Here is a 72,089-nt window from a genome sequence, read left to right as displayed (position 1 = left end):
TTATAATGTGTTTTGGTCATATCTGTGAGGTTACAACATCATTTATTCATTCATTCATTCCTCAAACTGTAACAGTCTACTACTCCCAGGCCTTGGGTTAAACACTAGAAACAGCATGATAAGCAACAGCTCCTGCCCACTGGGAGTTCACGATCTGTGGGAAGACTGCAGAGGATTACAATTCAAATAGATGGAGATGGGCCTGGGATCCAGCTGGCTTCTGAGGAAGGGCCGGGGAGGATGGGTCAGGGAAGGCGGGCTTGGGCAGGTTGCAGACTGAATCCGGAAGGGTGATGGGGTGAAGGGTAAGTCAGTGACAGCCACATGGACATAGAGGGGGAATAGACTATGAAAGGCGTCCACAGAGGGACGAGCATGGACAAAGGCACGAGTGAATGAGAGAAAGCTCGTTGCATCCAGGAGCTTTGGGCAGATTACCAGGACTGGAGCACACAGTGTACATTCTGGGGGTATTTGCGGCTAAGAACTGAATATGGTGTTAGAGGGGTGGCCCCAGAGGCAAGCCAGGGTCAGATCATAAAGGATCTTATAAAGGTTAGGATAGTTTCAGATGGCCTTTAGGGAGTCATTGAAGAGTTTTTCTTTTGTGTTTTTCTGCACCTGTAAGAATTATTAATAAATATATTCCATTCATTAACTGGGTAACAAATAGGATTTTCATTATAATTGTTTAATTTTATTTTTTCAAATTATCACATCCAAAATGGACCTTTTGGGGGCATAGAGTGTTATGAATTTGAATGCAAGTGGAATTTCTTGTAATAATCACCACAATCAAACTACAGAATGGTTCTGTTACACACACCCCGAAATCCCTTCTGTTACCTCTTTGTAGTCATACCCGTCCCCCCCACCCTGACCACCTGCAACTATTGATCTGTTCTCCATCACTATAGTTTTGCCTTTTTGAGAATGCCATACAGGTGGCATCTTATAGTATATAAACTTTTGAGACTGGCTTCTTTTATTCATCCCAATGTATGTGAGATTCCTCCAAGCTGTCCTACGTATCAGTACTTTTTCCTCTTTATCACGGGTAGTGTTCTGCTGTATGCACATAGAAGTTTGTTTATCCATCCCTCAGAGAAGGACATTTCACTGAAGAGTTTTTTAGCTCTCAGAAGAAGAGATGGGAAGAGGACTTGACCAGGGGGAGGGAACAATTTCAGGAAACTAAGACAGTGGCCATGAAGCCAGAATAAAAGGGGACAGGTAGAGAGATTTCTGGGAGGGAGAATGGACAGGGCATGAATGACTAATTGGATATGAGCTGGAGTGAGGAAGACAAGTCCTGGATGAAGCCCAGGTTTCCGGTTTGGAAGATAATTGGGATTATAAACTAGAGAACTCAGAAAGAGGAGCATGATGCAAATCGTGTCAGAGGCCCAGGTTTGACCTCACTGTGAAAGTCCTTCGTGGAAGGATGAAAATATGTGCACATGGCACATAGCAGAGGCTCAATAAAGGCAGATAACTGGGAGCCTCACGCGTCCCAGGCACAGGTCTATTGCTACAGGCACAAAGGTGAAAATAACAGTCACTGATGCTAAAGAGTCAGATCTGTAAGTGGGTCATTTTAATATAACTGTGACAAGTGCTAAACTGGAGATGTGTACTGGAGATTTCCAAAGTATGCAGGAAGGGCCCTGAGCTGAGCCTGGGCTATCAGGGATGGCTTCCTGGAGGAGGAAGTGGCTGAAAGCTTGATGCAAAATCTTTCCTTTGAGAAAAACACTCTCCTCCAGATGGAACCACTTACTTTGCAAATATCGACAGGGAGGGACGACAGTTTAACTCTTCGGCATCAGGGGCACGCTAGTCTGCAGTAGATAACCAGTTCATCTAAAGCAAAGGATGCGGGAAAAGTTTGAGTGGACGTTGGGATGAAAACCTAGCATCTGGGAGTAGGGGTTGAGTTACCTAATTTGGGAAAGCCGACTAAGCAATTAGAATCAATCAGGACCTTTTAAAAATTCAGGTAACTGAGCTTTGCCACAGACCAAAATCATAGGCTCTCTGGGCATGTGGTATTTAAAAAAACAAAACAAAAAAAACCCAGAAAATGACTCTGCAGATGATTCTTAATGTAAAGTTGGGTAAGACCCTAGAGTATCTGGATAGTTTGCTGGCACAGCCCGGGGATACTAAAAGTTACCCACCCTGATCTTTGCCACAGACACAGTCTGAATCTCCATCCTCACAAATGCTGGCCATTGGTCATGAGGAAATAGAGCGTGTGAACGATTCAGTCCAGCCCTTCCTTATTCTTGAAAAACCAACTCCAAGAACAGGTTTCACTGACTAGTGGTTAGTTGTCCTTATTTATAGCCAAATAACCCTAGGGCACCCAATAAAAAATCATAGGCAAGTTAAATGCATGTGTTTTATAAAACAGCAATAATAGCTATAATTTTTTGAGTTCTTACTATGTCTCAATTTTTGCATATGCATAAAAGTTTCTCATCTTTCTGACAACTTGGGGAGAGAATTGTGAAATAGGCCCATTATTACTCATTCAAGTTTGTGCGTCTCCCAGGGGCTGAACCATCAGATTCCAAGTCTCGTTCTTTCTGTTATAACAGATAAATGACCTTGAAAGATCTGTAATGAGGACAAGAGTAACCAGTCAGAAAAATGCTGAAGGAACCAGTAAGAAACAGAAATATGGTAATTAAGTGCATAATCAATCTGGTAGAGGAGATAATGAAAACGAAACAAATGAAGGAAGAGCGAATGAATAGAATTTAGGACAAGCATCTGTTAACAAAAGAGACTGAAAAGTCTGAGGGAATCTTTTGTGAAAAATAATGAAATAGGCCCAGCATGTCCTGACCCATGTTTTATGTGTGTGCAAAGCTGGTGTTTATAGTTATTCCTGAACACTCCTTATCCTACCCCACTTCCCGGGTTTTTTGACCTCAGGAAAATAGGTCTAAAGAAACTGTTTCTGTCGTCTCCAGCTGTCCTAATTGTCCATCAAATCCAGCCTTTGTTGCTCTTGCATCCTCTCAGCCTCTGGGTGCAGCTTCAACTTGGTCTCTAATTGTCTTAGATGCTGAGGACTGACAGCTGAATCCAAGTCGCAGAGACACAGACCTTGACCTTAATAACACATTGACCTACAAAACACATCAATTAATATAGATAGGAAGAGATGGAAGACAGAGAAGAGAAAAAGCAGGCAAAGGATCATCAAAAGAGGAATAAAGGGACTAAGAGGCAAGCAAGTGGACCAAAGACATCTGGATTAATGACAACGTGGCCAAGATATGGCTTTAACACAGACTGTGAAGCGTCATGGTAACGAGAGCTCACAGCTACTTTTTTTTTTTTTCCCAATCTAGGCCAAAATAAAAGAGTTAAATATAGTCTGGAATTTTTTTTTTTTTTAAAGAAGATGTTGGGGATAGGAGTTTATTAATTTATTTATTTATGCTGTGTTGGGTCTCCGTTTCTGTGCGAGGGCTTTCTCTAGTTGTGTCAAGCGGGGGCCACTCTTCATCGCGGTGCGTGGGCCTCTCACGATCGCGGCCTCTCTTGTTGCGGAGCACAGGCTCCAGACGCGCAGTCTCAGTAGTTGTGGCTCACGGGCCTACTTGCTCCACGGCATGTGGGATCCTCCCAGACCAGGGCTTGAACCTGTGTCCCCTGCATTAGCAGGCAGATTCTCAACCACTGCACCACCAGGGAAGCCCTAGTCTGGAATTTTGTTAGATATAAATAAAAACTTTTGAGGAGTAAGATGGGTTTTAATAAAGGAAAGGATTATACACAGAGCTATATAAATCACCCTTCTGCATAATTTTTGTTTGTTTTTATTGAAATATAGTTTATTTACAATGTTGTGTTAGTACAGCGAAGTGATTCAGATATGTGTGTGTGTATATTTTCAGATTTTAGATACTTTTCCATCATAGATTAGTACAAGATATTGAGTATAGTTCCCTTTGCTGTAAAGTAGGTCCTTTTCCCAGATAATATTGAGGCATAATTATTATTCTCCAGCACAAGCTATATGCATGGCAGAATACTGGGCACTTCAAATACATTCATTGCTTCATTTAATCTTTTTAGGAACTCCCAAAATAAATATTATTACCCACATTTTACAGAAAAGTAAACTGAGACTCAATGACGTTAAAGGGACTTTCCTGGGACACATGTAGTGAGTGGCATGGCTGGGTTTAGACCAAATTATTTTTGACCCTAAAATTGATGCTCTTTCCACCATATCAGCAGGAAACATGGTCTTGAGTTGGTTCAGACCAGGTGATGACTAATTCAACATGGGTGGGCACCAATCCTGTCTTATCTTAGAGACTGGATGGAAGAAGAGAGGAAGGAGAAAAGAGGAGCTGAGGACCTCACATGGGACAAGCCTCATGGTACGGCCTCCCTCAAAAAAGCCAAGGAGGGCTTCCCTGGTGGCGCAGTGGTTGAGAATCCGCCTGCCAATGCAGGGGACACGGGTTCGAGCCCTGGTCCGGGAAGATCCCACATGCCACGGAGCAGCTGGGCCCATGTGCCACAACTACTGAAGCCTGCGCGCCTAGAGCCCATGCTCCGCAACGGGAGAGGCCACTTCAATGAGAAGCCCGCACACTGCAACGAAGAGTAGCCCCTGCTCACCACAACTAGAGAAAAGCCCGTACGCAGCAACGAAGACCCAACATGGCCAAAAATAAATAAATAAATTTATTAAAAAAAAAAAAAAAAAAAAAAGCCAAGGAAAACCTTCACCCATTTCCTTTAGGTAAACCCTTTTGGATTTGTATAGCTGATAGTAGCACTGCATTGTATGCCTTACAAGCACTGTCCTGAGCACTGTTTTCTGGATTGCCCCAGGCCATGTGGACAGCACTGAATACAGAGGGAACAAATCTCTCACCCAGGTTCCAAATGTAAGAAAAAAAGATGTCAGCCAAAATGACAGAGAAAGGACCTCTGAAAATTCTCTTCTCCATAAAAGTAATAAGAAAACTGGCCTGTGTTCTAGTGTACAATTTCAACTCCCTAGGGTAATCCTAAAGAGAGTCCTTTAAAAAACTCTAAAGCCAGGTTGAAATGAAAAGACCCTAGACAGTAACTTGAATTCACATGGAGAAATAAAGGGCACTGGTGAAGGTAACTACATAGGTAAATATAAAACACAGTACAAATTTATTTTTTGTTTGTCACACTTTTCTTCTCCTATCTGATTTAAAGGAGAACTTCATGCAGCAATAATTGTAAATCTGTGTGGATGGGCATACAAGGCATGTGTATACATCGTTTAAAAGTATAACTTGTACGACAACAACAGCACAAAGGAGGGGGAAGGAACAGGTCTATATATGATTGTGTATATGATTGAAATTAAGTTGTTGTTCATCTAAGTTAGGTTGTTATCAATTAGGATGTTAATTTTAATCCCCAGGGCAACCACTAAGAAAACAGCTAAAAAAAATTTAGTAAAAGAAACTACTAGGGAATTGAAATGGTACACGAGAAAAGAACTTTATTAATTATTATTATTTAACACACAGGATGGCAGTATGGAGGAACAGAGAAACAAAAAGACATAAGAAATAGAAAATAAAGGACAAAATTACAGGCATAAATCCTACTTTGTCAGTAATTACATTAAACATAAATGAATTAAATATTCAAATTAAAAGGCAAATATTGACAGAATGGATGATAAAAAACAAAAACAACCCTATGATCCAACTGTTTGCTGTCTACAGGAGACACAGTTCAGATTCAAAGACACAAGTAGGTTGAAAGTAAAAGTTTGAAAAAAAGATAAACCACACAAACAGTAACCAAAAAAGAGCTAGAGTGGCTATACTAATACCAGATAAAAATAGACTTTAAGACAAAAACTGTTAATAAAGACAAAGAATGACATCCATCAAGAGTGCTCTTAAGAACAATTGTTCTCATAAGATTGTTATACCTTATAACAATTGTAAGCTGTTATGGACTAAATTGTCCCCACCCCCACACCCTGCACTTTATATTTTGAAGCTCTAAACCCCCGAACCTCAGAGTGTGAACATACTTGGATATAAGGCCTTTAAAGGGATAAAGATGTTAAAGTAAGGCCTTTAGAGTATAATCTTATTTGACTGGTGTCTTTATAAAAAGAGGAGATTAGGACATATGGAGAGACACCAGGGTGGGCAGAAGACAACCATGTGAAGAAGCAGCAAGAGAGTGCCCATCTGCAAGCCAAGGAGAGAAGTTTCAGAAGAAACCAGCCCTGCTGGCACTTTGATCTTGGACTTCCAGGATCCAGAACTTAAAAAATTAATTTCTATTGTTTAAGTCACTCAGTATAGGGTATTTTTTATGCCAACTCTGGCAAACTAATACATAAACATATATGCACTTAACAACAGAGTCCCAAATAAAAGAAACAAAAACTGACAGAAATGAAGCGAGAAATAGACAATTTAACAATAATAGTTGGAGACTTCAGTACCCTACTTTCAATAATAGATAGAACAACTATACAGGAGATCAAAAAGAAAATAGAAGAATAAACAAGACTATAAACTGTTTAGAACTAATAGACAGATGTTAAATTAATCCACCTAACTACTCCAACCAACAGCAACAGAATGTACATTCTTCTCAGGTGTATATGGAATATTCTCCAGGATAGGTCATATGTTAGACCATAAAATAAGTCTTTTTTTTTTTTTTTTTTTTTGGCTGCACCATGCAGCATGCAGGGCCTTAGTTCCTTGACCAGGGAACAAATCCGTGCCCCTTGCCATGGCAGCATGGAGTCTTAACCACTGGACCGCCAGGGAAGTCTCAACAAGTCTTAAAAAATTTAAAAGGACTGAAGTCATACAAAATATATTCTCTGACTACAATGGAATGAAATTAGAAACCAAAAACAAAAAGGAATTTGGGACACCCACAAATAAGTGGAAATTAAACAACACAGTCCTAAATTAGCAATAAATAAAAGAAAAAAAATCACAAGGGAAATTAGAAAATACGTTGAGATGAATGGAAATAAAAACATAACATACCAAAACTCATGGAATTCAGCTGGAACACTGACTAGAGGGAAATTTATAGCTGTAAATGCCTATATTAACAAAAAAATATTTCAAATCAATAATCTAAACCTCCACTTTAAGACATTGGAAAAAGAAGAGCAAACTAAACCCAAAGAAAGCAGAAGAAAGGCTATAATAAAGATAATAATATAAATAAGTGAAATACAGAATAGAAAAAAAATAGAGAAAATCAACAAAACCAAAAGTTTATCTTTGAAAAAAAATCAACAAAACTGACAATTTAGCTTGACTGACAGAGAAGAAGAGGGAAAACTCAAATTACTAAAAGCACAAATGATAGAAGAAACATTATTCTAGGCCTTACAGAAATAAAAAGAATTGTAAGGAAATATGTATTTTGAACAATTGTGTACCAGCAAATCAGATAATCGATATGAAATGGACAAAGTTCTAGAAAAGTACAAACTATCTAAACTGATTCAAGAAGACATAGAAAATCAAAATAGAAGATTGAATTAGTAGTAACAAGAAAAAAACAAAACAAAACTTCCCACAAAGAAAAGCCCAGGACCAAAGGCAAGAAAAGAAAGGGGTAATGGACTCATAATAGACCAGAGGTAGGAAAAGGAGGGAGAATTCCAAGCCCTCAATTATCCTAAACTTCCTTTTAAAAAGATTTATGAAGAAAAACACATAAAATTTACCATCTTAACCAATTTTAAGTGTAAAGTTCAGTAGTGTTAAATATATTTATGTTGTTGTGAAACAGGTCTCCAGAAAATTTTCATTTTGAAAATCTGAGACTCCATACACATTAAACAATAACAACCTTTCCTCCCCTGTTCCAGCAACCACAATTTAACATTCTGTTTCTATGAATTTGACTACTTTAGATACCTCACATAAGTGGTATCATGCAATATTTGTCTTTTTGTTGGCTTATTTCATTTAGCATAGTGTCCTCAAGGTTCATTCATGTGGTAGCATGTGGTAGGTTAGCCTAGATTTTTAAAGCTGAATGACATTCCATTGTATGTATATACCACATCTTGTTTGTTCATTCATCCAACAATGGGTACTTGGGTTGCTTCCACCTCTTGGCTATTGTGAGTAGTGTGCTGCTGTGGACACAGTGTGCAAAAATGTCTTCAAGATCCTGTTTTCAATCCTTTTGGATATACATTCAAAACTGGGATTGCTGGATGCTGCGGTACATTTATTTTTATTTTTTTGAGGACCCTCCATCCTGTTTCCCATAGGGGTTGCACCACTTTATAATCCCATGAATACTGCACAAGTGTTCAATTTCTCCTCATCCTCACCAACACTTGTTATTTTCTCTCTCCCTCTCTGCTTTTAATTGATAATAGTCATCCAAATGGGTGTGAGGTAATATTTTATTGTGATTTTGATCTGTGCTTCTCAGATAATTACTAACGCTAACCATCTTTTCATATACTTGTTGGTCATTTATATATCACCTTTGGAAAAATGTCTATTCAAGTTCTTTGCCCATTTTTTAATTTTATTTTTATTTTTTTTGCGGTACGCAGACCTCTCACTGTTGTGGCCTCTCCCGTTGCGGAGCACAGGCTCCGGACGTGCAGGCTCAGCGGCCATGGCTCACGGGCCCAGCCACTCCGCGGCATGCGGAATCCTCCCGGACCGGGGCACGAACCCGTGTCCCCTGCATCAGCAGGTGGACTCTCAACCACTGCGCCACCAGGGAAGCCCTCCAATCTTACTTTTAAAGCTAATTTCCCACCCCATGCACCCTCAGGCGCATCCACCTTTATTTAGTGACTCTCAAACTCAAATATGCATCAGAATCTCCTGGAGGGCCTGTAACACCACAGATTGCTGAGTCCCACCACAGGGGCTTTATTTTTTTGTTTGTTTTTTTAGCTATGCCGTGTGTCTTGTGGGATCCTAGTTCTCTGACCAAGGATCGAACCCGGGCCCTCGACAATGAAAGCGCAGAGTCCTAACTACTGGACCGCCAGGAAATTCCCTCACCACAGGGTTTTTGATAGAGTAGGTCTGGGTCTTGGGGACTGAAAGGTCTGACAGGTCTGACAAGTTCTCAGGTAATGCTGATGCTGATGGTCTGGGGACCACACCTTGAGAACTGTTTTTCTCGTCAAACTCAATCCCTCCATGTTCTTTGGAAATTATTGTCATGCCTTCACGCCTTTTCTCATGTTCTCATGTGGATGTTTCTCATCCACACACCTCCTCTGTGAACTTTCCCTGAACCCTCAAGCTGGAAGGAAATCTCTCTCCTTCTTAGTTTCCATGGCACTTTATATATTTTTTGTCCCTTACCACCTTTTATACTTATTTATGTACCAGTCATATGCTCTACTAGGATAATAAACTTTTTAATTTAATTTAATTTTTTCTTTGGCTGCATTGGGTCTTCGCTGCTGCGCGCAGGCTTTCTCTAGTTGCGGCGAGAGGGGACTACTCTTCGTTGCGGTGCACGGGCTTCTCATTGTGGTGGCTTGTCTTGTTGCAGAGCACGGGCTCTAGGCGCATGGGCTTCAGTAGTTGCAGCACGCGGGCTCAGTAGCTGTGGCTCGCAAGCTCTAGAGCACAGGCTCAGTAGTTGTGGTGCATGGGCTTAGTTGCTCCATGGGATGCGGAATCTTCCCGGACCAGGGCTTGAACCCATGTCCCCTGCACTGGCAGGTGGATTCTTAACCACTGCGCCACCGGGGAAGTCCTAGGATAATACACTTTTTGATGTCAGTACTCACGTTTAATTTAGCTTTGTGTGGCTGAAGGGTGCCCAGCACAGTACTTCACCAGTACTAGGCATGCAATGGTATTTGTTAAATGGATTATAAAAACAAGGAAATGCCCAGCGACTAAAAAGACAGCAACATTACAAAATTAAATAAAAGACATAGGAAAAGTGAGGAAATGCATAGTGAAGTGGAGTTGGGGAGGGGGAGTTGGGGAATTCTTTCCTAAAGGGAATTTTGTTTTGCCAACTAAATGGAAAACAAAAATAGACCAGGTCTTCCCAGCTGTTCTGTTTGTCTGTTTTCTTGCAGCTGTGTTAGAATTCTTTTTCTTTTCTTTTCTTTCTTTCTTTCTCTTTCTTTCTTTCTTTCTTTTTTTAGGCTACAATTGCTAATCACTATGCCAGTAGGGCCCTTGTGATTTAAAAAAAAAGAAAGAAAAAGATTAATGACTTTAATTCCCAAACACTTAGGAAATTGAAGCGTGGAGGCATGCAGCGTTCTGGAGTATTGACTGGAAATCTATACTGGATGTGTTTTCATCTCATGAAAGATCAAGACACCTTTCCCCAAGGAAAATTAGACAGGTGCTGGTACAGTGTAAAAAAACAAGTGTTGAGGGAATCACATGAATTAGTTCTCTATAAATGAAATTTTAAATGAATGTTTATAAAATGATCTCAATGTATTGGGATGTATCCCAATGTATCTTTATTACATTTATGGTTCCACTTCTCTGGCAGGTTGGACTGGACCGATTTCCAATTTTTGCTTCTTAGTGTGTTTATTAAGATAGCCTTCATTTAAAACTAGCAATATGCAATAGGTTGTTTCCTCTGCCATACTGTGCCCTATGGATGGGCAGAAGACCCTTGAGCCTGGAATGTGGTCCCACTGCAAACACCATGAGCCAGGGAAAGAAGCAAACCACAGAGAGCTCAAGGGTTTCTGCTGGAAATGTGTCCTGAGCACCCTTTGGAAATTTCTGTGATTTTTGTCCCCATGGCAGTGGTTTCCTGTGGGTCCGGGCTGCTCCCCTAGGATCGTTCTATTCAGCTGGTTTCCATTTCCATTTTTGTTTGCTTGCTGTTTGGACACTTAGGCAGATCCTATTGTGTTATCCAGTCATTTCTGTCCCCAGGTGCACTACCAGAGCGTTCTAAGTGCTAGACATGTGTTACTCTTTAATGGTACATAGGAAACTGAGAGAATCTTGAGAGCTGGCCTGAAAAACATATTAGGCTCTCACTATGCTTCATCTTTTAAAATGATTTCTCCATGGTGTGGTTGCACCTGGAAGAACTGGAAATCAACCACTCAATTAGGAGCCTAAGATTCTATGAAATTAAACATGTCCTGAAATTAATCATTTTTTCTCATTTCTTCCGTGAACATCTCAGCAGTCAAATTATCTCCTGCTACTAGGGAATATTCAAGAGTAAGAATTTGGAAGCTCTTTCTAAAAAACTTTACATAAGACTTTAAAATAGACTTTTGCATTTATATGCAAATTCATCTTTAAAAAATTTTATCTATGTATGCTGAGGGAAAAGATGAGGATGCCTAGGTATGTCTGTGTGGCAAAGTTGGGGCCTGTTTTTTTCTGGTTGGTGCCTTGGGGAAATTAAAGTGTGGTTATAAGGCTGAATGAAATTTAACCCACATGTTGAAAATCCTGGAGGAAATTGAATACATCACATATGAACCTGTTCTATTATCACACAAAAGAATTATTTTGATGTTCAACCAGGGCAGAGCTAAAAGTGACACTAAGCTGGACATCAGTCACCCTCTGTTTCTGCAAGGACTTCCAGTACATAGTGACCATATTTAACCATGAATTGGACAGAGATGCTGAAATGCATTCTAATGAAGACAGAGTAGAAATAAAATTGAGAAAGATGATTTTGAGTACCCCCAATTTTTTCTTTTCCTCTTAAAAGTTGTTGTATTTTAACATTTTGGAAAATAGAAGCCATAACTACACATATAGAAGACATTAAAAAAAAATCTGCCCAGTAATAACCCCTGTTCTTGGGAAGTTTCTCCTTGCATCACTTCAAACCTATGATGCTCGTGGGAGCAGCCATGCTCTTTTGTGACCTGGCCCCCTGCCTATGGTTGATTGAATGAAAGGTAATACCAATGATTCCCTTCCCTGGGATATCTGAAACTAATTCCAGGGATGATCATCAATGTCCATAACCAGTGCCTGCTGGCTGAACAACAGCCCTGTTAGAGACTAGGGAAGATAGGGAGTCCCTCTTTAGAGGCAGAAGTTGTTAAGTGTGACTTGAGGAGCCATGTTTTCTGCATGTAGACAAAGCCAATTGTAGTGAGTAGGAGTGAAGCCAACAGAGAATCAAGGGATGGAAAAAGACTCCTGAAGATGTTGAAACTCTTGGTCCCAGTTGCTCCAGTGGGCCAGCTGGATTCTTGTTCTTCTACAGCTGCATTGCTCAATCATTCCTTGGGATCTGGGAGCAAGTAAATTTCAGTTTTGGCCCAAATTATCTCAAGTTCAGTTTTTTTCCCCCATAACAAAGAGTCCTGATTCAACATTAAAAATTATATTTTCACGTACACATTACCTTTCAATCTTGTCAACAAGTAGGCATAATTTTTATACAGTTGTAATTAGCAGTTTCACATAATTTTTATCTTGCTTTCTTTTATTTAATAGTGTATTATTAATTTTTAATATATTTAAAATATTGTTATATTTGGTACTTAAATGTCTTAAATTATATATTAATAATAATCAGTAAAAATATAATATTTAATATAAGAAGGCTTATTGCTACACAGTATTCAGAGTGATCATATTTTTTAAAATAAATTTATTTATTTATTTATTTATTTATTTTTGGCTGTGTTGGGTCTTCATTGCTGTGCGCAGGCTTTCTCCAGTTGCGGCGAGTGGGGGCTACTCTTCGTTGCGGTGTGTGGGATTCTCATTGCTGTGTCTTCTCTTGTTGCGGAGCACGGGCTCTAGGCATGCAGGCATCAGTAGTTGTGGCACGTGGGCTCAGTAGTTGTGGCTCGCAGACTCTAGAGCTCAGGTTCAGTAGTTGTGGCACACAGGCTTAATTGCTCCGCAGCATGTGGGATCTTCCTGGGCCAGGGCTCGAACTTGTGTCCCTTGCATTGGCAGGCAGATTCTTAACCACTGTGCCACCAGGGAAGCCCCAGAGTGATCATTTTAATGTTTATGAAATATTCCATCTCATGACAATTAAGAGTTATCCTTTCTGGACAAATACCATATGATATCACATATATGTGGAATCTAAAATATGACACAGGGAATTCCCTGGCAGTCCAGTGGTTAGGACTCTGCACTTTCACTGCCAAGAGCCCGGGTTTGATCCCTGGTCGGGGAACTAAGGTCCTGTAATCCGTGAGGCATAGCAATAAATAAACAAATAAATAAATAAATAAAATATGACACAAATGAACCTATCTATGAAACAGAAACAGACTCACTGACATAGAAAAGAGACTTGTGGTTGCCAAGGGGGAGAGGGTTGGGGGAGGGATGGAGTGGGAGGCTGGGGTTAGAAGATGTAAGCTATTATATATGGAAGGGATAAACAACAAGGTCCTACTGTATAGCACAGGGAACTATATTCAATATCTTATGATAAACCATAATGGAAAAGAATATAAAAAATAGGATGTATATATATATATATATATATATGTATAACTGAATTACCTTGCTGTACAGCAGAAATTAACACAACATTGTTTTTTTAAAAAATATTTATTTATTTGGTTGCGCTGGGTCTTAGTTGCGGCTGGTGGGCTCCTTAGTTGTGGCATGCGAAACCTTAGTTGCGCTATGCATGTGGGATCTAGTTCCCTGACCAGGGATCAAACCTGGGCCCCCTGCATTAGGACCGTGGAATCTCAACCACTGTGCCACCAGAGAAGTCCCACAGCATTGTAAATCAGCTATACTTCAATAAAAAAATGTTGAAAAATAAAGAGCTATACTTTCTTGAGTGTTCTTTCTGTTTCAAGTACTAGATATATATTACACATATTCCTAATAACAACCACAGAGGAATTATTGTCTCCAGTGTAGTGATATGAGAAGTGGTTTAGAGAGGCAAAGTTACTTGCCCAAAATCACATAGAAAGCAATAGACTAAGTCTTGGTCTGTCCCACTGCAAAGCCATCCCTTCTTTCCATGCAACGTGGCATTTTCCTACCATGGTGTATTAGTCTGCTCAGGCTGACATAACAAAATATCATAGACTGTGGTGCTTAAACAACAGATATTTATTTTCTCGTGGTTCTGGAGGCCAGGTGTCCAAGATCAAGGTGTCAGAAGATTGGATTCCTTCTGAGACCTCTCTCTTGTACATGGCCGCCTTCTTACTGGTCCTCATATGGTCTTTGCTCTGTGCGCACACATCCTTGGTGTCTCTGTGTCTAATCTGCTCTTATACTGGCACCACTTAGATTGCATTAGGGCCCAACATAACTGCCTCATTTTAACTCAATCACCACTTTAAAATCTCTATCTCCAAATATAGTCACTTTCCAAGGTACCCGGGGTTATGGTGTCAACATATGAATTTTGAGGGGACACGATTCAGCCCATAGCACAATTTACTATAGCAATTCCACCCTTGGCTGACATTTACCTTCCTGGATTTTGGATGCTTTGAATTTGGTTAGATATTTGGCTTTTAACTCTGTGCTTCTGCTGAGTTTTTGAAAAAAAATCCTTTTTTCATCTGCAAACACAAAGAGTGTTTAATCTAAAGATATGCACATTGTGTCCGATTGTTGGACTCCATTATATGTTATTCTGTTGTGTCCAGTTAGTCTCCCTTTATTAATATACTAAACAAATATTTATTGAACAGCCAGCATGTGTTAAATATGAACATGTCGTGTAAATATGAAGAAATATGATATCACTGGGAAAATGAAGGTGAATCAGCCGTAGATCCTGTCTGATGCTTTTTGTCTAGTACAGAAAAAAAGACCAAAAAAACCCCAATAATTATAGTAAAAGGGATAAAGGTTTAAAGCATAGTGTACTTTAAGAGATGTACAGAAAAATATTGTAGAAATTCTGAGGAAGAAAAGATAATTTGCAGCTGGGAAGACTGGGGAAGACTTTCAGAGAAGATTAGCTGGGACCTGAGCCATGAGTAGTGTTTGAACCTGTTGAAGGACAAAGGCATTTCAGGAGCAGAGACCAGCATCGGTGCTGAGCTTGCCAGACGGACCTGGAAGGCCAGTGTCCTCCAAAAGGAAGCACTAAATGAGGGCCCAGACATCTCCAAACGGCAGGAGGAGAAAAGAGGTCAGCACTGTGATTTATCAACCTGAAACGTATTATTAAGCCAGAAGATGAAGTTTATTTTCCTTTCAGATAATATTACCCTGCTTATTTCCCATCCATTCCTCCCTCCATCGCAATCTGACTTCTAAAGTCAGCAAAACCTCCTAAGTACCAAAGGCAGTGGTCCCCGCTCAGTATGCATCCCACTTACCTTTCTGAGGAATTATACTTTTCTCCTTCTTGAAGCTTTCTCCTCCCCTGCCTCTGTGATGCCCCTTTCTCCTGCCCCTCGTCTCCCCTCCTCTTTGGTCCACTCCCAGATCTGCACTTCCTGGCTCCATTCCCACCCTGTACACCTTGGCATTTTTAAGCGTTCACTTCCATGTTTTAGCTACTCTTTGCTGACTTCTTCCAAATCTGTATTTTCAGGCAGATTGCTCTTGTAGTATTTTCAGCCTCTACCTGGATGTGCCATGAGTTTCTCAGACTCAGAAACCAGATTCTTTTTCTTTTTTTAGGCACTGCGGGATCTTAGGTCTGCAATCAGGGATTGAACCCGCGCCCTCTGCAATGGAAGCGTGGAGTCTTAACCACTGGACCACCAGGGAAGTCCCTCATTTTCTTTTTTTAATCTGTACTCACTTCCTACTTGATTTCAACAGTCTGTGGCTTTAAACGCCCTTCCTATGGTGATGACTCCAAAGCGTGTCTCTCTAGCCTGACCGGCTACCCTGAATTCCGGACTCATGCTTGACTTCTCATTACCTTCACTTGCATGTTTAATAGTGGTCTCAAGCTTAATGTATCCAAAACTGTACTCCGGATTCTCCCTTAACTCTGTTCCTCCTGTCGTGTCCCCATTTCAGTTAATGACAACTCTATCTCTTTGAATTGCTCAGATCAAAAGTCTTAGGGTCACCCTTGCATCTTTTCCTCTTGCATCCTGAATCTTGTCTGACAACAAATACTGTTGGTTCTACTTTCTGTGTATAGTCAGAACGTGACCACACCTCCCCACCCCACGACCCAAACCCAGTCCAAACCCTATCATCTCTCACTTGGATTCTTGCTGTAAATTCCCAACGGGTCTCTCTGGTTCTAACCTTGACCCCCATCAGTCTGTTCTCAACAAAGCAGCCATATTGAAAACTATGTCAGATGGGGCCACTCCTCTACTGGAACCGGCCAAGGGCTCCCACATCACTCAGAGTAAAATCAAATCCTCCTTCTATGCCCTCAGGATGACAGGCTTTCGTTATTCCTGGGACACTGCTGTTGCCCATGGCCTCACCAGGTCCATCCTGCTGCCTCTTGGCCCCATGCTCTTCCTCAAACAGACCAGCCACGCTAAGGTTCTTTTTTTCCTTAAGATTTATTCATTATTTATTTATTTATTTAATTTATTTTTGGCTGTGTCGGGTCTTAGTCGCGGCACGCGGGATTTTTTTTTAAACATCTTTATTGGAGTATAATTGCTTTACAATGGTGTGTTAGTTTCTGCTGTATAACAAAGTGAAACAATTATACATACACATATGTCCCCATATCTCTTCCCTCTTGCGTCTCCCTCCCTCCCACCCTCCCTATCCCACCCCTCTAGGTGGTCACAGAGCACCAAGCTGATCTCCCTGTGCTATGTGGCTGCTTCCCACTAGCTATCTGTTTTACGTTTGGTAGTGTATATATGTCCATGCCACTCTCTCACTTTGTCCCAGATTACCCTTCCCCCTCCCCATATCCTCAAGTCCATTCTCTAGTAGGTCTATGTCTTTATTCCTGTCTTGCCCCTAGGTTCTTCATGACCTTTTTTTTTTTTTTTTAGATTCCATATATATGTGTTAGCATACGGTATTTGTTTTTCTCTTTCTGACTTACTTCACTCTGTGTGACAGCCTCTAGGTCCATCCACCTCACTACAAATAATTCAATTTTGTTTCTTCTTATGGCTGAGTAATATTCAGCCATTGTATATATGTGCTGCATCTTCTTTATCCATTCATCTGTCGATGGACACTTAGGTTGCTTCCATGTCCTGGCTATTGTAAATAGAGTTGCAGTGAACATTGGGGTACCTGTGTCCTTTTGAATTATGGTTTTCTCAGGGTATATACCCAGTAGTGGGATTGCTGTGTTGTATGGTAGTTCTATTTTTAGTTTTTTAGTTTTTAAAGGAACCTCCATACTGTTCTCCATAGTGGCTGTATCAATTTACATTCTCACCAACAGTGCAAGAGGGTTTCCTTTTCTCCACACCCTCTCCAGCATTTATTTTTTGTAGATTTTTTTGATGATGGCCATTCTGACTGGTGCGGCATGCAGGATCTTCATTGAGGCATGCAGGATCTTTTGTTGTGGCGTGCGGGCTCTTCGTTGTGGTGCCCAGGCTTCTCTCTAGTTGTGGCGTATGGGTTTTCTCTTCTCTAGTTGTGGCGTGCAGGCTCCAGGGTGTGTGGACTCTGTAGTTGTGGCACACGGGTTCCAGAGCACATGCAGGCTCTCTATTTGAGGCGTGCGGGTTCAGTAGTTGTGGAGTGTGGGCTTAGTTGCCCCATGGCATGTGGGATCTTAGTTCCCCGACCAGGGATCAAACCCGTGTCCCCTGCATTGTAAGGTGGATTCTTTACCACTGCACATCCAGGGAAGTCCCCACTCTAAGATTCTTACTTAGCTCCTTACACTTTACATTTTCCCTCCATGCTTAAATTTTTTTCTTAGTGCTCATTACTGTCTAAACATAAGATGCATTTTACTTATTTGTCTATTGTCTGTCTCCCCATGGAGACCCAAGAGAGCAGAGAATTTTGCCTGATTTTTTAGAATGCCTAGAACGAGGCCTGGCACTTACCAAATATTTGCCGAATGCTGACACCACTTATATATAATATTCATTTTTTCCCTCAGTTATGTACCAAATCCTGTATTACTTACACTGCTGGTTTGTTTTGGTTTGTTTTGTTTTGTTTTGCGGTACGCAGTCCTCTCACTGTTGTGACCTCTCCCGTTGCGGAGCACAGGCTCCAGACGTGCAGGCTCGGTGGCCATGGCTCACGGGCCCAGCCGCTCCGCGGCATGTGGCATCTTCCCGGACCGGGGCACGAACCCGTGTCCCCTGCATCGGCAGACGGACTCTCAACCACTGCGCCACCAGGGAAGCCCCAAAGTGTGTATGTTTAAATTCATTCAAGTGTGTCATGATGTTTAGTGGCATTTTACTGGATTTTTCTACTCTCCTGGCTTAAGGGGAATATTCTGTGATGAAAAATCAGAGGGGAGTCAAAAAGTAAACGAGAGAAAAAAAGATAACCATTACAAAGTGGTCTTTAGTGTAAATTTTTTAAACGTTTACTAAACCCACCAGACCACTTCTTACTATGTGAAGTTTTTAACTGAAATACAAAATGCACGAAGCAAAGCTCACCAATCATCTAAGTAAACACTCCCTGTAAACACCACCCAGATCAAGACATGGAACGTTCCAGCACTCCCAAAGCCCCCTTGTGCCTCATCTCAGTCCTTTCCCCCAACAAAGACAACCACTCTTCTGACCTCTGTAAGGGAAACCTAGTTCTGCCTGGTCCTGAACTTTCTACCCATGGAACCACACAGTCTGTCTCCATATTCCATACCCCCTCCCGCTGTGAGATCCATCGCCATCCTGTCTCCACTGCTCCACGCCCCCACTTATGCCCAGGCCAATTCATCCAACTATCCTGTTCATGTCCACATGGGATTTTCCACTTTAGGGTTCTTAAAAATCATACTGATGTGGATATCATAGTACGTATTTTCTGCTGCACAGACATACACATTTCTGTTGGGTACTGTATTCGTTTTTTATTGCTGCTGCAACAAATTACCACGAAGTGCTCAGCATAAAACAACACACATTTATTATCTCTCAGCTCTGGAGGTCACAAGTCTGGCATGGATCTCACCAGGCTGAAATCAAGATGTCAGCAGGCCTGCCTTCTTTTTCGCAGGCTCTAGGTGGGGATCCATTATCTTGCTCATTCTGGCTGTTGGCCGAGCTGTTTCTTGCTGCTGTAGGACTGAGGCCCCCATTTTCTTGCTGGCTTTCAGCTGAGAGCCATTCCCAGCTTCAAGAGGCCTCTGCCTTCCATGCCTCATGACTCCTTCTCCATCTTCGAAACCAGCAACGGTGACTTCTAACCCTTTTCCTGTTTTGTGCCTCTATCATGCATCTCTCTCTGACCACAGTGGGAAAGGTTTCTGGCTTTTAAGGATTGAGATGATTATATAGGTCCCACCAGTTTAATTTAGGATCATCTTCCCATCTCAAGGTCTGTTACCTTAATCACATCTTCAATTTACCTTTTACCGTGTAAGGTAACATAGTCATGCGTTCCCAAGATTAGGATGGGGACATCTTTGGGGGAGGGGAATGGTCCTTATTCTGCCTACTGGAAGTAGAGGCCTGAGAGTGTTGGGTCATAAGGTGTGCATAAATTCCACAGAATAGACAGTACCGATAGTTTTCCAAAAGGTACCAATTTACACTCCGGCAGTGCATGAGAAGCCAGTTGCTCCACAACCCTGCCAATTCTTTGTCTCGGTAGCATTTATCAATGTCCACCATTCTGTTGGACATGGAGCAGTAAATAAAAGTGGGTTTAATTTGAATTTCCTTGGTGATTAATCAAGATCACTTTTCATATGTTTATCGGCCATTTGCATGACTTCTTTTGTGAAATGCCTGTTGAAGTCTTTTGCCCATGTAAAGAATCGGATTGAAGGGCTTCCTTGGTGGCTCAGGGGTTGAGAGTCTGCCTGCCGATGCGGGGGACATGGGTTTGTGCCCCGGTGCGAGAAGATCCCACATGCCGCGGAGCGGCTGGACCCGTGAGCCATGGCCGCTGAGCCTGCGCGTCCGGAGCCTGTGCTCCGCAACGGGAGAGGTCACAACAGTGAGAGTCCCGCGTACCGCTAAAAAAAAAAAAAAAAAAAAAAAAAAAATCAGATTGAAAGCAGACCACTTTTTAACTGTGAAAGCATTCATTAGGGTGGGATTTTCTATCAGAACGTGTTAAAATACTTAGAAAGTAAAATACATCATTCTGGGGCTTCCCTGGTGGCGCAGCGGTTGAGAGTCCGCCTGCGAATGCTGGGGACACGGGTTCGTGCCCTGGTCCGGGAAGATCCCACGTGCCGCGGAGCGGCTGGGCCCGTGAGCCATGGCCGCTGAGCCTGCGCGTCCGGAGCCTGTGCTCCGCAACGGGAGAGGCCACAACAGTGAGAGGCCCACGTACCGCAAAAAAAAAAACAAAAAACAAAAAAACATCATTCAAATGCAATTATAATTCCTTCCAGTAAAGTACCTTATGTAGTTCCTTTCTTAGCTTTTATCCTTTAAGTAAAGCTTAACCAATAGTGAACTCGATAACAGTAACTCACATCTGTCTGTGCGTTAGGACTTACAAAGTGCTTACATATCCATTTTCTCAGGTTTTACAAATTTTATTTTATTTATTTATGTATTTGTTATTAGTTTCTGCTTTATAACAAAGTCAATCAGTCATACATATACATCTGTTCCCACATCCCTTCCCTCCTGCGTCTCCCTCCCTCCCACCCTCCCCATCCCACCCCATTTTCTCATTTTGATTTGTTAAGAGGAACACATGAAATGTGGCTTACTAGTCTTCTTTTCATACCGTATATTACTGTCCTCAAATGCAAAACTCAAGGCAAAATGCATGTATTAAAAAGAATTGTAGTTGGGCTACTCAGTAGCATAATTTGTGAATATGAGAATTTTCCTTCTTTGCTCACCATTATCTTTAATTTGGTGATAAATATGATACACGCTTGCAGAATGTCTAACAAACCCTCCAGCTCGCAATGCTGAAAGCCATTGCTTTCTGGGAGTTGCTCTTTAAATCAGGAAGAGAGCATAAATCCACAGAAGTCTGGTGATTGGAAATGTGTCTGTCGCAGAGACCAGAGCAAACCTCCATTGTTGAGAGCCGCAGAAAGACACAAATCAGGCAGACATTTTTTCAAGAAGCAGATCACAAATAACCTTTCTATTATACATTACAGATGCTTTTTTTTTTTCATTCCTTCCAGGCTAGACACTAATTAGATTAGTCTTCTTTACTCTGATGCTCTAATAAAGAATTGTGCTTCTGTTTTGATGTCATATCTTTCCGAGAACTAAATGTGTGTGTCTGGGGGCAGGGCAGGTGGGGGCAGTAATATCTGTGCGTATGTGTGAAATGAGAGAAACTGTTGAAGAAAAGCACTGAACAGGCATTAAAATTCTCAGGCTAAATGGTACCCTTAAGTTTTTCGCTTCTTGACATTTTAAATACCACTATGCTATAAAATATACAGCCTATGTTCTCATCAAGTTTACAACCTTAAAAGATAAGACAGGCAAATGTAAGAATGAAATGAAAAATATAAATTTAATGACTTTTTTCTTTATACGGCCATCTCAAAATCAGAATCATATCTCATAAGAAGTGGTCTCCTCCTAACCGCGGTGAGAGCCCCCAAGAGTACGTTTTCCTTACAAATGTGTTACCTACAGTAACTGTGTGAGGTTTTATCCCCTCTTCTTAAACCACCACTGACCCCAACACAGAATATCATCTTGAGCCCCTTCTTTACTTTTCATACTTCTATTGCTATCATATTACTGCATTGGACATCATGGGGCCACTCAAATTCACTCCCTTTTCCTGTAACTATGCTGCTCAGGGTCCATTCAGGAGTCCATACCTCCCCCATGCAGCTCTCGTGCTTCCTGGAAGCTGAGCCCTCCTGAGTCTAGGAAGGACAAGAGGCTCAGGTCCAAACTCATCTACAGAATCTCATTCTTGGACAGGGATAGACACATGCCCCAATTTTCCAAAGAGGTTTGCTGGGGCTCTTGGGGATGAAGCTGCCCCATTTTCCTGAGACAGCTTCCAGAAGAGACCTGGTCCCTTTCCCTCTGCTTGAATTAAGAAGGTTGTGGGCCTAGGTGTGGATGGATGAAGTTGCTGCTGCAGAGTGCAGGTGAGCGATTGGAAGACTCTGAGGTTATCCTCGAGGATAACCTCAGAGACTGAAATAAACTAACCCTGGTGGCTGACCTGACTCTCAACTTACAGCACATCTCCTTTATGGCTTAAGGCAGTTTGAATTGGGTTTTCTGTTACTTACAACTGAGCAAATCTTAACTGGCATATTGTTTTTAAAATATAGTGTAGGGGCTTCCCTGTGGCACAGTGGTTGAGAGTCCACCTGCCAATGCAGGGGACACGGGTTCAAGCCCTGGTCCGGGAGGATCCCACATGCTGCGGAGCAACTAAGCCTGTGCGCCACAACTACTGAGCCCGTGTTCTAGAGCCTGTGAACCACAACTACTGAGCCTGTGCTCTAGAGCCTGTGAGCCACAACTACTGAGCCCACGTGCTGCAACTACTGAAGCCCGTGCACCTAGAGCCCGCGAGTGCTCCGCAATGAGAAGCCACCGCAATGAGAAGCCCGCGCACCACAATGAAGAGTAGCCTCCGCTCGCCGCAACTAGAGAAAGCCCGTGTGCAGCAACAAAGACTCAACGCAGCCAAAAATTAAAAAATAAAATAAACAAATTTATTAAAATATGGTGTATTCACAGGAAATCTGAGGTATAGTAAGATCAGAAGATCAGGAGATGATTGTCGCTGAATACATAATTTCTTACTCACAATTCCCAAGAGAAAGGGGTTTGCTGCACAAGGAGGGTGCACATGGGGAAGCACCAGGGTTGGTCAGGACCAGAGCAGGCAGGAGCCTATATTGTGGTTTCTGTGGGAAGGTGAGGCGTGGTAAGCATCTCATGAAGCACATGAGCTTACTTTGGTCAGCATGGTTAGTTTGAATAATTTCAGTGGGATCTGGGGCACACGGGTTGGCTGTAGGTGTTGGGCACCTGGACCTGGGGTGATTAAGGCAGATGGATAGTGACCTGTAATGTGAGGGCCTGATAAAAGGGGTGTTGGAGTGTGGGCTGTGGATTGATTGGTTTGTATTTAAAAAGCACACTCATGAGTAGCCTGTTTACTATTTCCAGGAACTGCCTAAGCCTGAAGGTGCAGTGCCTCCAGAATCAGCAAGGACCCAGATGTCAAAGCATTGGAATACAGAAAATAAAAGACATGGTTAGCACATAATATACACTAAAAGCTTAGTAAAGGCACTTAAGAGGTTATATTTTTACTATTGATATTGCAACAGAACAGGGAAACAACTAAAGCTGATTTTTCATGACCTACCACAGATTTTTCTGACCAAAAATAGGTTGATTATGCATAATCTTTATGGAATGAAGCACTCTGGATTGTCAAGCTACCTATGGAGTTATTAATTACTTGGGTGTAATCACTTTTATTTTATTAAACTCCCTAATATCCTTTGCTCTTTCTCCTTGATTCATTCAGCAGTGCTTTTTGAGCACCTAGTATGTGCTAGGTACTGTCCTGGGTACTGAAAACACAGCAAGGACCATGAGGAGGTCCTTCCATTTTAGAGCTTATATTCTGGAGGTGGTGAGAGTAGACTATAAAAAAGTAATCTAACAATTATATAAGATAATTTCATATAGTGATAAGCACCAAGAAAAAAATAGATATGATGGGGAGATAATAGGTACATAACTGAGGCCTGGGGGAGAATCTCCTTTTGATTGATGATCGGGGAATGTAATCTGTTGCCTTCTCCTCCCACGTCCTCTCCTCTCTGCATACATTCTGGAGACATCTTATTTCATGCTTAGGGCTTCCAGAGCTTCTGAATTCAAGTGTAGGTGGCTTTTGCCCCTCTTCTTCCATCCCACTGCCCTAGATGTTAAGGGTTTTGTGCCCTATGGCTGTTGTTAGAATAAAGGCAACTCACCAACACCAAAGATGTTCTCTCTTCCTCTTCCTGTTCTTTTTTGTAAGTTCAGTCTAGCCATTGCTTCCTGTGTGTCTACTCTGGACAGAACACTGTATTAGGCTCTGGGTCTTCCATCCCATCCTGCTCTATACATCTTGGCATTTCCCAGGAAGACTTGGAGTCACTGTCCTTCCCCACAGGTAACCAACTAGTTGCAAAGCATTTGTGCAAGTGCACCTAGATTTCTGAGTCTCTTGGTTGGATTCTTTTGTTTGTTTGCTTGATTTTAGCCATGGACTGGCCTCTCTTAGCCTGTTCTGGCTGCTCTAATAGGCTCCCACAGACTGAGGGGCTTATAAACAATAGAAATTTATATCTCACAGTTCTGGAGGCTGGGAAGTCCAAGATCAAGGTGTCAGCAGATTTGGTGTCTGGTGAGAGTCTGCTTTCTGGTTCAGAGACGTCCATCTTCTCGCTAAGTCCTCACCTGGCAGATGGGGTAAAAGGTGTTCTCTGGGGTCTCTCTTATTAGGGCAATAATCCCATTCATGAGGGCAGGATAAATCACCTCTCAAAGGCCCCATCTTCAAATACCATCACGGTGGGGATCAGGCTTCAACACAGTGGGGATCAGTGAACAGAGGGATGGCCATGTGAAAAGGCAGCAAGAGGACAGCCACCTCCAAGCCAAAGAGAGAACCGCAGAGGAAGCCAACACTGCCAGAACCTTGACCTTGGACTTCCAGCCTCCAGAACTGTGAGAAAATCAATTTCTGTTATTTAAGCCATCTATTTTGTTACAGCAGCCCTAACAAATTAATACAATGAAGTAGAACGGAGCACTCTGAAGCACATTTCTTGCATATAGGACTTCTCTCTTCCATGCAGCCCATCCTGTCTCACTCATTTCAGACTTCACATCTTTGCTATTCCTCTTCTCTGCCCTAGAATTTGAACAATATTCTTCCCAGCATCCATTTCTCTCCTACTGCCAATTGCATCTCACTTTTCCTTTAAACAACCATCCTTCTCAGACCCTCAATCCATGCAGTTTGGGTGGGATACCCCACCCAGTCCAGAGATGGGGACATGAGCAGATCTGCAGAAGCAGAGTCACAGGGAGTCAGATAGGTTGAGGGCTTCTTTGCAGCCCTACGGACGGAGGTATTTTCTGCCTGGGCTGTTAAATGAATAGGTTGTGAATCCACAGCTGCCAGATGCCACCCGTGGCCTTATGACAATGCAGTGAGCTCAGGAAAACAGAGGTGAGATCACATCCTAATGACATCATCTGATCTTGATCCAGCCTTCCCGGTGCTTACTTCTTGCCTCTTTAATTATATGAGCCAACCACCAACCCTCACCCTGCCCACTTTTTTTAAAAGCAGGGTCTAATTGAGTTTCTATAACTTGTAGCTAAAAAGTCAAGACTTACAAACTAAATTGGACTCATTCCTAACGCCCAGCTCATACCTCATCTCCCTATAATCAAACCCTTAATCATTTACTCCAGCTCACAGCATTTTTCTCCTTTGAATTCTCCAAGAACTTAAAGTTTGTGCTGCACAATTGTAGACATTGCTCTACATGTACTAGTCTTTCTTTTCTTTTTTTTTTTTTTTTTTTTGCGGAGCACAGGCTCCGGACGCACAGGCCCAGCAGCCATGGCTCACGGGCCCAGCCGCTCCGCGGCACGTGGGATCCTCCCGGACCAGGGCACAAACCCGCGTCCCCTGCATCAGCAGGCGGACTCCCAACCACTGCACCACCAGGGAAGCCCTAGTCTTTCTTTTTTAATTAATTTTTATTGGAGTATAGTTGCTTTACAATGTTGTGTTAGTTTTACTTTCTTTTTTAAAAAATATTATTTATTTATTTTTATTTTTGGCTGCGTTGGGTCTTCATTGCGGTGCGCAGGCTCATTGTGGTGGCTTCTCTTGTTGCCGAGCACGGGCTCTAGGCACACGGGCTTCAGTAGTTGTGGCTCGCGGGCTCTAGAGCACAGGCTCAGTAGCTGTGGCACACGGGCTTAGTTGCTCTGCGGCATGTGGGATGTTCCCAGACCAGGGCTCGAACCCGTGTCTCCTGCATTGGCAAGTGGATTCTTAACCACTGTGCCACCGGGGAAGCCCAGTGTTGTGTTAGTTTTCACTGCACAGCAAAATGAATCAGCTATACATATACATATATCCCCTCTTTTTTGAACTTCCTTCCCATTTAGGTCACCACAGTGCATTAAGCTCCCTGTGCTATACAGTAAGTTCTCATTAGTCATCTATTTTATACATAGTATCAACAGTGTACGTGTCAATCCCAATCTCCCAATTCCTCCCCCCAACACACACAAGCTATTCTTTAAGCACTTCAGGAAAATTGTGAGTTGATGAGTGTTGTGTGTATAGCTTTTTAATTTTCTCACCCCTCCCTCCAGCCATACTGTGTCACAACAGACCATCTAAAACCCTCAAGTGCTTTCTGCTGCTCTCTCACTGTTTTATCTCTTTGGATTCTCCAGCCACCTGGGAAAGGTTAAGTGATTTGCCGAAGGTCATGTAGTCGAATCTGGGGGGTTGTGGTGACGGTGGTCGCAGAACTGTGCTCTTTTAGCAGTTAGAATTAAATTTGCCTGTGATGACAAAAGCCCCAAATAACAACGGCTTAAATTAGATAGACGTTTATTTCTCTTTCACATGAAGGAGGGAAGGTTGGCAGTCTGGAGTAGGGGCTGTGCTACAGGGAGTCAGATCTCTGCTTCTCCCACCTTGTAGCTCTGCCACCAGTGACTTCCTCCCAAACCTGCCTCATGACTCAAGGTGGCTGCTGAAGCGCCAACACACAGGGAAGAGGAGGGATGTTGTTCTTCCCTTTAAGATTCCCTGTCAGGAGTTGCACCTGTCATTTCTGCTTTCATCCCATTGGACAGAATTTAGTCACACTAAGCTGTGAGACAGGCTGGGAAATGTAGTATATATTCTGAACGGCTGTAGTCCCCTGGCTAGCAGGAGACAGGAGTTGTCTTACAAAGGAAGGGGAAATGGACACTGGTGGGGGGGGGGGTTACTGGTAACTCGAGCCTCTGTCACGTCCTCTGAGTTTTTCCTGCCCATTGGTTGCTCAGCGCAATCCCACCCTTAGGTTGTTGTTTATTGCTTCATATTTGGGTACCCTTTCCCCAGATAGTTTGTGAGCTCCCGATGGGCAAAAGTTGTATTAAACTCTTCTTTACATCCCCAGCTCCTTGGATTGTGCTTTTTACATTTATCTTGATGAGCATTAATCTATATATGGTAAGGAGAGGAGGATTTGTAACAGGAAATCAAAAGCTAGGTGTTATGCAGCTTAATAATTCCTCAGAGACACCACCCAGCATGAAGCCAGGTCCACAGTCTTGCCCAGGCTTTGAAAACAGACAGCTCAGTTTTAGAATCCTGGCTTTACTTCCCATGAGCTGGAAGGTCATGGAAAAGCGAGTAAAGCTCTCTGAGCCTTATTTTGCTTATCTATTAAAATAGGAATTATGATACCTTCCTTTCAGGGTTGTGAGAATTCCAAAGATAATTTATGTAAAATGCCCATTCCTCTCTTTAATATTCAGTAAGTGATAATGGATTGGGGGTTGGTTATAGCTGGATGCTATCCAGCTTTGTGTCTCTCTAAGTCATCAGATCAGGATTACTCCAGGCCATGAGAAAAGTGTCTTTTCTTCCTCTGACTTCTACATTTAAGACTTAATCTTTGTCCTAGAAGAGCAAAACAAAGGAAGATCCAAAATATAATTACAATGTTAATATAAGAAGTATCTAGGTTTGCACACATGACTGAATAAATAGCATCTATTGGAAGATTTTGTCTGCAATGACTTGCAAATAGCAACTCTAACTTAATTATTCAGAGAAGTTCTAGGTACAGTTCCTTTACCTTTCTACCTCCCTCTTCTGGAACATCAACAAATCATTCCCTGGGCGAATTTCAGCAAGTTATTTAGAAGGTTATTGCAACTTGGATATAGGATACTTGGTCCCAAAATATCATATTTACTAAACGTTCAACTCCTGATCAGAAAATGCCTAGAGTCTGCATCTTCTAAATATTTCTCTAAATGAGCCAATAGATCAATTTTTTGCTTAATTCATATTAAGTCCGGTTTCTGATGTTTGCCACTGTAAGAGTCTAATACCTAGGGATTATAAATGATCTTTCTTCCCCCTTGTCAAGCACATTTCTTCTGTATTTTAGGGCAGGGTTATATCCATCAAACATAAGCCTGTCCTCCCAAGCTTGTCTCAGTTCAGAAGGGAACCAGAAATTTCTCATGTCTAGAAGAAAGGACTACTCCGACCTAGACTCAGCCAGGGGCAAAATCATTCATACAGATAAATGTTACACCTTCTACCTATAATACTCTGTTTCATTCCTTCCAGCAAGGCACTTCTCTTTTCTTTAAACATCTTAAGCATCACCTAAGTTAGCAGGAGGCACATTTAAAGCTCCTTCCTGAGCCATCTGTCTTACATCCACCTGTGAATCCTGTCCCTGTTTCAGATGCACAAACGTCAACACTTGTGACCAGAGAGTAGCTGAGCTCTCGATGTCCTTCATCCTCTGTCGTCACACTGTGACCACTGCTACAGTTCAGCTCCCCCTTCTTGTCTGCACATCCTCCTCAGCAAAGCAAAGCGGTCCTTTTCAGGAGGAAGATTCTACTGTGGCGCTGGACACATTTATTCTTTTTTTTAATTTATTCTATTAATCTGTTCCAGCACCCTTTGCTTTTGTAATTGTTTTTGTCTCATCCCATGTGACTATAGTGTGGTTGTCAATTACAAAGCCCAAGATGTGACTCAAGCTGGTCTCCTTATGACAAGTTCTCCTTATGACTCACTCCTTATGACAAGTTCGGGTTGAGACGCCAGCATGGCCAGGCTAGATTATTTTGAGGGACTGAGATGGGCACAGGAGAGACCATCTCTCTCTCTCTCTCTCCTCTTCTGGCCCTGCGGTCTGCAGGGATCATAAGCAGAACAGCTCCAGGGGCCATCTTCCCCACCATGTGGCAAGAGCTTGCCTGACAGTGGAACAATGGAGAAGAAAGCTGGCTGGGTGGGAGAGGTGGGGGAGAGAGTCCAGTGACCGAAAGGATGAGGCTCACCCGAGCCTGGACCTTAAGTGAAGTTTCTGATGCTTAACAAGAGGAAGACTAATATATAGGACGTAGAATCATTTTTCTCATCCTTGTCAAGCACATCTATTCTATATTTTAGGCCAAGGCTCTAACCATCAAACACAATCCTGTACAATTTGGGGGCACTGACATAATATACCAATATTCACAGGCACTACCGTATATCTCTTCACTTCAATCCAGACCAGGATGATGTATTTATGTAAAACCTGATTTGAAAGCTTTTAAGTTTTTCTTATGCATATATCTTGCCATCTCAATTTTTTTTGTTTGTTTTTTTTTTTGCAGTACGTGGGCCTCTCTCTGTTGTGCCCTCTCCGTTGCGGAGCACAGGCTCCGGACGTGCAGGCTCAGCGGCCACGGCTCACGGGCCCAGCCGCTCCGCGGCATGTGGGATCTTCCCGCACCAGGGCACGAACCCGTGTCCCCTGCATCGGCAGGCGGACTCTCAACCACTGCGCCACCAGGGAAGCCCGCCATTTCAATTTTGATTGTTAGCTCCTGGATGACAGCATGTATATTTTTATCTTTTTGGTGTCCCTGGACACTGCCCAGTATATTGCAGGTACACAATTTCTTACCCAAAGTCCTGGGGGCCATTTGTGTTTCTGAATTCAGAATCTTTTCCACTTTAGAAAGGTTACACAGAGCATAGAAACACCCCCACTGAGGTCTCAGGAAGTTCCCTGTAATTAAATGCAATAATATATTTGCATATGATATTAATACTGATGGGAGTAAATTAAGACTGAATAGCCTCATATCATTTTAGGCCAAGGTTTGCTAACAAATGAGTTTTTTAATATTTTTGTGTATTGGAGCTTTTGGGGTTTTAAAATTGTGGGTCTGGGTTTGTGTCCCTATGATCTGTCTCTCATCACTCTTCCTTTCTAATATTTAGGTGTCTTTGTATCCGTGCTCTGATTTCATTTTCCGGGATTAAAGGAGTGTTGAGAAATCATGTGACAGGGACCATTCTTGCCTTATTCCTGACTCCAGTAAGAAAGAACATATTTATAGAATTAAAAATTAAATGAACATTATTTTTAAAAGCTCTCATAGTTTTCATTTATACCATATAGGATGTTTATTTTATTTTTTTAAACTTAAAAAAGATATATATTTATTTATTTATTGGACTGTGTCAGGTCTTAGTTGAGGCATGTGGAAACTTTAGTTGTGACATGTGGGATCTAGTTCCCCGACCGGGGATCGAACCCAGGCCCCTTGCATTGGGAGCACAGAGCCTTAGCCACTGGACCACCAGGGAAGTCCCTAGGATGTTTAAATGGGGTAGATGAAAGATCTTTCTAAGTAAAAGGATCCAAACATGGGTATAACATAAACTATTTCACAATTATAATCTTCACCACAGATTTTCTAGAGGATAGACAATTGGAGTTGGAAATAGAAAGTCAATAATCATCCAAACACTGATTTATTCTCTATTTATGCTTTGAAGAAGCAGTCTTAGAAAATAAATTCAAGAAAATATAACCTGAAAGCTAAAATGAAAATATTTTAAAGGAATGGGAGAAAAAGTAGAAATATAGCTGCAATAAAGTACTCTAGAAAGATCATTAGGAAACCAAAAAAAAAAAATCAGAAACAGAAAAAGTTGTGGACAGAGTCCAACAAGTGTTACCAAACAAACAAAATCACAATAACCAAGCTACACAAAACCCTACAAAACTCCAGGAAAAATATGTCACCTGTTGATGACTAAGAGTCATCAGCAGTCATCATCAAATATGTCACCTGTTGATGACTAACACATCAAAACTGTGTTAGGAAAGGTGGATAAATTTAAGATCAGTTTGAAGTTTATAAGAACAGATTGAAATAAATACGGAGAAAATAAGTAAGAGAAAGGCACTGTACCGTGCATGCTGCTCCCTTAAAAAAAAAGAAAAAAGGAATTGTATATTTGTGTACATCACACCTGCCAATGTGTGGTAGTGAGAATGCTGTGGTATGGGGTGTCCTGTCTCTGAGATTTAAGTCCCAACTCCTGGCCCCCAGCCCCCCTCCCCTGAGCAGTGGGATTTTTCCCAGGGTCCTCACTAGTTTGTTGCAATCCAGAAAGGAGCCAGAAATATTTACAAAGAATTTACATCTCCCCCACGCCTTAGGCCACTAAATTGCCTTTCACTCCAGGACTATTTGTTTAGAAAGAACTAAGTTCTGGAGAATCATGCATATCACAACATTTTAAAAGGAAAGCAAAATCCTATTTTAAGGGAAACTTTGCAGAAGCAATGCTGAGACCAGCTATTTTTGGATCACAAAATACTTTCATACTTTAAAGGAGACACTATCCTATTTCCTGTATAGCAGTTGAAGGATATTATAGCTGTTAAAAAATTGTTTATATTCTATGTTTTACTTATTTTCTACACATAATTTCCCCAGCTCAAGCTATTATCACCTCATCATGATAACGTCTCTTCCAGTGTTTAAAATGTTAAGTTTTAGCATGTCCAAAACATACCAATGACTATGGTATTGTGACTGGCTTGCTATCAGAAGACTTGTTTTTCCTTGGAAAAGTCAGGTGTTAGCTCTTTAAAAGAAGGAGCACAGGAGAATGCCCTGGTGGTTCAGTGGTTAGGACTCAGTGCTTTCACTGCTGGGGCTTGTGTTCAATCCCTGGTTGGGGAACTAAGATCCCACAAGCCGCTTGGTGCAGCCAAAATATTATAATAAAAAAACAGAGAGAGAGAAAGGGAGGGAGGGAGGGAAGGAAGGGAGGAGGGGAGAAAGAAGGAGCGCGATTTTAGGACAGAATGCTCTTTCCAATTCAAAAGGATCTGAAGCATAAGGTGGAAGCTCATTTAGAAGCACATGTATTGAGCATTTACACCCAATCACGGCAGAGTAGTAAGTCTGCACCCCAGCCCTCACTGCAGTCCCCATGGGAAGAGGCAGAGGGATGGCCTGCCTCCCGCTTCTCCTCCACTAGAACATGCTGCACGGATTCCCTTCTGCACAAACAAGCGCTTTGGGCTCCCCTGGTGGCGCAGTGGTTGAGAGTCCGCCTGCTGATGCAGGGGACGCGGGTTCGTGCCCCGGTCCGCGAAGATCCCACATGCTGCGGAGTGGCTGGGCCTGTGAGCCATGGCCACTGAGCCTGCGTGCCCGGAGCCTGTGCTCCGCGGCGGGAGAGGCCACAACGGTGAGAGGCCCACGTACCGCAAAAAAAAAAAAAAAAAAAAGAGAGAGAGAGAATGAAAAAACAAGCACTTTAAGTGCTGGAGGCTGAGGACTAGAGCTCATCTGGAAGCTGAGCCTGGCTGAGAGCAACAGCAACGGCCAATATCCAGTTTGGGGGATTATCATAGGAGCTGGGAGCATACAGATCCCCACTGAGGGAATAAGGAAGGAAACCAGCCCCAGCCTGAAGAATATGTCTCTATGGATTGCTGTGAGTATTAAACAAAAATAAATGGGACCAACTTCTAGGTGTGTGCTGCAAAGAACTGAAAGCAGGGACTCAAGCAGATACTTGTACACACGTTCATAGCAGTGCCAAAAAGTGGAGACAATCCAAGAGTCCATCAAAAGTTAAAAGAATAAACAAATTATGGTAGATACATACAATGGAATATCACCCAGTCATAAAAAGGAATGAAATTCCGATGTAGGCTACACTGTAGATGAACCTTGAAAACATGCTAAATGAAATAAGCCAGATGCAAAAGGATAAATACTGTATGATTCCACTTATACGAGGTACCTAGAATAGGCAAGTTCATAGTGGTAGAAATTAGAGAGGGACTGGAAGGAATGGATAGCGGGGAGTTACTGTTCATCTGGTACAGAGCTTTGTTTTTGTTTTTTTTTTTTTTTTGCGGTACGTGGGCCTCTCACCGCTGTGGCCTCTTCCGTTGCGGAGCACAGGCTCCGGATGCGCAGGCTCAGTGGCTAAGGCTCACGGGCCCAGCTGCTCCGTGGCATGTGGGATCTTCCCGGACCGGGGCACGAACCTGTGTCCCCTGCATCGGCAGGCGGACTCTCAACCACTGTGCCACCAGGGAAGCCCCAGAGCTTTTGCTTGGGGCGATGAAAATGAAGCTCTGGAGCTGGAGAGTTGTGATGGCTGCATATCATTGTGAAGTACTTCATGCTTCTGAATTGTACACCTAAAAGTAGTTAAAATGGTAAGTTTTATGTTATATGTGTTTTACCACAATCAAAACCAAAAACAAAATAAAGGCAATAAATACTCAAAACTCAAAAAGAAATATTACCACAAAGTTCCCATGTCTGCCTGACACAGTGGTATGCCCAGTAAATGCTGGCTTCTCTTCCTTCTCTGACTCCACACTCCCAGCCCACCCACATTCCCCACACTTGGCTCTCAGTGTAATATTTAATACTCCGGGACATGACATATACTTAATTTATTCTTACTTCAGAGAAAGCTGTTCTTAAACATCCTCGAAAGAGGTTGCAAAGCGGATGTCATTCCAGAAGTTTCCTTTCTGTCTCTGGTGTCATCAGTTTCTCCCTCTCTATCTTCCCAACCGCAGACCCATGAGTGCCTCATCATTAAAAAAACCAACCCACCAATCACACAAACAAACAAAATACCTTGTACCCATATTCTCCTCCAGAGACTGCCTCAATTCAGAACTGCCTATCCTGTTTCTACTCAACTCTGTCCTCGACTTCTGCCATCTGGCCTCCCTCCCCACCACACAACTCAAAGGACTGGTGTCAAGATTACCAGTGAGGCCCCTCTGCCCAAACCAGGGGTCAGTCCTCACCTCCCTTGGCCTCACGCCGGCAATGAGTGGTGACCACTTCCTCTTGATGCACCGTGTTTTCTTGGTTCCTTTGGCATCAACTCTCCTGGCTTTACCCCTACTTCACTGACATTCCTTCTCAGTCTCCTTTGCTGACTCCTTCTCCTGTATTCTAAAGTTTGAAGCCCATTTTCTTTTCTATATTTTTGCCCTCAGTGAGCTCATCCTGCGTCATGGCTGCAAATGCCATTCATGTGCTGACGACTTTCAAATTTATTACTCTAGTTCTGACCTTTCTCTTGAACACCAGACTCATAAATTCAGTAGCCTACTGGACTTCTCCAAGACTGATAGGCATCTCAAATTTAAGAGGTCTGAAAAAGAACTTTTTATCCATCTTAACCTTCCTGCTCACAGACAAGCTCTTCCTTCATCTTCCCCATCTTAACAATTGTAACCACCGTCTACACAGGTTCCCGCGCCAAAACCCTACAGATCTGAACTCTGCTGGAAACCCTCCGATGGCTTCCTACTGCAGTCAGAATGAATGACACACTCTAGGCAAAGTCCATCAGGCTGACGTGAGGGGGCTCCTACCCACCTGTGACACAATTTGGCACACCTCACCTTCTCTCAGTGTGCTACTTGGTGGGTCTTCTTTCTGTTCCCAGGACACATTGAGCTCAGTCCTACATTGGTGTCAGCTGTTTCCCTGCCTGGAAGGCCCTTTCCCCAGATGTGCACTTGGATGTTTTGTGTGTGTGTGTGTGTGGGGGTGGATCTTAGTTCCCCGACCAGGGATTGAACCGGGGCCCTCAGCAGTGAGAGCACGGAGTCCTAAGCACTAGGCCACCAGAGAATTCCCCAGCTGATTCTTTCTCATCGTTTACATCTCTGCTCAGATTCTATTTCCTCAGAGGAGATTTTCTTTACCATCTGGTCTAGAGTACTGCTTTCCCCACCTTTCCTGTTGTATCACCCTCTTTCATTTCCTTAGAATTTGTCATTATTTGCCATTATCTTGAGTATTATTTGTTTTGTTTTTTAGATTTTCTGTTTTCTCCAATTAGAATGTAAGTTCCATGAGAAAAAGAATGTCATCTGTCTTGTTTACTGCTATAACCCTGGTGACCAGAACATGCCGGGAATTTGAGGTGCTTAACAAAAATCTGGAAATAAATGAATGAATAATTCTCTACTTTAAGAAATGCATAGCTGGGGGTTCCCTGGTTGTCTAGTGGTTAGGATTCAGTGCTTTCACTCCTGTGGCCTGGGTTCAATCCCTGGTTGTGGAACTGAGATCCTGCCTGCCCTCGCCCAAAAAAAAGAAAAAGGAAAAAGAAACGCATACCTCACTGTCCTGCACATTAGTAATTGGACACTGTGGTGACCCTCAAGTCTCTGTTAAATTCAGCTTCCCAGGCAAGCAGGGTGTCTCAGGGTCTTGGAGGGGCAGAACTACAATAGATGGAATATATATTAATATTTATGCAGTGGCTTTTGAGTTTATGTGCACTTTGCCCTGGTGACATAGAGCAGGCGGGGCAGATGCTCTCTCTAATGAAACCCACAAGGAAGACTCTTCTGTAGAATTCTGGCTCAAAAACTCCATCTTCAGATGCCCTGCCTGCTGGATGGTGTCTTAGAATTTGAAATCATCTTGTCTGGTTCCATCTCAGCTGTTTAGGAATCTGGTGAGGAAAACCACCTTGGGATTGGTTTAAAAAGGTTTCTTGGGCAGCCCTGGTGGTGCAGTGGTTGAGAGTCCGCCTGCCGATGCAGGGGATGCGGGTTTGTGCCCCGGTCCGGGAGGATCCCACATGCAGCGGAGCGGCTGGGCCCGTGAGCCATGGCCGCTGAGCCTGCGCGTCCGGAGCCTGTGCTCTGCAACGGAAGAGGCCAGAAAAGAAAGGTTTCTTTTTCAAGGGAACTTTAATACAACAAGATCTGTTTGATGAATTTGGGAGAGAGAGACAACAAAGATGAACAGTGAATACTGGAATCTGAAATAAGGCCCTGGAAGAGTTTGGTTATGTCTGCCTCTGTCTTGCCAAATAGTAGAGAGGAGATAAATCTCACTAGGCTAAATAAGACAGGTAATTTGCAGCAGTTGGTGGGTGTGACAGTATTGTCCCACTTGGACAATGATGATTTTCCTAGACTGGAACTCTTTGAAGATGTGCTTGTGAACTGGGCATATACATGTGTATAACATTTATGGAAAACAAGTTGATGGTATTCATCAACATTTAACATCAAAGGGATAGAAGAGCCAATGGAAGGAGTCCCCAAAGCTTGAACAATCTGAGCAATAAAGTAAATTAGCGTTGGAATTATAACCTAGAGGATAAAATAAATACCCATGAGTCCATACTGCCATTGTAAATGAATAAATAAATAAATAATAGGAAGAAGAGACAAATTTTCTATGCAGAAAAATTCCAAATAATTTATGTAGAAATTCTGCCCTCAAGCAGGTGGGACATAACACCCAACATCTTAAGTATTGGCTGCATTATCATGGATTCCTTCCAAGAGTGTAGTATGGAAAGGGCTGGGGCATGATTTTAGAGAAACCTGACACATACCATTGCAGCTAGATGATCAAGGGCAACAGCAACAGTGATGAAGTTATGTGGATAGAACAGACCCTTGATATGATGTGATAAAAATGCCACTTTACTTCTGTTGTCTTCCTCCCGAAAAACTCATAACCCCAGTCTAATCATAAGAAAAACATCAGACGAATTCCAATAGAAGGACTTTCTAGGAAGTACCTGACCAGTACCTCTCTGTATATTTCTAAGGAGGAGCTAATGAGTGAGGGACAAAAAGAGCTGACCAGGGACAAGTCATAGGATCAATGGGTGACAACGAGGCCCAGCTGGGTTGGGCAACTCTGTGCTTCCAGTGACAACCAATGGTGCGCTTCTCTTTTTTCTCAAAGTAGCCTGTAGTAGGAGCAGAGAGGACAGGTGGGTGAATAGATCCTGGATTTGTACAGTGAGTGGAACAGATGGACTAAGGCAGTGGTCTCCAACCTTTTTGGCACCAGGGGCCGGTTTCGTGGAAGACAATTTTTCAACGGGTGGGGTGGGGGTGGGGAATGGTTCAGGCGGTAATGCGAGCGATGGGGAGCGGGTGGGGGGGGGAGCGAGGTGGGGGCGAGGGGGGGCGAGGGGGAGCGACGGGGAGCGGCAGGTGAGGCTTTGCTCCCTGGGCCTGCTCACCTCCTGCTGTGCAGCCTGGTTCCTAACAGGCTGCGGACTGGAACTGGTCTGTGGCCCAGGGGCTGGGGATCCCTGGACTAAGGGCTCTGGAGGAGAGGGCCAGAGAGCAGTGAGTGAAATGGTGCTGGGAAGGGAAGGCAGCAAGCCCAGGAGGAGGAAGGTAAGGGCGGAGGGGAGGTGCCGAGGGGCAGGAGCTCTGGATTTGGTCGAGGAGTGTGGGTGGTGGGAGAGCAGAGTGAAATTCTGCTACTGGTCCAAGTGCGGGTTTTGAAAGCATGAGATTTGAAGGCCATGCCATAATAAACCATCGTACATTCACATAAGCAAGTGCAAAGTAGCTCTAAAGCAAGGTACATGGGAAAAGCAGAGGTAAAGAGCTGGGAAATTGTAAAGGGGGGTGAGAAATGTTAAATAATCCTGCTTGGTTAGAATGGAAGGTCTACATATGGGTTATTTGGGGACATATATTGGAAAAGATAAGTCAAGGCCAGATATGCCAAGTTTCCGGTCTGGAGAAGGGGTGTCTGCATACAGTGCAAATAATGTCTTCTTGTTCAAGTCCAACCTCCTTGGAAGATTAGAGATGGAGATAGAGATGGAGCTCACAGAGGTAGATCGAAAGATTCAGGCTGACCAGCAAACTCTCCTGGTTTCCGCAGCAGGTCAGTGGCATTAAGAAAAAGCAAGAGGGGGCTTTCCTGGTGGCGCAGTGGTTGAGAGTCCACCTGCCGATGCAGGGGACACGGGTTCGTGCCCCAGTCCGCGAAGATGCCACATGCCGCGGAGTGGCTGGGCCCGTGAGCCTTGGCCGCTGAGCCTGCGCGTCCTGAGCCTGTGCTCCGCAATGAGAGAGGCCACAACAGTGAGAGGCCCACACACCGCAAAAAAAAAAAAAAAAAGAAAAAGAAAAAAGAAAGAGGAGCTGCTGTAGATCGGAAGGGTCTTAAGAGTCATAACAACCAGATGAAATGTTTGGCTCTTTTTTGGCTACCGACGCAAACAAACCAACTAAAAAGACAGTTTTGTGAAACAGGGGAAATCTGTACGAACTGTGATTTTGATAATACTGAGGAATTAATGTTAATTTTTTTGGAGTGACAATGATATAGTTACGTGGAGAAGGTCTGTATTTTTAGAGACGCTTCCTGAAGTATGAGGGGCTGAAATGACATGATATCCAGGATTTGCTGTAAAGAAACAGGAAAAATAGGATAGATGAAGAAACATACAGATCTTGATAACTGCTGAATCTGGGGTTCGTTGCACCACGCTCTCTCTACTGAGTATGTTTGACAATTGTCATAATATAGAAATTAAAAAAATAACAGCTAACAAAAGATTGGGGTTAAGAGTTGAGTTCAAAAGGTTGACTCCGGGGCTTCCCTGGTGGTGCAGTGGTTAAGAATCCGCCTGCCAGTGCAGGCAACTCAGGTTCGAGCCCTGGTCGGGGAAGATCCCGCATGCCGCGAAGCAGCTAAGCCTGTGCGCCAGCTGCGCTCTACAGCCCGTGAGGCACGACTACTGAGCCCGCGCGCCTAGAGCCCGTGCTCCGCGACAAGAGAAGCCACCGCAATGAGAAGCCCGCGCACCGCAACGAAGACCCAATGCAGCCAAAAATAAATAAATAAATTAATTAATTTAAAAAAAACAACAACAACCTTTAGGGGCTTCCCTGGTGGTGCAGTGGTTGAGAGTCTGCCTGCCGATGCAGGGGACGCGGGTTCGTGCCCCGGTCTGGGATCCCACATGCTGCGGAGCGGCTGGGCCCGTGAGCCTTGGCCGCTGAGCCTGCGCGTCCGGAGCTTGTGCTCCGCAACGGGAGAGGCCACAACAGTGAGAGGCCCGCGTACCGCAAAAAAACCTAAAAAACATTGATTCCACCTGCAATCCCAGGTGAGTAAGAGCCCAGGGTGACACGGCTGTGGCAGCAGGTAGGCTGTGTGGGAGGGCAGGTGATGGAGGTGGGTGGCCTGCCCCTCGTTCCAAGGTAGAGCCAGGGTGGCCTCTGGCCCCAACCTGAAGCTGAGAAAGGGGAGTTGACCCCTGTAGGGCTCATTTTCTCCTGTTTGTTCAAAGGCTGGGAAACCCTGAGGCTCCTTCTTTTGGTGTTACACCCTGCTCTCCAGCCCTGGGAGGACAGGCTGGATGATGGAAGAAACAGAAGCTTCCACTCCACTTGGGCGTTTGTGGCTACTTAGCAGTGGAGCAGGCGTGTGGTAAACAGCGATTACGGGTAAAGCTGACCATGTTGTTTTTCCCAAGATCAAAACTCCATCTCCCCTCTGTTAACATAAGCCATCAAAAGTTGATCTGTATTTAATTTTCCCTGGGTGGTCCTGGGTTGACATCTTGCCCTTTTGCCTCACCCTAGGAACTCGGGAACCCAATCTTTTGTTCCATCTGCTTCTAAGACAGCCCACCTCCCGCTGCTGGCCTGGCGGTTCCAGCCTGGATTCTGTGTTTTGAAACCTCGGCTAATGTTACAGAGAACAAGGGATCCTTACATTTCATGTGAATATTCTGCATGTGTCCTGGCCACATTCGTGCACAATTGGTCTGCATTCATGAGAAAGCTGCAGAGCGGAAGCCAAGCTCAAAATGTGACCTCTCCCTGCTCCCACTTCTTCAAGGCTCCCCTAGACTGGAGATTGTCCTGCTGCTTGAAATGGAATAAGTGAAGCCCATTTTGGTGCGAGCAAAGAGGTTCTGAGGGCTGGCCATCTGGGTTCACAGTGAACGGACCCTGCCCAGTTGGGGACTCTTCCCAGAGGTAGAATTACGGGGGTACGAGTGCGGGTCGAGACAAAGGGTGGCGGTAAAATCTCGGGGAAACCTGAGCTCACCGCGTTTTGAAAGAGCCTTTGCATGCTGGAATTCTTCCCGAAGGCGCTTCTCTTTCTTCAGTAATGAGCACTGACTTCTGGCCAGCCCGCCCCCTCTGAAGAATGTGTTTCTCTGGCACCTGCAAGGCGGGGCTTTCCCAGAAATGGAGAAATGTGCACAGGGCCACGTGCTCTGGGACCAGTCACAGTGCACAGGGCGCACGGAGGCCAGGGAGAGGGGCGCAGCAAGTTCAAGGGTCCTTCCTACCTGAGCTTCTCAACCTGGACCCATCTTCTCACAGCACAAAGAAACATGCTGCTTTGTTACTTACCTTCTGGCACTCTTAGGCTACGGGACAATAGCTTTTGAAACTTAGCAGTCATTTGAAACGTCCTTTCATTGTCCTTCATGTCCCTGGAAGTCTGAAGTCTGTTCCTGTTGAAAATCCTAAGAAGCCTGGATCCAAATCATAAACACAGCTTGTATGCAGAATTTCTATGATGTGGGCATCTTGAATTCATTACGCCTATGGCTTTATAGGGTATATTTAAAATGTATACACTAAAGTGAATATAAACTTTATGATTCATTTTGCCAAGAAAAGGATGAGAGGAAATTAAAGTTGTGCCTTGGCACACTGACCGTGGTGGAGCCTCAGTCAATGCCGCTGATGTACTTGGATTCCCGTGGTCGGGACAGCGCCCCCTCTTGGGTCAGCCCTTCTTTAAGAGCGTGCTCATTTCTCTGGAGGGCGATGATCTTGTTTTCCAAGGTTTTCACTCATCAACAGCTGAGAATCTGCTAACACGAAACTACCTCATGACTTGGAGCAAAATTGTTCACATTTTTCAGGTCTATGGATGAAAGGATACATCTAAAGGTCTGGGACTACCGCTCACCTGTGCGTGGGCATTTATCAATCCTGCGGAGCCTTCCTGGAGATGGGTTCAGAGATAAACTCATACAGATATGATCATGAAATTCTAGCCTGAGAAAGCTGACTTGAAAAGCTCCGTTTAAGCAACGTTGCTTTTCAGGTGAGGCAGAACTCCCTGACCTTACTAACAGAAGCTCTGATGAAATGCAGGGCAGCCCCAGGTCTCCTTGGCATTCTGTCACCACTTAAAGCCCTTAAAGTCACTTGCAGTCCCTGAGAATGTCTGGATGAAGAAAATGTGCTGACTTAATGGATAAAATAAACCAACATATGTAAAACAATATATAAAATATATATCAACATATGTAAAACCGATATACATAGAAGGGCAACTGACACATAATAAATGAAGTATATTCTTTGTTTCAAAATGTGTTTTCCAAAACAATGTGATCTGACCTATTTATCTATCATCATCTAATGAGAGACATTGGATTTGAATCCTGGCCCTGACACTTTTTAGCCATGTAATTTCAGGCAAGTTAAACAACTTGTGTCCTAGGTTTCTTCCTCTGCACAATAAGAATAAGCATAGTACCTTGTAATACTATTTTGAAGTTAATTGAGTGAATAGCAAAACTCTTCAAACAAAGCCAGCACACAATAAGTGCCCATGAGGGTTAGCTCTTATAACTATTGCATCTGGGAAGATATACACTAAAGTGTTAAAGTAGTATTTCTGAGTGGTAGAATCATGGATGGATGTCTATTTCATGTCCTGCTGAGTAAGTTTAAGCTTCCTCCAGGACACATTTTCTTGGCCTTCATAATCTTTGTGTGCCTAACCCTTGTGCCTTGCTGATAGTAGTCACTCAATAAATACTGAATTCAGCTGTTAGGATCACACTGGGTAATCAGCATCTCTTCCAAATATCAGTCTTCATTTTCTCATGTTTTCATAACTATTTAGTAAGTTTCTAGAATAAATTGAGTAAAGTGAGATGAAATAAGGCTTAGGAAATACCAGTCATTGTGAACGCGTTTCTCACAAAATTGTGTGTCTTTTTCAAGACTCCTTGAGGGCTTAGATAATAGGTTCTGGACTTGCCCTCTCAAGTGGGGCCCCTCTGTAAGCCTGCACTGTGTGGTTTGCCATAAAAATAGCAAACTACTAGTTAATCATCTGCATATGTAGCCCATGAACTGGTGGCCCCCTGGGAATGGTAAGTAAATGGGATTTTATGGAAGTCAGACCTCTGGATAGGCAGTGAAACTGGCAGTCAAGGAAAACATAAACAGCAAAAAGCAGGATAATGGGAAAGCATATATGGTATGATTCTATATGCATGTAAAATTACATATGTAAATTTGTATGTACATATATGTATAGACTGTCTTAAATGTAAGAGGAGGTTATCACTATGTAGTGAAGTTTGGGGTGATATTTTTTCTCTCTTTGTACTTTTCTATGCAGAAAAATGTGGGCACACATACATATGATATATGAGAAAAAATAACCACCTACTTTCAATTAAGTGCTCATCCATAGGACTGCTCTGTTCAACAGACTTCAAAAATTAACTGTAAGAAAAAAAAATTAACTAAGGATATGAAATCTGATGTCTCGTAGGGTCGCCAGACTTAGCAAATTAAAATACAGGATACTCAGTTAAATCTGAAGTTTGATAAACAATGATAAATATATCTCATGCAATTTTGGGACATCTCTTTTCTTCTACTATTCTATAGAAGAAAAGAGTCAATACTCCTACCATTATTTACATTTCCTTTCATTCTTTTTTCTCTAAGTAGTTTTTTTTTTAACATGGCCAAAAATCATACTGTGTGTGTACAGTTTTCATTCATTTACCAAATTTGTATTGACTTCCTACTGTGGATCACGCACTGTGCTAAGCACTGGGAATATCCCAGGAGTAAAACACCATTGACTTTGCTACCACTAAATATAAGATCATTTTTAATTACATGGCTTTTATTTGAAACAATTTAAATGAGTGCATAATCTACATCAGGTTGGTATATTCCATTTACTTAACCAATTTTCTATTGTGGGTTAATTTATTCATTCATTTACATATTGGCTTTTTGCTAGTGTAAATAATACTGCTCTAAATGTCTTTGTGCATCAAGCTTTTCTCAAGTTTTAGCATTATTTTATTTTTAGGCGATATCTAAAAATATTATTTTAATTTTCAGATAGATGGAATTTCATATTAATTTTTATAAAAAGGTTAATCGACTAGAATAATAAAAAGTTTAAGTCTGTATGTCTTGACTACTAATATGTTTGATTATATTTCCATATATGTGCTGACTAATTTTATTTTCTGGATTGTCTATTTATTTTTAGAGGTAACGTCTTAGTGATTTTTCTTATCTGTTTATGAACTTGTATAAAATGGCTGTTAACTTTGTGTCATATTTTTTATTTACATTTTTCAGCCTGTTGGTGTTTTATTTTTGGTTATTGGTTTTATTTTTATTTTTGACCTAGAGCAACTTAACATTGTATCTAGTAAAATCTTTCAGCCTTTGATTCTTTTAAACTGCTTCTCAGTATAGAATGTCATTTTGCTATCCAGATGTTTACTATCTAATTAATTCTATTTTATTATATATTATATTTTAAAATATATTAAAATCTTAAATCATCTGGAACTTATTCTGGTGTAGACTTGTAGTGAATAACTAATAGGATTTTTTCCCCAAATGGCCTACCAAATATCCCCAAAGAAAACTCCATTTTTCTTTACCTTCCCAATTGATTTTTGTGATAACTTTTTATCATATATTTAATTTTCTTATATAATAAAGTTTATCTCGGGACTTTACATACTATTTCTCTGATTTGTTTAGTTGAATACCATTATCACACTTTTCTACTTTATAAAATCTAATAGCCAGGAGATGGAAGCAACCTAAGTGTCCATCATCGGATGAATGGATAAAGAAGATGTGGCACATATATACAATGGAATATTACTCAGCCATAAAAAGAAACGAAATTGAGTTATTTGTAGTGAGGTGGATGGACCTAGAGTCTGTCATACAGAGTGAAGTAAGTCAGAAAGAGAAAAACAAATACTCTATGCTAACACATATATATGGAATCTAAGGGAAAAAAAAAAAAGGTCATGAAGAACCTAGGGGTAAGACGGGAATAAAGACACAGACATATTAGAGAATGGACTTGAAGATATGGGGAGGGGGAAGGGTAGGCTGGGACAAAGTGAGAGAGTAGCATGGGCATACATACACTACCAAATGTAAAATAGATAGCTAGTGGGAAGCAGCCGCATAGCACAGGGAGATCAGCTCAGCGCTTTGTGACCACCTAGAGGGGTGGGATAGGGAGGATGGGAGGGAGGGAGATGCAAGAGGGAAGAGATATGGGAACATATGTATATGTATAACTGATTCACTTTGTTATAAAGCAGAAACTAACACACAATTGTAAAGCAATTACACTCCAATAAAGATGTTAAAAAAATCTAATAGCATTGTATTATAAAGCACTGTAATATTATGAAGTCTATAGAATGCAAGATTATTACAGCTTTACAACACATATATTTTTTTTAAATAAATTTATTTATTTTATTTATTTACGTTTGGCTGCGTTAGGTCTTCGTTGCTGTACATGGGCTTTCTCTAGTTGTGGTGAGCAGGGGCTACTCTTCGTTGTGGTGTGCAGGCTTCTCATTGCGATGGCTTCTCTTGTTGCGGAGCACGGGCTCTAGGTGCACAGGCTTCAGTAGTTGTGGTGTGTGGGCTCCGTAGTTGTGGCTCATGGGCTCTAGAGCGCAGGCTCAGTAGTTGTGGCACATGGGCTTAGTTGCTCCACGGCATGTGGGATCTTCCCGGACAAGGATTCAAACCCGTGTCCCCTGTGTTAGCAGGCAGATTCTTAACCACTGTGCCACCAGGGAAGCCCTACAATTAAATTCTTATATTAGAGTGAATGAGAAGGCGTGAATTTGAAGAATTGCTCACAGGACAATAAACCAGTGTACTCTCACCTTATAGTTGTGTGAAAATCTGCTTGTGATCACACTCACACCGTCTCTAAACATTAGAAAATGTATGAGGAATTGCCCCTTTGTGGGGAGGGGTGGCAGATGTGGAGGCCAAAGAAGATTTTGTTTGCCTTTTTATTTATTTATGCCAACTAGGTTTTCCTCTGATTAAGACAGCACAAACGAAGAGGGATTTGTGTTTTGGGGTAAAGCCAAGACATTCTGAATAAATGTTTCTTTAAAAGGGGGACTTAGCATCCTGAAACTTTGGCCAAAAATCCAAAAAAGGAGTGGAACCAAGTGCTGTGGGGCTGGAACAGGGCTGGGGCTGGAGGTTCCGCTCATAGCAAACCTCTCCTGAATGTATTTTTTCTGTTCCTGGCATAATATATATATATCTAGGAGAAGAATCTTTCCTGAGGGTCTGTTCCATGTCAGGTGCTGTCTGAAGCACTCCCTAGCCAAGCGTCAGTACACAACTTCTATTTGACACCTACCAGGTATAACGCATTAAAGGAAGTCTATAATCCCGCGGTCTTGCTCCTTCCTTGCTGATCCCTTCAGCCCCATTGATTTAGGCATTCATTTCCTGAACACAGAAAAGGAAAGAGCTTGATACTTTTTGCCCCTTCTTCACCTCACAATAGCACTGAAGCACTGCAATTCTAGAGAGCCAGTAGCTTCCTAGGGCTGCCCAACAAAGTAACAAACGGGATGACTTAAAATAACAGAAATTATTGTTTCACAGTCCTGAAGGTTAGAAATCTGCAATCACAATTTTGGCTACGTTCTCTCTGAAACCTGCAGGGGAGAATCCTTCCTTCTCTCTCCTCTACCTTCCAGGATGAACAGCCATCTTTGGCATTCCTTGGCTTGTAGATGCCTCGCTCTGCTCTCTGTCTCTGTCGTCACATGGCCATCTCCTCCCTTTGTATCTCTGTCTCGGTGTCTCTCTTTTTTTAAAAATTTATTTTATTTTACTTTTAAAAATTTTAGGGACTTCCCTGGTGGTCCAGTGGTTAAGAATCCACCTTCCAGTGCAGGGGACACAAGTTCGATCCCTGGTCGGGGAACTAAGATCCCACATGCCGCGGGACAACTAAGCCTGCGCACTCTAGAGCCCGCGTACCGCAACAAAAGATCCCATATGCCGCAACCAAGACCCGACACAGCCAAATAAATAAATATTAAATGTTGTGTTAATTTCTGCTGTACAGCAAAGTGATTCAGTTATGCATATACATTCTTTTTCATATTCTTTTCCATTATGGTTTATCACAGGATATTGACTATAATTCCCTGTGCTCTACAGTAGGACCTTGCTGTTTATCTCGGTGTCTCTTTTTATAAAAACACCAGCTGTATTGGACTAAGAGCCTACTCTTACTTCGCTATGACCTCCTTTTAACTAATTACAACTGCCATGGCCTTATTTTCAAAGAACGTCAAATTTTGAGGTACTGGGGGTTAGGACTTGATATTTCTGGGGGACACAATTCAACCCATAACAGAGACCATCACATCTCACCAATTCCTTTTACAACTGTTTGTCTCCAAGGGAAGTTAGAATCTCAGAGGTTGAGTTGGAGAGTAAACTTGTAGGAAATGGTGCATTACTACTCTTGGTACTTTTTTTATTTTTTTTTTTGCTGTACGTGGGCCTCTCACCGTTATGGCCTCTCCCGCCGGGGAGCACAGGCTCTGGACGCACAGGCCCAGCGGCCACGGCCCACGGGCCCAGCCGCCCCATGGCATGTGGGACCCTCCCGGACGGGGGCACGAACCTGTGTCCCCTGCATCGGCAGGCGGACACCCAACCACTGCACCACCAGGGAAGCCCTACTCTTGGTACTTTGGAAACCCATCTTCCTCTAGATTAGGCTGAAAGGAATTTTTGGATTATAGAGCTGAAAGAAGAATGAACCAATTAGACTGTGAGAGGTCAGCAATCCAGTTTGGCCCCAGAAGCTTATGGAACAAGGGGCTATAGAGGAGCAGGGTTTCTTTCATTCTCTTCTTTGGGCTTCATTCTCTCCATCGAAAGGATTGCTCCTAATGGCAGGTAACATGGCTGCTGTCTGGTCCAGAGTTTTACCCTTAAGCTCTCTAGCACTAGAAGGGACTGCCTTCAAGTCTGGATCTCAGGGTCAGACACCCTGCAGGAGACAGACAGCAGCCCATGGGGACAAGGGTGCCTAGCCATGGACCAATGAACTTGTGAACTTTGACTGGTGGGATGGGGTCCCTATAAACACAAGGCAGTTCCTGTAGTAGCCATGTAGATGTGGACAAGTGGAGAATGGAACCGAACAGACAATATTAAAGATGTCCACTATAAAAAGATAATTCAGGAGAGGAAAATCCAATTTTCATGTAAATTATCCAGATGGGTTCCAATGCTGGTTCATATTCACCAGAGAAATTACTCTGTTCTCTATTTCATGTCATTTAGTAGATCAGGTTCCTATCTGTGCCCCAGGGCAATGACCCATGACATTTACCATATCTGAATTCAAAGAGTAATTTCAGATTAATCTGAAAATTGATTAGGTCATATGTCTTTGTATACATGATTTTTGTCCCTTTGTGGTAGGGGGTGGAGTCTTAATATCTATTTATGGATCCAAGATTTATTTGTAAAAACAGTCTTTCAAGTCAATTAGTAACATTCACTAGAGTTTAAAAGTGATCATTTTTGGAGTCCATATTTTAGCAAAGATGTCTTTCCTTTAATTTTGTTTAAAGCATTTAACTGTCAGAAATAAGCAACTATGCAACTGTTAATTCACTCCAGGGCTATAAAGAGCACATTAAATGTACTTACCTCCTTCTAGATTATCAGTACTGATTGTTTGGCTAAAAGGTAAAAACAAGTTTTACCCGCCTCTGCTAAACTACAGAGACCAGCGATTACGGGAGCAGGCTCTTTCCTACCAAGGTCAAATTCTCAAGGCCATAAGTGACAGATGGCTCTAGTGAGCACCATGCCTGAATCCCAGCTGCTGAAGGGACATTTGCACCTGGATCCAAGTGGGCACCTCACACCCAACTTGTGCAAAAGCAACGTAACCCTCTGCCTTCTCCAGGACTCCCTTCCTCACGTGGCATTATTGTCTTCTTTGTGGATCAAGTGCAGGGCCGAGACAACTCTGTCCCCTCGTCCCTGCCTTCTGTGAGTCACCAGAATTTGATCCACGGTACTGCCTATGTCAGTTGTTCTCAAACTTGGCTGCGTGTCAGAATCCCTTGAGGGAACTTTAAATGAATTCAGATTTGAGGTCCTATTTCTGGAGGTTCTGAGTCAGTAGATCTAGAAGTAGCCTGAAGATCTGCACTTAAAGTACCTTTCCCATGTGATCAGGGGACTACCAAGATTTAGGAGTCAAGGTCCTAAATACCTCCCTTCCCACCGCTGCTACCCTAGATCAGGCCCCACGGCCTCTAGCCCCACATCGACATCCAGATCCATCCTCTAACCCAGTCAACCACGGCAACACGTGCATTTGAATGCCTGCTTTTCCCAGACACTTTGCCAATCAGTGGAAGTACAAAGATGAATCAAACATACCCTTCCTCTCAGGACAACTCTTTACTGAGGGAGATAATGCAGGAAACCACATTCTGTTCATGAGATAGGTGCTCTAACCAGGAGAATAGGAAGTACCCTGAGGACCCCAAAGTGGGACTGGTTAACTCAACCTTAGAAGGTCTCGGAAAACTTCCCAGAGGAAGTGATGCTGAATTTAGGATAAAGATGAGTTTATCAGACAGAGAGGGAACAGGGAGAGGACATTCCAGACAGCGTAAGCAGGGGAATAACACGGCTAGACTGGTGTTTTAGATTTATTTCCAGACTTATGTTTTGGAATCACACTTCAGAACCTCCTCCAGGCCTGTTTGAAAGCTCTGGGCGGTTCTCCACTGTCTTGGGCACCAATTCCTAACTCTGTGGTCTTGTATTCAAGGTCTTTGGTGACCCAACCGTCTCTCATCACTATCACCTCTCCTCACCTCCTTTCCTGTGCTCTGGTCACAATGGATGATTGGCTTTTCTTTTAAAAAGCTGTGATCTTGGGAATTCCCTGGTGATCCAGTGGTTAGGACTCCAGTGCTTCCTCTGCAGGGGGCCCGGGTTCGATCCCTGCTCAAGGAACTAAGATTCCACAAGCTGCACGGCGTTGCCAAAAACAAAAATAGATAAATAAAATAAAAAGCTGTGATCTCACTTCCCTAAGACTGTGCCCATCCCTCATCTTGTGGTTCTCCTCCTGTCCTGTTCTTCTGCCTTTATTGCTTTGCCCATTCTCATTTTTTTTTTTTTTTTTTTTTTGCGGTACGCGGGCCTCTCACTGTTGTGGCCTCTCCCGTTGCGGAGCACAGGCTCCGGACGTGCAGGCTCAGCGGCCATGGCTCACGGTCCCAGCCGCTCTGTGGCGTGTGGGATCTTCCCGGACCGGGGCACGAACCCATGTCCCCTGCATCGGCAGGCGGACTCTCAACCACTGCGCCACCAGGGAAGCCCCCCCTCTCATTTTTAACAGTTCATTTCTTCACCTAGTTCATTTCAAGAGACAAATGGACAGAGGTCAGACTAGAGTCTAAAACGAGAACTCTGACCCACCACCTGTAGCAACCTGCTCAGGAAACCAACCCCTTGTCTGCAATAAATAGACCAGGAAGCCACCCTGCTGTAAGTCAGACTTGTAGGAAACCAAACTGCTATCTCTAGTGACAATTCAGGGACCTAAATAATAACTTCTGTAACAATAGGCCCCAAATGGCCAGGACTTAACTAATAATTGACAGCTTCCTTCATTTTTATCCCACTTCCAGCTTATTCCTTCATTTTTATCCCACTTCCAGCTTAAGACCAGCTGCAGAGAGCCAAGTATGTACTCCTAGCCGACCACATGCATGTCCTGCTTCTACTTAGGCGCCTCCAACTTCCTTGGAAGCACGGCCTCCACCAGGGCACACCTGAAGCCTTCCCACTCCTCTGCCTGCCTGCCTGAGTCTCTGCCGAATGCAAGTGACGGTGGCCGGCTCCTGTGCCATAGCAAGCTCTTAATAAATAGACTTTGCTTTTCTCACTTGGTTGGTGTTCATTTATTTCCACAATTTGTGAAACTGTTAAAAAAAACCCACATGAAATGGTTGTATCACTGGTCCCAACTTTTGTTATATTCAAAGAAATGCCTGTTTATTTCTTTCCTTTTTAAAATCAGTTCCTTAACTTGCACAGAAAATGACTAATCTTCACACTAGTCTATAGAGAAATGGTCAGCCTCCCCAGGTCATTATGGGAATCTTCTAGCCCATTTTGCCACAGCTATGTTCTTCCTGGCAGGAGGCAAAGACCTTGTAGTCAGCATTTTCTAGCCCCTTAGGCAGCCTCTTGGGCCAGCCTCCTAAGGGCTTGTCCTGTCATTTCCTTCTGCTCTCTTTTACCCTTAAATATCTGATCCCCTGAAATAACCTCAATTTCCCAAGACTTCCAGAAACCCCAATTAAGCAGTACAGCCTGCCAACCTGATAGAGCTATCCTGGTAGGACAAGGTTCTAGACAATGAATTATTTTATCCTAAAGCAACATTCTCAAAAGCTTCAGTGGCTTTTCCACTGATACAGAATAACATCCAGATTTGTGAGCCTATCAACCAATATGGCCTCATTTCCAGCCACTATTCTCCCACCAGGATCCTGTGCTCCAGGAATGTTAAACTACCTGACCCCAGGGCATGCCTCCTGCCTGCTTGCCTTTGCTCTCCTGGTTTCTCCCGCTCAAGATGCCCTTCTACTCGCCTCATCTGGGTAGACGGCCACATCTCTCATTCCTCAAGTCTGGCACCAGCAGTGGGAAGACCAAGGGAGGGGAGTCACTCTGTGCTTCATTACTTCCCAGCTGTGGGATGCTGGCATGCTGCTTCACCTTTCTGAGTCTGTTTTATCATCTGTAAACCAGGTTTAATAATAATTACCAAATGGGTCTGAGGGTTTAAAGAGAAAAATGCTTATTAAAATATTCCCAGCTTAATGCTCTCTTTCTTGACATGGGTGGTTACACAGGCATTAGCTTTGTGACAATTCATTGAACTGTATATTTATGTTTGTGTGCTTTTCTATGTGTGTGTTGACGTCAGTGAAAAAGAAATAACTGTCGTGGGCTTCCCTGGTGGCACAGTGGTTGAGAGTCTGCCTGCCGATGCAGGGGACACGGGTTCGTGCCCCGGTCCGGGAAGATTCCACATGCCGCGGAGTGGCTGGGCCCATGAGCCATGGCCGCTGAGCCTGCGTGTCCGGAGCCTGTGCTCCGCAACGGGAGAGGCCACAATAGTGAGAGGCCTGCGTACAGAAAAAAAAAAAAAAAAAGAAAGAAATAACTGTCTAGTTCAGCTTAGTAGAGTCTTGATAAATATTATAAATATTGGTTGTCTTTCCCCTTTCTCTTTTCTTGCTGGAAGACAGGTGACCCAGAGTTAGGATGGATGGTTAATGCAGGAATGACAGATCAAGGTTTGCAAGGGTCGAAATGTGCTGCATTGAAGAAATGAGAGAAGTAAGAGGAAATTTAATAGGAATCAATATGCAGCGTGTTCAGACGGAAACAGTGCGGTAACGAGTGGGAAATGTGCTTTAAGAGGAATTGTTATGAAAAAGCTCAGAGATTTCAGCTGGCTGCAAACTTGATCTGAGTCAACAGTCTAGCTTGGTCACTAAGCTCTATGTCCCTCTGCAAAACAAATAAGCAAACAAAACCCAAGCCAACCAGAACAAAACAGAAATCTCGACGCAATTTTGGGTTCCAATAGACGTGTAATACTCAGACCTTAGGAGGTAAATGGACTCATTGACTCCTGTACCTGTCAGTCCACACCTGTATTGTGTGCTTTCCATTATGAAAGCCTATTCTTTCTTTTTTTTTTTGTGGTCACACCGTGCAGCTTGTGGGATCTTAGTTCCCTGACCAGGGATTGAACTCGGGCCCTCAGCAGTGAGAGCATGGAGTTCTAACCACTGGACCACAAGGGAATTCCCTTTGAAAGCCTGTTCTTAAGATGGGTCTATACCAACGACCAGGTACAGAGTTCTATGGCTATGCTGCTAAGAGGGGCCTAAAACCATGTTATGTGAAGATCTGGAGAATTTAGCCTTAAGAAAATATTTGGAGGCAGACCTGCACGGCTTAATATATGTAAAAGGATTTTGTCAAGAGTGATTGGTTTTACAGCCTGCCAGGGTAGGGGACACCGGTTCGAGCCCTGGTCCGGGAAGACCCCACATGCCGCAGAGCAACTAAGCCCATGCAGCACAACTACTGAGCCTGTGCTCTAGAGCCCGCGAGCCACAACTACTGAGCCTGTGTGCCACAACTACTGAAGCCCACGCACCTAGGGCCTGTGCTCCGCAACAAGAGAAGCCACCACAATGAGAAGCCCGCACACCGCAACGAAGAGTGGCCCCCGCTCGCCGCAACTAGAGAAAGCCTGCACGCAGCAACGAAGACCCAATGCAGCCATAAATAAATAAATAAATAAATAAATAAATAAATAAATAAATTTAGTTTTTAAAAAGTCTGAAAAAAAGAGAGAAAATTTAAAACAGTGTTTCTTAAAAAGAAAGGAAAGGAGTGATTGGATTTATTCTATGTAGTTTCCTAAGGCAAAACTGGAATCAATAGGTGAAAGTCTAGAGGCAGATTTTGGATCATATTAAGGAAAGATGTCGCTCATGACTGAGGCAAGCTGAAAATAGAATGGATTGTCTGTCTGTCATTGGCGGTGTTTAAACAGAGTCTTTGCGGTTATACATCATGGCCAAATCCATGCAATATCCATGACCATTCATAGCGTCTGAATCCTTACTACTCAGATAACAATAACATAGGTAGACCTGCCTTATGGGCTTATGTCCGGACATTCGGATATCCGTGGACCTCTGCAGCCTCCTCACGGTGACAGTCTCATTGCCAGATGCTCTGGTCCTTGGTGCCTCCCCCAGCATTGCCCATGGCTGCTGAACCCCTGGGAGAAACCTATGCCACTTTTCTCCCTCTCCTTCCTGTCCTGATTTCAGGCCCAGTAGAGCCCAGGACTCAGAGTTTGGGAGGTCTCTGAGGTCTGGGGTCAAGGTCAGGGAGTTACCAGAACTCTGTCTTTGCTTACAGTAGGAATCAATAAGCTTTGGGAGCTCTAGCCAGAATATATGGAAAAAGGGACTCTGAGTTGCAAATAACTCACCTGCAAATGAACTTCTGGAACATGATCATTTGTGAGTTCAGGGACAGCCTGTGTTCGACACTAAAGCCCAGTTTATAGATAAGGTTATAACATTTGCAGCATATTGTAACATTCAACAGTTCAGAAACACGCTAAAAGAGCTCATAAAGCAACTCATTTTTCCTCCCACTGAAACTCAGGAATGTCCTCTGAGGACATTTGCTGAGATAGTGAATGATTTGCTTTTCAAAAAACTGTAAATCAGGACCTCCATGTGATTCTCGCACAAGAGCAGCTGATCATGTGCAGGGCTTCTCTGGGTGCCTGATTCTCCTTGGGGGGAAGCAAGGCAACGCCTGCTTAGGCTGAGACCCAGATCCAGAGAGGGAGGGTATGAAGAAGTTCTCCCCCAGAAAAGCAAGTACGACTTGGTCCTCCCTCCTTAAAGAGCCAGCAAGAGCTTGAGTTCTTAAGTCCCTACAAGCCACTGTGTCCTTGATCCAGTGTGTGCCTCTGCATGCTCATCTCCCTGCACCCCACCTCAGCCACACAGCTCGACTTCATTTCTTTACATATTGGAGTTCCACATAATATTGCTTTTTTTTTTTTTTTTTGCGATACGCGGGCCTCTCACCACCGTGGCCTTTCCCGTTGCGGAGCACAGGCTCAGGACGCACAGGCCCAGCAGCCATGGCTCACGGGCCCAGTCGCTCCACGGAATGTGGGATCCTCCCAGACCAGGGCACGAACCCGTGTCCCCTGCATAGGCAGGCAGACTCAACCACTGCGCCACCAGGGAAGCCCTGCATTTTTTTAATCAATATTTTTTTATTGGAGTATAGTTGATTTACAATGTTGTGTTAATTTCTGCTGTACAGCAAAGTGATTTAGTTATACATATATATACATTTTAATATTATGTGGTATTTGTCTTTCTCTTTCTGACTTACTTCACTTAGTATGATAATCTCTAGTTGCATCCATGTTGCTGCAAATGGCATTATTTCATTCTTTTTTATGGCTGAGTCATATTCCATTGTATATATGTACCACATCTTCTTTATCCATTCATCTGTCCATGGACATCTAGTTTGTTTCCATGTCTTGAGAATTGTGAATAGTGCTGCTACGAACATAGGGGTGCATGTATCTTTTTGAATTAGAGTTTTGTCTGGATATATGCCCAGGAGTGGGATTGCTGGATCATATGGTAACTCTATTTTTAGTTTTCTGTGGAATCTCCATACTGTTTTCCACAGTGGCTGCACCAACTTACATTCCCACTAACAGTGTAGGAGAAAATAGCTAACGTGTGAATAGCTAATGTGAAAATAGCTAATGTGAAAATAGCTAATGCTAATGTGTGTGTGTGTGTGTGTGTGTGTGTGCACGTGTAGCAATTTGAAAACCACTCTTTATGGTCTGGAAGAACATTGCAGTGGGTTGAATGGTGACCCCCTCCAAGAGATATGCCCTTGCCTTCACCCCTGGAACCTGTGATGTGACCTTATTTGGAAAAAAGCATCTTATCAGATGTAATTAAGAATCTGGAGCTGAGATCATCCTGGATTATCTGGGTGGGCTCTAAATCCAATGACAACTGTCCTTATAAGAGACAGCAGAGGAGACACAGACACAGAGGAAGGAGGAGAAAGCCACATGAAGACAGAGGCAGAGACAGGAGTGATGCAGCCACAAGCCAAGGGATGCCTGACCCCCAGAAGCTGGAAGAGACAAGGAACAGATTCTCCCCTGGAGTCTTCAGAGGGAGCCTGGCCCTGCTGACCCCTTGATTTTGGACTTCTGGCTTCCAGGATTGAGAGGTTAAATTTCTGTTGTTTCAAGCCTCCAAGTTTGTGGTAATCTGTTGCAGCGGTCACAGGAAACTAGTTAGAATCATCACGAGGCATCTGAGCATACCTGAGGGAGGGGAGTGCTGAATCCTCGCATTACTAATCCTTAGACCTACCCATGCTTGGTGTACACCTGTGATTTCAGCCCCATGTTAAAAGGAACATTATGATTCTACTGCTGGGAGTCTATCCTGAGGAAATAACTAAGAAAACATGCAAGGATTTAATGCTAAATATATTCACCCCAGTGCTGTTTGGAATAAAGGAAAGTTGGAAACAACCTGAATGCCTTGGAGGGGATCAATAAATTATGGTGCAGACATACAAAAGAATCCTACGTAACTATTAAAATAACATTACAGAAATGTAACTATTGATGTGGAAAGATGTTACCAATTTTCTTGTATAAAAATACATTATGGGGCTTCCCTGGTGGCATAGTCGTTAAGAATCCGCCTGCCAATGCAGGGGACATGGGTTCGAGCCCTGGTCCGGGAAGATCCCACATGCTGCGGAGCAACTAAGCCCGTGCACCACAACTACTGAGCCTGCACTGTGGAGCCCGCGAGCCACAACTACTGATGCCCACGAGCCACAACTACTGAAGCCTGCGCACCTAGAGCCCAAGCTCCGTAACAAGAGAAGCCTGCACACTGCAACGAAGAGTAGCCCCTGCTCGCCGCAGCTAGAGATAGCCCGCGCACAACAACGAAGATCCAACACAGCCAAAAATAAATAAATAAAATAAATAAATTTATTAAAAAAAATACATTATGGTGTGATCTCATTAAAAAATACATAGATGCCTGTATTATGTATATATACACAGAAAAATCTGGAAGGGAATGTCAACAGTGGTTTTCCTTGAGAAAGTGGGTGTTTTAGGTTCTTTTGCTTCTCTATGTTGTCTGTAATTAATACGTAATTTATAACAATAGTGAAAAGTATTTGTGAGAATAATACTAATAATAAGCAATGAAAGACATTTCATTTGGGGGAAGAAGAAAGACTGAGACTTGTCATCAGCCACATGGGGGTGTCAGGGGGAGTGTTATTTTGCCACGTGGAGACTTGGGCCTGGGAAGGGGTCCATCCAGCACCAGGACAGCCCTTACTCCTGGGAGGTCAGAAATTGATGCTGGCAGTCAGGGTGCGAGGAGTAAGCTAATAAGCGGAAGACGCTAAATTAGACAACTGCAGGACTTCTCAGAGCCTTCGGCACACTCGTGCCATGGCAAATCTCCACGAAGCAGAGGGGGATAGAATTTCCCTCCCACCTTATTTGATCACTGAGCTAGGAACGTATGATAGTACTCCTCCTCTGAGAAACACAGCTGGGGAAATTTTGGAATACTATCTGACATGCACCAGTTCAATTAAGTGAGAAGCATAAACCAGCCAGATAAGAAACGGGGCAGGAGGGCTTCAGTTCCTAGATTGCTGAGAAAGACAGGCTGCTCCCCGGGAGCCACCAACTCCCGAGGAGCCATCAACGGAACACAAGCAGTGTCCTAAGATAGTATTAAAAGTCTGGCAAATAAGGATGAGGGGCCTGGAGTGGACTGGCCACTCGTGGCCGTTTGGGCTCTGCATTGGAGAAGGAATGTAGACATTTTGGAGAAGGTCCTGAGGATAGAGGCCATCAGCAATTACAGGAGGCGATTATGTTATGTGAGGGGGGATGCCAAAAGGAATGAAAGCATCGACAGTCTTCAGCCCAACATGATCTGAGTCCAAGTACTGGTGTACAGAAGAGAAGCCTGCCAGCAGCTGCCTTCCTGGAGCTGACCGCTGGGGAGACAGCCAGCCCTTTCCTGAAAAGGGAGGCAAGTGTTCAGCTCCACCTGGAGAAGCTGTTCCCAGGCAGCTGCCTCCCCGTCAGGCTGACTTACCTGGCCTTCCCTGTCCCGTGTGTGTCGACGACACACACGTACCTCATTTTACTGCGCTTTGCTTTATTGCATTTTGTGCAAATTGAAGGTCTGTGGCAACCCTGCATCGAGCAAGTCTATTGGTGCCATTTTTCCAAGAGCATTTGCTCTTTCTTTGTCTCTGTCATGTGTTGGCAATTCTCGCAATATTTCAACCTTTTTCATAATTATTATATGTGTTACAGTAGTGATCTGTGATCAGTGATCTTTGATGTCTCTGAAGGCTCAGATGATGGTTAGCATTTTTTAGCAATAAAGTATTTTTCAGTGAAGGCACGTACATTGTTTTTTTAGAGACGATCCTATTGCACACTTAAATAGATGACGGTACAGTGTAAACATCACTTTTCTGTGCACCGGGAGACCAAAAAATTCGTGGGACTCCCTTTACTGTGATATTAGCTTTATTGCAGTGGTGTGGAGCTGAACCCACAATGTTTCTGAGGCCTGCCTGTCATTCTAAGTCTGGCTTTTCTTTTTCTAAATTCTTTTCTTCCCCCCCGCCCAAAATGAGCCTTTAGGAACCCAGAGGCATGGGCTCTATTTGCAGCTCGCTCTCAGGCTCTCCCGGGCAGAGGGCAGCGGGGGCTCAGTGTCCAGCCCTGACCTGTACAGGATGCAGGAGGCCCGGGACCAACAGGAATGCAAGGGAACATCCTGCATGGGGGCGACACTCCTGGAATTTCCCTTCCTGCCCTCTCTGCTCCGGGCAGAGGCCTGGCTCTTGTTGCTTTCCTCCTTCCTGTTGTCCTTCCCTCTGCTCAGTACACGTCATTCAGTGTGAGGGCAGCCGAGGTGCCTCTGCGCAGGTGGTATTTAGCTCTTTATGGCTCTTAGTTTAATGTTCTCTCCAAGTCCCCCAGGGCCGAGGTCCACTTCTGCCCGGATACCCAAGGCAGTCCCGCCCCAGAAGAGACCTGCTGTCCTCCCCGCTCCCCTCCCCCCACCTCACTCAAGGCTCCTGTGGTTTCCATCCTTCATCTGCAGGAAAACTACCTGGGCAGCTTGTTAACCCTAAAGTTTCCGGGCTCCTCACCCGGAGACTCTGATAGTGGGGGTCTAGCTTAACGTGAATCTGCATTCGTTAAAACAAAACAAAACCCAAGTGATGTGTGATGGAGACCCACTGACAGCAGGTGGTCAGCTACACACCAGCACAGCTGGACTCTTCGCTCTCCCTCTCCCCCCAGGTCTAATCGCAATCCTATTTTTGAAAAATTTTGTTTATTTAATTTATTTATTTTTGGCTGCGTTGGGCCTTCGTTGCTGCGCGCGGACTTTCTCTAGTTGCGGCGAGCGGGGGCTACGCTTCGTTGCGGTGCGTGGGCTTCTCATTACGGTGGCTTCTCTTGTTGTGGAGCACGGGCTCTAGGTGCATGGGCTTCGGTAGTTGTGGCACGCAGGCTCAGTAGTTGTGGCTCGCAGGCTCTAGAGCACAGGCTCAGTAGTTGTGGTGCCCGGGCTTAGTTGCTCCGCGGCATGTGGGATCTTCCCGGAGCAGGGCTCGAACCTATGTCCCCTGAATTGGCAGGCGGATTTTTAACCACTGCGCCACCAAGGAAGTGCCTCGCAATCCTATTTATTTTATCATCTTAATGTTTCTCAAGTATGTCCTCTTCTCTTCATTTCCAATGCAACTGGATGGATTAAGGCCAAATCCTTAGTCTATATTACGTCTGTATAATTGCCCGAATAGTGAGTGACTTTAGTGAGTGGCAGGGACACTATTAATAATTACGCCAAGAAATAGGCGAGACCTAGCCAAGCTGGATGTGTACAAGCCCTCTGCGATCTGGCCCCTCCTTACCTCTCTGGCGTCCCCTAAAGACTCTCTTCCTGGGACCCCCAGCCTTTCCCACTCCCGCGGATGCCAGGCTCCCTGTACTACCTGAAATTCCTCTCTGTGCCTTCCTCTCTCTTTTACCTCCAGGGCCTTGATCTGGCTGCTCTCTGCCATCTTCACACAGCTAAGTCCCCCTTTTCGGCCCTCAGCTTAGGTGTTATGTCCTTGTGAAATTTTCCCGGACCACAACTCTGCCCCTCAAGGTTGTCACCACGTGCTCCTATAGTGTGATGCTCTGTACAGCCAACTGTGGCCCTGCTTTCCATAATTGTCTGTACTGGTCTATCCTCCCAGGAGGCTGGAAGCTCCTTTAAGACAGGGACTAGATTTTGTTCTTTACTACAGTTAGGGCTTAACTTGTTTAGCAGGAGGGCAAGACAATCACTCAGCAAGTTTGGCTCAGAAAACAAAGTACACGATACCATTTATTACTCCCCCAAATTTGTTCAGCACTTACTGGGCACACACTACAGGTATCTTGCTGGGTGCTGGGCACACAGTTAAAGAAGGTCCCTGTCCTCACCCAGTTCCCTCTCCAATCCAAAGTCATTTCTCTCTTGAGAATGACTGGGCATTCCCTGGCGGACCACTGGCTAGGACTCCGAGCTTCCACTGCATGGGGCACAGGTTCTATCCCTAGTCAGGGAACTAAGATTCCTGACAGCGTGGCCAAAAAAACCCCCCAAAAAACAAACAAACAAACAAAAAAACAAAGTCATTCTTTCAAACACATTTGCATTTTAAAGGAGTTTTTTCTGTGCAGCCTTTGTCTTGATTGGAATTTCACCAGCTTTAATTTCCAGATTAAAGGGTGTAACTGAGTCACTTAAGACCCCTTCCAAGTGTGAAACATTTTTTTCCTTGTTGGCTAAACAAAATGGCCATAACAAAAAAGATAAGCATGGTGCCTCTGTTGCCTGAGGGCCGTCAAGTCTGTGTCCTTCACCTTCTGGACAACTTACTTACACTCTCCGTGCTTCAGTTTCCACATCAGTAAAATGGGGATGAATAACTGTGCCTGGCACATAGTAAGTGCTCAATAAATATTACTATCAATAGATGGTGTGGTCCAAGGGCTGCATCTCTAACTAGGGATGGGCATGGCAGGGTCCCAAACATGTGAAGCGGACAGTCAGGGTCACCAGGAAACTGCAGCATAGTGTGCAAGCCACTCCTCATCTCTGTTCAGCTGTTGTAGAGAAACATCTGGAGGGTTAGGGCCAGCTGGAAACAGCTTTAGGCTTGGACAACAGCCACTCTCAAGTTTTGTCCCAACCAGAGCAATCTTGGCACTCAACTAGGGACAAAATAAATACAGATATAGCACGAGAGGCCGGGCATCGTGGGGAGAGCAGTGCAAGGAACACAGAGGACCCTTTTCATGTGAGATTTTCCCAAAGATTAAAGGAAACTTGATTAAAATTTCTTTTGGGGGCCCTTGATATCAGCTGCCTGTCACTGTCAATCAAGAGTGACTAGTTGGGGCTTCCCTGGTGGCGCAGTGGTTGGGAGTCCGCCTGCCGATGCAGGGGGCGTGGGTTCATGCCCCGGTCCGGGAGGATCCCACATGCCGCGAAGTGGCTGGGCCCGTGAGCCATGGCCGCTGAGCCTGCGCGTCCAGAGCCTGTGCTCCGCAACGGGAGAGGCCGCGGAGGTGGGAGGCCCGCGTACTGCAAAAAAAAAAAAAAAAGAGTGACTAGTTGGTTACTAGTGCTTGGTACGCATTACTTTCACACCCAGAGCAAGAACAATTTTGACAGTAGGAGCTCCATTTAGTGGATGAGCAAAGTAGAGAACATTGCTAGAGAATATTGCTACAGGAGTTGAATTTGCCCAAATGCCCCCCATTAACTGTCAGTTGGGTTTAATTCAACCTGAATCTCTCCTATTGGGGAGGAACTTTCCAGCTGGGGAGGCACCTTCACCAAGTGCCAGGTGAGGGCTAGTGATCAAAGGCAGACAACAGACCCTGAGCATCTGCAGGGTATATTTCTGATTTTTCAAACCCCTGTGATGCAGGAGCTTCTCTTACCCAAGGCTCCTCCCTGACCCTCATCACCATGATCACAGTGGCCAGTTTTTTTGTTTGTTTGTTTGTTTTTTGCGGTACGCGGGCCTCTCACTGTTGTGGCCTCTCCCGTTGCGGAGCACAGGCTCCGGACGCGCAGGCTCAGCGGCCATGGCTCACGGGCCCAGCTGCTCCGCGGCATGTGGGATCTTCCTGGACCGGGGCACGAACCCGTGTCCCCTGCATCGGCAGGCGGACTCTCAACCACTACGCCACCAGGGAAGCCCCAGAGTGGCCAGTTTTGAAGGGAGAGGGCATCAGTCTGATTCATTTTCCCTCCAGGGGATTTGAGTGCAGGCCCTGTACTGGGCATCGGGGTTACAGCTCTGAACAAGGCAGGGGCTCTCCCAGGTCTCTTGTTCCTCCCCTTCTTAGTTAGAAAGAAATGAGGATTAAATAACAGCTGCACAGGTATTGCAGACCTGGGCCTCTGCTTCTCCTGGAAGTGTGCCCGCCTAAGAGGTGGCTGACGGGGCCAGCGCCCAGGAGAGGAGCTGCCTGAGGGAGAGGCTGGTGAGAAATTCACGGGGATTCTGCCTGCCCCTCCTGACATGGAGGTGTGGGACCCTCGTGTGTGTGTGTGTGTGTGTGTGTGTGTCTGGGGCTGACACACCTCACTGTTTACCCTTCAGCCCAGATGTGATTTCTCATGGAAACCTTTTCTGACCATCCTCTGGGTTGGCTGCACTGCCTGCCTGGTGCCCTCTTGGTCTCCTGTGCTCACCCTAATGCGGTCCTGAGCACACGGTGCTCTAATTGCCAGCTTCCTGCCCATCTGCAGGCGTCTTGACATCCATGAAGCAGGATAAATAGTGCCTGGCATGTTCACCACTGTTATCTCCAGCTTAACACAGGCCTGGCTTATGACAGTCACTCATCAAATATCAGTTCCATAAAAAGGAGGAAAGGGGCTTCCCTGGTGGCGCAGTGGTTGAGAGTCCGCCTGCAATGCAGGGGACGCGGGTTCGTGCCCTGGTCCAGGAAGATCCCACATGCCGCGGAGTGGCTGGGCCCGTGAGCCATGGCTGCTGAGCCTGCATGTCCGGAGCCTGTGCTCCGCAACTGGAGAGGCCACAACAGTGAGAGGCCCACGTACCGCAAAAAAAAAAAAAAAGGAAAGGAGGAGGAAGAGGAGGAGGTGAGGACTAAAGATAAGAGATGAAACTGGGACTCCATTTTGCTTGACCCATGATCATGGAGCTACCATTGAACAACCCTGGCTATTTCAAAATGCAGGTTGGCTTTGAAGACCTAGGCTTTTATCCCAGTTTCCCCATCGATCTGCCGCTTGACTTTGGGCAATTTAACATAATTTCTGGAGCTTCAATTTTTCAGCTTTCAAATGAGGATAATACTAGGAATTAATAAACATGTGGGGTTTTTTGGCCGCGTTGTAGGGCAGGCGGGATCTTAGTTCTCTGACCAGGAATTGAACCCAGGCCCCCTGCAGTGGAAGTCCTAACCACTGACCTGCCAGGGAGTTCCCAATAAATGTGTGATGAGGTTCAACTAAGGTGTTCGTAAAATAGCTATAAAAATTCAATATATGTTGTAAACTGCAATAAACCATTTTTGCATATAAGTATAGAATTAAGGGAACTTGATTAAAAATTTCCTAAGCCAAATTGGTAGCTGGGGGTAGAAGTTCCCCCCATCACATAAAAGGTCTGGCCAAATGCACTTCTCCTTGCCTTTAACATTTTCTGCCTGGGTCAAATTTATAGGTGTGGTGTTTGTGATACCCAAGGCATTAAGAGTCCAGGTTGCTCTATGAAAAGGGGGTGCAGGGAAGAGGAGGAGCCATGTTGCACTTGACTTCACCTCGCAGTCAGAGATGTGGGAAAACACATCCTGGCCAGCCCTGAAATCCTCCCTTGTGAGCACTTTTAGCACCATATTGTAGGAACAATTTCATAAAAAGAAAAACAGATGACAGGATATCAACAACACGTACATATTTGGAACTTGAAGAATTTCATTTGCTCTTCAGCCCCCTGGACTCTGGTTTCTGGCCTCTCATGCGACACAACCTGCTGTCACTGAAGTCAACTCTTCCCCGTCCCCCGGTACCTCTGGCTTCCAGAATGCCCCTCTCTCCTGTTTCTCCTCCCACCTCTCTGGCCACCCTACCGTGGAGGAGTTTCCCACAGTTCTGTGTTGACTCTCCACACTCTACTTCGCAGAGCTTTCCTTCCATGTAAATAGTTGCCACCTGTACTGGGTTGAAGAGGGTCACCCCCAAAGTCATTCCTTCCTGCAACTTCAGGATGTAACCTTATTTGGAAATAGGGTTGTTGTTGCTATAATTAGTTAAGATGATGTCATACAGGAGTATCGAGGTTCTTTATAAGAAGGAGGAAAGAGAGACAGACACACAGGGAGAACATCACGTGACAGCGAAGGTAGAGATTGGAGCTATGAAGCTTCAAGCCCAGGAACACTAAGGATGGCTGACCACACAGAAGGTGGAGGGGATCCCTCCTCCCCCCACTCCCCCCACCCCGAGCCATCGGAGAGAGAGAGCGTGACCTGCCACACCTTGATTCCAGACTTCTAGCCTTTGGAAATCAATGTGTCAGTAAGGCCAGTGTCTCTCTGAAGGTTTTAGGTGAGGATCCTTCTTTGCCTCTTCCTAGCTGGCAATCTTTGGCATTCCTTGGCCTGTAGGTGCATGACTCCAATCCAGTCTTTGCCTTCGTTGTCACGAGGTGTTCTCCCTCCAGTCATATTGGATTAAAGACCACCCTCATCAGCATGGCTTCATCTTAACTTGATTACATCTGCAGAGACCGGACTTCCAAATAAGGTCACATACATATGTTCCAGGTGGACATGAATTTGCGGGGGGAGACCCTATTTGACTTTTGACTGCAGTGACCCAGCACAGTGCCTTCTGATTGCAGATTCTTCCATATCTTTTTTTAAAAAAAATTTCACTGAAGCATAGTTGATTTACAATGTTGTGTTAATTTCTGCTGTACAGCAAAGTGATTCAGTTATATATATATATATGTATATATATTCTTTTTCATATTCTTTTCATTATGGTTTGTCACAGCATACTGAATATAGTTCCCTGTGCTTTTTTGTATCTTTTGAATGTTGCCTATTAAATGTATTCCTAGCCACTCACCAGTCACCCCATGCCTGTTCGTTTTAACCTTATTTCATTGCAGAAGATTCAAAATCCCTAAAGCGAAGCACAACACCAATGGGGACTTCCTTGGCAGTCCAGTGGTTAAGACTCCGCACTCCCACTGCAGGGGGCACGGGTTCGAGGCCTGGTTGGGGAGCTAAGGTCTCACATGGCCCAAAAAACACCACATCAAAAGCCAGGTGTTCAGCCCCAGCACTGCTTCCCCTCCTCTCTGAGCCATGATTGCAATAATTCCTGAGGCTATAAACCCTCTAAGGGCAGGGTTTTCTGCCCTTAGAAACTCAGTTTTCTTACCAATTGCAGTACCCAGGTCTTGGTACATGTTTGTTAAAGAATGGATATAGGGATGAAAAGGGATGAGTATTTCCTTCAGGCTTGAATGGGCTTTTGGAAATCATTTTGAGCACTGGCATATTTAGGTGTGAAGAATGGAAAATGAAAAGGTACTAACCTACATGTATACATGTTTTGACAGTCATAAAGTCCTTTTGCATATGATTTAATCTGATCCTCCCACACTCTTGAGAGAGAAGCTGAGCCCCCCAAAAAATCAAGATTCTTGCTCAAGTTTATGGGGCTAGTCATTGGCTGGTTAGAACCCAAATCTCCTTGCTACTGTTGGGTTTTTAGTCTTTCTGCTGAACCAACAAGTTTTGATGAAACACAGTCCTTCTTCCTCTACTCAACTCAGTCTATCAGGAAAGAAATTTCAGTGGGGAAGACCATTTTTCTCTTTGAAAATGAATAAAAGATACATATGAAAACAAGAAAGTAAAATTCCAATTTGATATGAGAAAAGCCAAGTGAAGGTTTCTTCCGCCCTAGGCTAAAAGTTAACTTTAGAATACCTAAATATTAAACATTCAATATTTAAAGCATTTGCTTAAAAAACTGGCCCTAAGATGCTCAGATCAGATTATTCCTAATTGTTATGATGCATCACATTTTAAACATTTCTAGCTTCCTGTTTCTTACTCATGACACGCGGTCATCGTTGGTAACATTTTCTATGAAACTCCAAATACAAATAAATTTTTTCATCTGGATGGCCTATATCAAGGGTTGGCACACTATGGCCTGTAGCCTGTTTCTGTATGGGATGAGAGCTCAGAATGGTTATTACATTGATAAGAATTGTAATAAGAACAAAGAGTATGTGGCAGAGTATGTGGCTTGCAAAGGCTACATTTACAGAAAATGTTTGCTGAACCCTGGTCTATATTGATATTTTTATACTGTTGACCTGAAACAAATAGATTGGCAGATATTATGGGTTTATTCAGATTCAGGAGAGAATTGCAATTCAGGGTCTGCAGCCTTGAGCAAGTCCCCACCGGCAAGGGAAGGAGAAGGCTTTTATAGAGAGGAAAAGGAAGTTGGAAGGGCTGAAGTTAACAAAGAGCCCATGGCTCTTCATTGGCTGAGTCTTTGCCGGGAAAGAAGAGAAACCTTTCTTCTTCCTGTTGGGCTCTGTTACTGTCACAGAAAGGGGAGCGCCCCCTTCTGGTCTCCTGACAATTTAACTGAGGTTTCCATAATTTAAAAATCCTTGGACCATGTATCTGTATCTATCTGTGTAATCTATCTCTTCCCTCCTTCACCCCACAAAGGGTTCTATGGAAGCAGAGGAACTCCCAAAGGTTCTCTAAGCCTTCTGCAAAATAAACTCCCTCAGCTGCATAGTCATAGTATCTGTAGCTTAAAAGCTGATAGAGAGAACAGAGAATGGAATAGTCAGCTGCATTCAATGAAAGATAACGAGAAATGATGAAAGGCATGGAGGATGAAAGCTGATATGGAAGAGCAACCTCGGCTAAGAAGGAGGATTACAATTTATATAGAACTTCATATTTTCTGAGTGCATTTTTTTTTTTTTTTTTTTTTTTTTTTGCGGTATGTGGGCCCCTCACTGTTATGGCCTCTCCCATTGCGGAGCACAGGCTCCAGATGCGCAGGCCCAGCGGCCATGGCTCACGGGCCCAGCCGCTCCGCGGCATGTGGGATCTTCCCGGACCGGGGCACGAACCCGTGTCCCCCGCATCGGCAGGCGGACTCTCAACCACTGCGCCACCAGGGAAGCCCCCGAGTGCATTTTAATTCCCTTTTATCAGTTTTCCAATAACTCCCTGATGGTCTGTGTCATGTTAACTACAGAAAAATCAACGAAAAAATAATAGTCTAAGTAGATGCTAAGCAGTGATTTGTCAGTCTAAAAGTCTGTTTTCTGGTGTTATATTGATACAGATTTTAAATATTCCTGCTTTCTCTGAGAGGTGATTGAACTGAGTTCTGATATCTGTCATTGTTACGATTTCCTCCTCTGAGATTTGAAAATGGTCTTTAAGCTCTCAGAATCCCTCAGTTAAAGTGGAGATGCAAAAGGCTGGACGAGAGACGGGCAGAACTGGGAGGGAAGGCAAATAGAAAAGAGGAGTTTTGTCCCAGATCCGGGCCTTCTACATTTGCTTTGTCCAAGACCCACACAAAGCAGAGCTGACTTGGGGTGGGGGTGGGGTGCTGGGAGAAAGTGAAGGGGGGAAGAGGGTGGGAGGAAAGCCACATGCTTGAAACCTGGTGAAGCAGCAGACGTTACAGGAATAAAAACACCAGAGGGGGCTTCCCTGGTGGCGCAGTGGTTGAGAGTCCGCCTGCCGATGCAGGGGACGCGGGTTCGTGCCCCGGTCCGGGAGGATCCCACATGCCGCGGAGCGGCTGGGCCCGTGAGCCATGGCCGCTGAGCCTGCGCGTCCGGAGCCTGTGCTCCGCAACGGGAGAGGCCACAACAGTCAGAGGCCGGCGAACCGCAAAAAAAACCCAACCAAACAAATAAACAAAAACAAAAAACAACCACCAGAGGCATTTGCCTAGACACCAGTATTCAAGATGCTCCTTTGACCAAATGGATAAATCCTCCCAAATGTACGTACTCAATGCTCCCCAAAGACAGCTGCGGGCCATTTACTACTCTGGCCCTTGGGAGGATAGGCGTATGCAGCACGTCACTCAAGTAACACCGACAGTGTTTGGTTTGCCACTTTGATGTGTTCCCGCCCCATCTCCTTAATTATTGGGCGGCTGGCTGGCTGCAAACAAGCCTTTATTTGCCAGGAGAGAAGAAGAGGAAAAGGTCGAAGTGTGAGAACCAGATCAATTACTCGCCTCAAGCTAATTCTTTCAACCGTGTGAGTAGCCGCATGTTTCTGGGAGAACTCCAGCAGAGACAGAAGACTTCTCTGTGGTTCTCTGTGTTCGTTTGCTGAGGCTACCTTAACAAATTATCACAAACTAGGCAACTTAAACCACAGAAGTGTATGGTCTCACAGTTCTGGAGGCTGGAAGTCCGAGATTAAGGTGTTGGCATGGCTGATTCCTTCTGAGGGCTGGGAGGGAAAGATCTGTTCCAGGCCCCTCTCCTGGCTTGTAGATGGGCGTCTTCTTCCTGCGTCTCTTCATGGTGGCTTTCCTCTAAGTACATCTGTCTCCAAATTTCCCCTTTTTATAGGGACACTAGTCATATTGGATTAAAGCCCACCCCAGGACCACGTTTTAACTTGATTACCTCTGTGAAGGCCCCATCTTCAAATAAAGTCATGTTCTGAGGTACTGGGGTAGGGAGGTTAGTGCTTCAACATGTGAATGCTGGTTGGGGGGGGACACAAGTCTTCCCAAAACACCCTCCCACATTCCACTGTTCACTTGCTGACTTTTCCAACCTTCGGCCAACGTCCATGTTTTCCCTCACATCCCTGCCACCAGCTCTGTTTCTCTCCTTCCGTCCACAGGGATCACTGTGCCTTATGCACTGGGCTTTGACAATCCGTTTCAGACTTGCTCTCCATGTCCATTTCGACCACCATCCTGGATGATTTCCACCGCATGTGGACAGCTGGTTCCACACCCAAACCCTTCACTTCTTTGACATCCTCTACGTCAAGGTGATCATCACCTTTGTTTCTTTTTAGCTCTGTAATCTGCTTCCCGGATGCAGTGTGGACCCTGGCAACGACATGAAGCTACTACACCCCTCTGAAATCTCACAGGCCAATATCCCACTCTCTGACACCACACTCCTGGGTCCTTTCAGCTCCCTCACTCACATTTGCCCATCAAACCTGCTGACAAAACCCTCGAGTCCCTCCCTGCACCCATCTTCCCAACTCCCTTCTAGCTGTTTCTTTTCCGGCATGTCCCATGTCCAATGCAATAGCCACGAGCCACATATGCTTATTTGAAGTCAAATAAGGTTTAAAATTCAGTTTCTTATTGTTCTAACCACATGTCAAGTGCACAATAACAGAGGTGGTTAATGGTTACTGAATTGAATAGTCCAAATTCTTTTTTTTCTTATCTTTAAAAAAATTTTATTGAAACATACTTGATTTACATTGTTGTGTTAGTTTCTACTGTACAGCAAAGTGATTCAGATCTATATCTATATCTATCTTTCTATCTTCTTTTTCATATTCTTTTCCATTATGGTTTATCACAGGATATTGAATATAGTTCCCTGTGCTATACAGTAGGACCTTGCTTATCCATTCTATAGATAATAGTTTGCACCTGATAATCCCAAACTCCCAATCTATCCCTCTCCTCCCCTCCTCTCCCCTCCTCCTTGGCAACCACAAGTCTGTTATGTATATCTGTGAGTCTGTTTCTGTTTCATAGATAAGTTCATTTGTGTCATTTTAGATTCCACATATGAGTGATATCATGTCTTTGACTAATTTCACTTAGTATGATAATCTTTAGGTCCATCCATGTTGCTGCAAATGGCATTATTTCATTCTTTTTTATGGCTGTGTAATGTTCCATTGTATATATGTACCACATCTTCTTTATCTATTCATCTGTCAATGGACACTTAGGTTGTTTCCATGTCTTGGCTATTGTAAATAGTGTGAACAGTGCAAATTCTAGAACATTTCCATTATAGCAGAAAGATCTAGGGACAGCACCACTCTAGATCTCCTGAGTCGTCCTTTGAATTAATTTTTCAATTTTGAACAAATTTACACAATTTGTTGAGTAAATGATTAAACCCTTAGTTTTTTACTTCCTTTTCCTCCCTCTCAACCAACAGCTACAGAGCTGTGAATCAGTCCTACCTTCTACCTGTTTTTGTTCCTACATCTGCCTGAGCAGCACAGCTGAAAATTTATTCAACAGGGTATACAGGTATCACTTCATGCTCCTCATCTATAAAACAGGGACAATAATAGTACTCCTAAGATTACAGGAAGGATGGGAATGAGATAATGCTAAAAAGTGATTAACGTAATGTTTAGCACGTAGTAGCAGTTCGATAAATTTTAGGTATTATTATTGTAAAAAAATTTTTTTAAACCTCAGCTGGACCCTCGCATTGTCCACCATCCTCCTATGTTTCCCAGTAACTGAATCCCCACCCTTTTCTACTCCCAAAGAAGAGAGGCATTTTTAAAACTACTTCCCTTTCCCCGCTAAAAAGTTTTATTACATTCTTCTTCCAGCTCAGTGGAAGAAATTTTCTTGGTGGTAATTTTTTGTAGGATAAGATAGAGTTGCTTTAAGGTGCTGATTTTTTAGTCTCTAAAACTGGCAGTAGTACCCGTCTTTTTTTATTTTTTTATTTTTTGCGGTCCGCGGGCCTCTCACTGTTGTGGCCTCTCCCATTGCGGAGCACCGGCTCCGGACGCGCAGGCTCAGCGGCCGTGGCTCACGGGCCCAGCCGCTCTGCGGCATGTGGGATCCTCCCGGACCGGGGCACGAACCCGCGTCCCCTGCATCGGCAGGCGGACTCTCAACCACTGCGCCACCAGGGAAGCCCAGTACCCGTCTTTTAAGACAAGGAAAAACAAGATGTAATTTCTGGAAATGCCTCTTGATAGGGTGCTGTATTAGTTTCCTATGGCTGCTGTAACAAATTATCATACATTTGGTGGCTTAAAACAAAAGAAATTTATTCTCTCATTGTTCTGGAGGCCAGAAGTCTAAAATCGGGGTGTTGGTGGGGCCCTGCTCCCTCTAAAGGTTCTTGCTGCTTCTGGTGGATCCCAGCACTTCTTGGTTGTGGTGCTGTAACTCCAGTCTCTGCTTCCTTCTTCACATGGCCTTGTCCTTGGTGTGTGTCTTTATGTCTTTTCCCCTTCTGTCTCTTATGAGGACACCCATCATTGGATTTAGGGACATCTCTCATTTGTACTTGTAGGATTTTTATTTATGGAGCCTGAGTGATGACATAGATTGGTCAATGCCACTGAAAAAAAAATTTATTACTTACATTTCCCAAGAGAAGAGGGCTCACCATGACACTCAGGGCCACAGGAGGAGCACCAGATTTGGTCAGGAGGCAACAGCGGGAGGGGAAAGCAGGAGAGGAGATCCTAGGTCTCAGTCTCTACCAGAATTTCTGTGGTAAAGGCAAGGCAGGGCAGGGGAAACATTTTAAGATTGGCTAGTTTGAATAATCCAGTAGGCTTTGGGCTATATGGGTGGTCTCTAGCTGCCTGGTACCTGGCCTGGGATGATTTAGAGCAGGGGAAATATGGCTTGGTGTGTGAGAGTCAAATACACAGGAGGTTGGGGCTATAGACTCAGGGTTGGTTGGTTTGCCTATGAAAGGTGTGCCCGGAGCAGGTTGTTATTATCTTTAGGAATTAGCTTTGTCTAGGAGGGAGGGCAGTCTCTCTTGGGTCTGTAAGGCCTCCAGATGCTAGACCATCAAGAATGCAGAAAATAAGAAAATACAGTTAATATCATTGGCCCTGTGATGAATGGATGCCAAATAGATACACCTGCTTAATCCAGGATGATGTCATGTCAAGATACTTTTTAAAAATAAATAAATAATTAATTAATTTTGGGGGGCTGTGTTGGGTCTTCATTGCTGCGCGCAGTCTTTCTCTAGTTGCAGTGAGCTGGGGCTACTCTTTGTTGTGGTGCACGGGCTTCTCACTGTGGTGGCTTCTCTTGTTGCGGAGCACAGGTTCTAGGCATGTGGGCTTCAGTAGCTGTGGCATGCGGGCTTCAGTAGTTGTGGCACGTGGGCTCTAGAGTGCAGGCTCAGTAGCTGTGGCACACGGGCTTAGTTGCTTCGTGGCATGTGGGGTCTTCCCGGACCAGGGCTCGAACCTGTGTCCCCTGCATTGGCAGGCGGATTCTTAACCACTGCGCCACCAGGGAAGTCCTCATGTCAAGATTCTTAACCCATCTGCAAAGACCCTTTCTCCAAATAAGGTCACATTCACAGGTCTGGGTAGACATGTCTTTTTTGGGGGGTGGGAGTTATTTAACCCCCTACCAGTGCCCTACTAAGTGAAGTTTCTTAGTTACTGTCTCCCACTCTCCTGGGCCACCTCCTTGTCATTTCTTGACTGGACTGTCATTAAACTGGCCTTCTTGCCCCATCTGCTCTTCTCTAGTCCATCCTCTGGGTAGCATCAAAATGATCTTTCTAAAATATAAAACTGATCACATGACTCCTCTGCTTAAAAAAGCATGCTCCAGACTTCTCACACACACACACACAAAAAGTATGCTCCTAACAAGTGGGACTGCATTAGCACCATCATTCTGAGTGTTGCAGGAAACATGTTGTAAAGGAAACATTTGCAAGCTTTCAAACTACAGAGCATTGGCTCCAATTTGTAGATTAGAGCAATTTAAATGAATTCATCTGGATGAATAACCTCACACTCTAACCCCTGAATTAATTAATTAATATCCCATGCTCCAGGTTCTACCCAGCTCTTTTCTCTAACTGGATGCAAATTACATAGGTATATTTAGTAAAGTGAATTTGGAAACTCCACAATCCCTCAGAGAAACAAACTTTCCAACGTTCAGTATGGCCAACTGCTTCCACTAGACCTGAGCACGCGATAATTTTCCTAAGTTTTCCACACTTCATCATAAATTGAGAACAAAGAACATGAGCTAGCACAGGATAAAGAAATGGAGAGCCCAGGCCTGGACCAAATTCACTTGAGATCACCCACACCTGCTTTACTTTGGCAAATGCAAAAAATCAAGTTAAAATGAGCATTATTTTTAAAGATAGTTATATCCCAGTGTTCCTTATAAAATGCTAGTCCTCAAGGATGCATTGGGAGTCACGTGCCGAACCACTTATATTTCCACAACCACTCCACAGACCAAACTCCCAATGATTCATGAACCTTCCTT

Source organism: Mesoplodon bidens (genome assembly GCF_964165515.1).
Source record: "Mesoplodon bidens genome assembly, chromosome: 12".
In the NCBI taxonomy this organism is placed as follows: Eukaryota; Metazoa; Chordata; class Mammalia; order Artiodactyla; family Ziphiidae; genus Mesoplodon; species Mesoplodon bidens.
Note: the sequence above shows the minus strand (reverse complement) of the source record.